Source organism: Schistocerca americana, chromosome 5 (assembly GCF_021461395.2).
Source record: "Schistocerca americana isolate TAMUIC-IGC-003095 chromosome 5, iqSchAmer2.1, whole genome shotgun sequence".
NCBI lineage: Eukaryota > Metazoa > Arthropoda > Insecta > Orthoptera > Acrididae > Schistocerca > Schistocerca americana.
The window spans coordinates 505,067,941-505,140,029 of record NC_060123.1 but is presented as its reverse complement, the minus strand read 5'-3'; positions in this window follow the sequence as shown (position 1 = coordinate 505,140,029).

The following is a 72,089-nucleotide window of genomic DNA, read 5'->3' as shown; positions in this document are numbered from 1 at the left end:
GAGAGAGAGAGTCTAGGTTGTTGAGTGTGGTTGGAAGCAGAATTATGTACTGATGCGGAGGCTTGGAATGCTGTAGCTGTAACTTGGAATTAATCAGAGAAGTTAGTATCCAACCGCGTGCGATAGCTTTGCAGAAGATGGGATGTCGTGATTAGGGAGCATTTTCGGTTTTGGTTTCTAAATTTTCGTAACATGCATTGTTTGACAGTTACATTACTCATGCTTCATTAGCTCGTAAAATAAAGACATCACTCTTTACATCATTTTATTTTTAAATGCTCAATATAATTTTGTTTAAGGAACCAAGTGCATGAAAGTTTTTCGAAAGGCCAACTTTGTAAATTTACTGTTTATTTCAAAATTTGAACTATTTGTTACCGGTAATACAATGTCCAATGATGTTCCTGCTGAGTAATGCAGAATTGTTATTGGGAAGTTTTAAAGAAAAAAAAAAGTATTTTGGAGGCGCTTTCCAGTCCGCGAGATCCGACTGTGAGTAGTAAGCTGGCGCACAACATCGTGCATTGCACATGGCAAAATTGTTTATACAATCAGAAATCAGCGTGATTTATTTCAGGTATTCAGATTCAAGACATTGCTACTTATCCGTTGTCGCTCTCTCTATGTTTATCTCCATCCTTTCTTTCTTTTCTGGCACTGTCCGGGTGGGGGAATGTGCCCCTTATTCCCCCCCCCCCCCCCCCCCCACGCTGAATTCGCCCTTGATTAGCGCCAAAGTTGAACATTGTTTATGCACTTAGGATATGGCGATTCTCTTTTCAGATTTCATTCATATTCTGATTTCGTTTAGTTCAGTAGCTGTGCAACTGTTTTTCATGGGAACTGTAAGCATTCAGGTTATGTATAAAGTTCACACAGCAATATAGTTACTAAATGTGGTGAGTCGGGTGCGTATTGTTCACCTGGGTCGGAGATTTTCTCCGCTCTGAGACTGGGTGTTGTGTTGTCCTGATCATCATCATTTCATCCCCACCGACACGCAAGTCGCCGAAGTGGCGTCAAATCGAAAGACTTGCACCAGACGAGCGGTCTACCCGACGGGAGGCCCTCGTCACACGACATTTCATTTTTACGAGGATTGCAACAGTGGACGTAAGTATTTTGAACACAGAAACTTTATACGCAGTAAAAGTAATGGCGTTGTAATGGTTACATACAGTAATTTGTGAGCACAAATTTGCATCACGTACACAGTAAAATTAAAGTTTAAAGGTTTCACCGAGATGCGAAAGTCCTCTTTTGTTAAATTACGCCTAGACACTTACACTGAATACTAGCCTCATCATAAAACTTACTAGATAAACTTAGACACTTTGTAGGTGAAGTGAAGAAATACTGCTACCCAACAAGCAAAATATCACATCTCAGATTAGTTAGTTATTTAGCTAGTTCCATGTTCCATGTACCATTATGCTAGATAAATCGTAGTGGTAGGGAACAGGTCATTTTAAATTCACGTCGCAAATTAATTTATGAATATGGCTACATGCTGAAAATTTATAAAGTTTTTTCTTACAGATGAGAATTAGTAGTTCCTACTCACCACCTTTTACACAGTACAATTGTAGAAATCCTGCTACGGCATCGCTGGAGCTGTCAAGAGGAGACATTTTTACTTTATTTTCAAATTTTATTTTTCTGTCCGTTAAAAATTTTGTGTGTCCGAGTAAGTGATCAAAATTTTAGTTGCAGCTCTGTGCACCCTTTTTTGTGATAAAAACAACTGTAATGTGGAATATTTAATTTAATTTTTTGTTCTGGTATTGTAATTATGTACATCATTGTTCCTTTTGAAATGCTGATGAAGGAAGGAGTATCTAAACTGCAGCCTAGCATATCTTGCTAAATGAAACCTATTAGTTGAGGAATACATTTCTGACAATGTTCGTCTGAAGCACAACATCGAATGGACTGTGGGGAAAACCGGAATAGAAGAAAATCGAAGCATTTGATGTGTGGTATTGCTGAAGGATGCTGAAAATTATGTGGACTAAAAACATAGGGAATAAGAATTTTCCCCAAGAACCAGAGAGGAAAGAACATGTAGAGTCTCTTGCTACAGGAAGGCTTAGGATGACAGAGCATGTGATCAAACGTTTGACAACAACTTCCATGACACTAGAGGGAATTGAAAAGAGCAATAACTGTAGGGGAAGATCACAAGTCGAATTTATCCAACAAATATTGGAAGATATTGGGTGCAAGTTTTACTCTGAGATGAAGAGATTGGCAAAGGAGAGAAGTTCATGTCGGGCTGCATCAAACAAGTCAGAACAATGATGAAACGAAATAGTATATAATATAGAAGGTTCGATACAGAGTGTGGCCGTGTAGGAAAATTCGATTGGAAGGATGCATGTTAAAACGTGACCAATTTTTAACAAGTATGGCGCTAGAGTATCTGCGTCAGTACATGCTGATTCGATATTTACGTTTCGAACAAATCACTGATACTCAGTACTGTGTTTTTTTTTTTTACTTTATCTTCGATCTAAGCTAGGCTGTTGAGCATGGTCTCCGTTGGTATCTTTTGGCTGCCGATTGGTTTCATTCGAAGCTGATTCCCCCAGTACAGATTTCATTGGTCCCATTATGAAACTTCTTTCTGTTGAAAATTGCTCAACGAGATTTTAGATCAGTTAACATGGAAACCTAGCAGCATGGCATCATATGTCACGTACATCATATGCGGTCTCGTGAAACCTTCGGATCCGTCTAATTAGATTTCTGCTGTATAAATCACTTCCCTTTCATAATTTATTGGCTCCATCAGGAAGGTTGTTTTCACTTTCTATGTAAAGTTCACTAACTTCAATGTCCCTGTATTCAAACACCTTCGATTTCATATCAGAAATACTTTTTACGACCGTTTCTGATCAGGTTTCAGTTTCAGCTTCATAAACATCCCTCAGTTCAACGTTATTTGTTGAAAAAAAATCTCTTTTTCTAGCCCCATTTTAAATGCCTGTAACATTGATCACAATTGAAAAACTTCATGGATACAATATGAACCTTGGTGATTAAACATGGAACCTGATTTCTCTGGCGGCCGGTGTGGCCGTGCGATTCTAGGCGCTTCAGTCTGGAGCCGCGTGACCGCTACGGTCGCAGGCTCGAATCCTGCCTCGGGCATGGATGTGTGTGATGTCCTTAGGTTAGTTAGATTTAAGTAGTTCCAAGTGTAGGGGACTGATGGCCTCAGATGTTAAGTCCCATAGTGCTTAGAGCCATTTGAACCATTTTGAATAATTTGGTGAAAATAATGAATTCGTTTACTCGTTTTGGAATTATACTCTAGAAACTTAGACAATGCAGCTGTACACGATGCGTACAGGCTATCTTTAGCAGTGTCGTATTGTACGTTTTCTGTATTATGAGATGTGGTAGTTTCATTTGTAATTAGAGTATATTCCACAAAGAGCGTATTTCCTGAATACATCTGTAGAGTGCTCTCTTTGGATACCGCAGTTTATATTGTTGTCGGATAGTCAGTTCAAAAATGGTTCAAATGTCTCTAAGCACTATGGGACTTAACATCTGAGGCCATCAGTCCCCTAGACTTAGAACTACTTAAACCTAACTAACCTAAGGACATCACACACATCCATGTCCGAGGAAGGATTCGAACCTGCCACCGTAGCAGCAGCACGGTTCCAAACTGAAGGGCCTAGAACCGCTCGGCCACACCGGCCGGCTCCAACTATAAATTCGATAGTCAGTTCACGCAGATTTCTTTGCCGAGCGTTTGTAGAATCGGACATATTGTATTGGTGATGATTGTGTGGAGGTTTGATTTCGGAATCCAGTTGCTGCAGCTTGGAACATATCAAAAGAGATATGCATTCGCGTGCGCTAATATTGCAGCAAGCAGACAGTCGTGTTTAGGGAGCGTTTTCAGTTTAAGCTTTTTCAATATTCTAACTTGCGTTCTGATTATTAGAACATTGTCGGTTTAAGCACTTCATAATATAGATGAACTCTGGATAGCATCGCATTACTCTTTACCCCTTTCTTTTTAAAGTACTGAATGTAAGAAAAAGTTTTGTCAAAGGTGTTCACTTCGTGAGCTTTCTTTTTTGTATAAAGTAATTTTTAAAAACAATGATTATCAATGTAGATACGTTCACATTTTCTATTTCGAGTTGGTCGTTCATGGTTAATGCCCAACTAAATCATAATTCAAGTTATTCCTTACTGAGCTTTCACATCTCACTAGTCTATTCAAAAGAGTTTAAGTGCAATGATCTGGACACACATTGCAGCTTGCATGATACGATTATTAACTACCGGTTTAATGGCTCTTGGCTTACTCACATTGCACCTAAATGATTTATTTATGTGTTATCAGAAACAATGTGACTTCTGACAGATCATCGTGTTGCAGATGATTATAATCAAGGTAAGGATGCACTGCAGTATAGAGCTACGTTTCCGTTGTTGCACGGGTAATCCAGATCATTCTTAGAGGCTGACTCAGACATTGCTTAATGCATTTAGGGAACAGTGATTGTTTATTCATTTTCCATAGATTCAAATTAGCATCAGCTACAGTATATGTTTATCCAGTACGTCTATCAATTACAGTTGTTACACCAAACGTACTGTGGTATTCAGAGTACCCCGTTATGTGTTGTTCTATAGTCGTAGCATTGGATAGGTACACGTTACATTCAGTGATTAGTTCAGTCATGACGCAAGAATACAGCATAGCTAAGTATGTAAATATTCGTTTGGTTAAGATACATATTGATGTTGTGCAATTCAAAGATTGTATAAATACTCTTTGTTAGAAGTTGAAATATAAAGATTACGTATAAAGTTAATACAGTTATACAGCAATCAAAAGTAGAAGGTGAGATTTGTAGGTTTCACAGATACTGCATTAAGCGTACATACCTACAGACACTGGATAATCCAAATAAGGAAGTTTCACATAGTCTCACATAACGGTTTCATATATGTAGCTAGAAGTGTAAAGATTACAATACAAAATTATATTTCTGCGGTTCTATTAGAAAAAAAGTCACTCACAGTAGGGCACTGATATGTCCTTAGAGATCTGATTTGTTGTTTGAATGACTTCATTATATCCCATTAAATCTGGTGGTTGGTTATTTATGTATTTTCAGTCAGTTTCGATAGTATGTCATTATTAAAATATCATACTTAGCACTTACCCAACACACCTATCAGAAAGAGGAAATGAGTAAAAGGATGATAAGCAGGAAACATAACGTGCCCAGCAGTCCTATCAATTTATGTTACAGTACGCGATCGCAAGACTTACAAAGTGGTTGTAATTAAACCTCCGCTACTTGAGACGGTGTAGACGTAAAACTACCCTACTGCTTAGTAATAATGTTTAGACTGTGTGCGACAGGATTTCCGCTGTCAGTAGTGTAAAGTGCTAGTCGCCAAGCGGTTGTTCCTTGCTCCAGACGGAATTAGAGGCGTCCAGTGTGAACACAGGTGTGAGTGCAATCACTTGCACTCTCATGTTGGCAAAGAGGCAAGCAATGTACGCGCATGCCTCTATGTGTGGGGCAAGCACAGTCGCACGTAGACTAGGCTCAAGGCGCGCAGGTGTAAACCGCATTTTATTGTCATGACTTGCCGTTAAGCCGTCGGTACACAGACCGTGCTGTCGAATGTTAACGTTGAACGTGTCAAGTTGAACGTGCTGCTGAACGTCAGGAACGATGCGACTTGTGCATACGGTACGTGAGCCCCAACGTGGTATACGCTATCGCAACGTACTCCAGCGGCAGTTGTGAGATGTTTCTAGTTCATAAACCACACTGTTTACTCAACAGGTGAGCGTAAAATTCCCACGTTAGCTCCATTAAAACGCACATTTCCTCCATTGTTCATATCCTAGTCACGTTGTTCTATATGTAATATACACAAATAAAAACTTCAACATCGATGCACATGTTTTAAGACAAAAATGAGAGTACCATGTCCAATCAATAAGGACATAGGCTTATAAAAGTTCCATTACAAACAGTGCGACACAAATCTGTATGCCGGCCGGAGTGGCCGAGTGGTTCTAGGCGCTACAGCCTGGAACCGCACGAACGCTCCGGTCGCAGGTTCGAATCCTGCCTTGGGCATAGATGTGTGTGATGTCCTTAGGTTGGTTAGGTTTAAGTAGGTCTAAGTTCTAGGGGACTGATGACCTCAGAAGTTAAGTCCCATAGTGCTCAGAGCCATTTGAACCATTTTTGAACATATTTGCAATAGTTCTCCACGTAAGATAAACACTATTTTATCTTTCCCACATTTTAGTAAAACTCTAAGGTCATTCTTACTTGATCACTGTTCCTACCCAGTAGCAGAATCTTTACAACTTGTAAATTTCGAAATTCAAAAGAAAAAGGAACAAAAAATCTTTATACAAGTAGCAGATGCTGTCCTGTAGATTAAGCTAATCGAACAAACTCACTCCTAAAAAAAGGTGAACTTATATTTACATAACATCAAATATTGTACTATATACTTACATTAAACTAATATTAAAGCATCATGTTTGGAAAAAAATATTAAGACTTGGCGAGACGAGAACCATCATCCGATCACGTACACTGGTCACGAATCATCAACGCTACTCACTATGCTTTTTTTATTGTTCTCATTTTGTTCGTTGCGGATGTCCCATAACACCCGTTCAAGTTCAGTGTTGAGCCGTTAACTCAGTTTTTTATTAGAGAGGGCAACTAACCCTTTGATCGAACACGCTGAGCTACCGTGCCGGCTGCGTTAAAGTGACAACAATTTATTTATGGCGAATTCTAAGATGTTGCCACTTGCTAAATGCTTTAATCGCAGCAATGTTACTAACTGAAATTTAATTATAACAAATTGTACCAAGAACAATGTGTTTTTGGTGGATCCTCAATGGGTCGCTACCTTCAAATGACATACTGTCATAATACGCAAGTTAGAATAATTCTTTTTCCACGAATATGATGGTTTATTATTCTGTTACAAAGAATCACGCAGTTAACAACGGGTTATATACATACATATATATATATATATATATAAAATAACTTTTGAACACTATTAAGGTAAATAAATTGTTTGTTCTCTATCAAAATCTTTCATTTGCTAAGTATGCCTATGAGTAGTTAGTACCTTCAGTAGTTAGAATCTTTTATTTAGCTGGCAGTATTGGCGCTTGCTGTATTGCAGTAGTTCAAGTAACGATGATTTTTGTGAGATAAGTGATTCGTGAAAGGTATACGTTATTGTTAGTCAGGGCCATTCTTTTGTAGGGATTATTGAAAGTCAGATTGCGTTGCGCTAAAAATATTGTGCGTGAGTTTAGTGTTGATCAGAATAAGTAAAGAGAGAAATGTCTGAGTACGTTCAGTTTTGCTCAACTGTTTGAAAATCAAATAACGTAAGGGGTTAACCAACACAGTAATTCATAATTTTTCTAAGGGGACGTTTCAACCTATTGGCTTGAACTGAATGCCAATATGGCGCCTCACAGCTCAATACTGAAGGGAGATGGCGTGCATGTGACGTAGGTGGCATTGTGCCATCTGATTGTTCAACGCTCAGACGCACGCTCAGAATATCTGACATGCTAAATATTGCTCTGCACTTTCAGAAAGACTCCCGAACGAGCTATTCCGCGCTATGACGTCAGAAACTCGGCACGCTCAACGTTCGGATGCACGGTCCGTGTGCCGACGGCTTTAGGCGCCGGTACTCTTATGGCGACATAAGACTGAAACATAAACATCAGTGTGTATTACAGTTGCAGATAGTCAACATGGGTCTGGACGAGGTGAGCCGGCTTTTACTCACAAAGCTGTCTTACAAAACTAGAGCGATAGCGCTGATTCGCAAGTTCGAATTAACAGATTTGACAACGGCTCCTGTGAGAGGCCGACAGCCAATTGCGTCACAAACTGTCGAAAAGGTTAATGTTGCCATGGCTAACAATGCTGGACGCAATGTGCGATCTTCAGGCAGTGCGAGAGCTGTGTCACGACAGGCAAGAATCCCGTGGTCCACCCTTCGAAAAGTGATGTGAATGATTGTGAAAAGGTGTCCGTACAAACTTTAAGCCTGTAGTGGATGCACATGGTCGTTACATTGAGCAAAGTTTGTAACCTGGAACGTAAATGTAGTGCGCAATAAACAATTATGCAACCCTCTCATGCGGAAATTGAAATGTATTTCCTTCAATGGTTTATATGTTATTTCTCTGCTGCATGTCCTCGTAAATGTTTTCATAAACTTTCATTAGCCTACGATCATACGGTTTTCGTGGTGGCCTCTGAAGTAGCGGAAGTTTGATTATAATTATATACAAGCGACCGGCCAATTTATATATTACCAAATCAATTTTAGTGAAGGCGCAAGGTCGGCTTCAGTTTATTGCGAGAATTTTAGTAAACTGTAGTTCACCTGTAAGAGACAGCATGCTTAACACTTACACCTTCCATTCTTGAGTACTAGTCAAGTGTTTGGAATCCCTATCATATCTGGTTAAAGCAACACATCGAAGAAATTAAAAGGCGCGCTGCCACATTTGCACCGTACATTTGATCTACACGCGAGTGTTACGGAAAGACGCCGTGAATTCTAACGTAAATGAGGGCAGAAAAAGTTCTTTTCGCGAAGCACTAGCGAGATAGTATAGAGAACCGGCATTTGCGAGAAACTGCAGAACAGTTCTACAGTTACTGACACATAACTCGCGTAACGACCGCGAAGACAAGGTAAGAGAAATGAGGGCTTTTGCGGAAGCATACGGACAGTCTTATTCCCTCACTCCATTTGCGAGTGCTACAGGAGAAGGACTGACTAGCTGTGGACCAAAGAACCCTACGCTATGCAGCGTTTGGTGGCTTGTAGAGTGTGTGTGCAAATGCAGAAACCATGCAGCGACACAGAAGCCCCGTCAGAAAAAGAGTAGAATATATCCAGCTTCGTAATTCAGACGCACTATGAACAAACAATTCCTTTGTTTCTCTATGTTCTGGAATTAGGAGTACTGCTTCTAGAATAAGAGCATGCTTGATTTATAATGACATTTGCCTTATCGGTGGTAGTCACTGTGGTAGTCGTTTAGAGTCCTGGTAGTCTTTGGTCGACAAGGGGAGAACCGTTGGTGGTTCGAAATCCCTGATCATCATTTTTTTTGTCTTAGGTTAAATTGAATCTTTCCGGTAGGAAAATGATAGCAAAAGCTTTACTTACGTGTTTCGCGTATTTGAAGCATCTTCAGAATTTCTTTAGGAATTACAGATAACGCGTTAGTCATAAGTAGCCACTTTTGGTGTGCACGGTCGGCGAAGGCATGCAGTTATGCTAGGTTAGGGCCACACTTCTAGTCTTGACGCAAATACTGGAGTACAATAAATATTATAGATATTCCAATACTTGTGTCAAGATTACAAGTGTGGCCCCATCCTAGCATAACTGCACACCTTCGCCGAAAGTGGACACCAAAAGTTTAGACTACCTATGACTATTGCGTTATTCACAGTTCCTAAACAAATTCTGAAAATACCTCCAAAAGGCGAAACGCGTCAATAAAGCTTATGCTTTCATTGCTATCTGGATTATTTTTTCCTGCTGAAAATATATCATGATTGCTGCACTGTGGACGTAGAGTGGGAGATTTATATATACAGGGTGGTCCATTGATCGTGATCGGCCCAAATATCTCACGAAATTAGCGTCAAACGAAAAAACTATAAAGAACGAAACTTGTTTAGCTTGAAAGGGGAAACCAGATGGCGCTGTGGTTGGCTCGCTAGATGGCGCTGCCATAGGTCAAACGGATATTAACTGCGTTTTCTTAAATAGGAACCACCATTTTTAATTACATATTCGTGTAGTACGTGCAGAAATATGAATGTTATAGTTGGACCACTTTTTTCGCTTTGTGATAGATGGCGCTGTAATAGTCACAAACATATGGCTCACAATTTTAGACGAACAGTTGGTAAAAGGTAGGTTTTTTACATTAAAATACAGAACGTAGGTACGTTTGAACATTTTATTTCGGTTGTTCCAATGTGATACACATACCTTCGTGAACTTATCATTTCTGAGAACGCATGCTGTTACAGCGTGATTACCTGTAAATACCACATTAATGCAATAAATGCTCAAAATTATATCCGTCAACCTCAATGTATTTGGCAATACGTCTAACGACATTCGTCTTATAGCGAGTAGTTCGCCATCCGTAATGTTAGCACATGCATTGACAATGCGCTGACGCATGTTGTCAGGCGCTGTCGGTGGATCACAATAGCAAATATCCTTCAACTTTCGCCACAGAAAGAAATCCGGGGACATCAGATCCGGTGAACGTGCGGGCCATGGTATGGTGCCTCGACGAACAATCCACCTGTCATGAAATATGGTATTCAATACCGCTTCAACCGCACGTGAGCTATGTGCCGGACATCCATTATGTTGGAAGTACATCACCATTCTGTCATGCAGTGACACATATTGTAGTAACATCTGTAGAACATTACCTAGGAAATGAGCATACATTGCACCATTTACATTGCCATCGATAAAATGGGGGTCATTTATTCTTCCTCCCATAATGCCCCACCATACATTAACCGCCAAGGTCGCTGATGTTCCACTTGTCGCAGCCATCGCCGGCCGGTGTGACCGAGCGGTTCTAGGCGCTTCAGTCTGGAACCGCGAGACCGCTACGGTCGCAGGTTCGAATCCTGCCTCGGGAATGGATGCGTGTGATGTCCTTAGGTTAGTTAGGTTTAAGAAGTTCTAAGTTCTAGGGGACTGATAACCTCAGATGTTAAGTCCAATAGTGCTCAGAGCCATTTGAACTTTTTTTTTTCTTTTTTTTTTTTTGCTATAGTGGATTTCCCGGTGCCAAGTAGTGCATATTACGGCGGTTAAGTTAGCGCTGTTGGTGAATGACGCTTCGTTGCTAAATAGAACGCATGCAAAAAATGTCATCGTCCCGTAACTTCTCATGTGCCCAGTTTCAAAACTGCGCACGACGTTCAGAGTCGTCGCCATGCAATTCCTGGTGTATAGAGATATGGTACGGGTGCAGTCGATGTTGATGTAGAATTCTCAACACCGACGTTTTTGCGATTCCCGATTCTCGAGCAATTTGTCTGCTACCGATGTGCGGATTAGCCGTGACAGCAGCTAAAACACCTACTTGGGCATCATCATTTGTTACAGGTCGTGGTTGACGTTTCACATGTGGCTGAACACTTCCTGTTTCCTTAAATAACGTAACTATCCGGCGAACGGTCCGGACACTTGGATGATGTCGTCCAGGATACCGAGAGCATACATAGCACACGCTCCTTGGGCATTTTGATCACAATGGCCATACATCAACATGATGTCGACCTTTTCCGCAATTGGTAAACGGTCCATTTTAACAATGTATCACGAAGCAAATACCCTCCGCATTGGCGGGATGTTACGTGATACCACGTACTTACACGTTTGTGACCATTACAGCGCCATCTATTACAAAGCGAAAAAAAAGGTCCGACTAAAACATTAATATTTTTTTACGTACTACACGAATACGTAAAAACAAATGGGGGTTTCTTTTTAAAAGAACGCAGTTGATATCCGTTTGACCTATGGCAGTGTCATCTAGCGGACCAACCACAGCGCCATCTGGTTTCCCCCTTCAAGCTAGACGAGTTTCGTTCTTTGTAGTTTTTTCGTTTGATGCTTACTTCATGAGATATTTGGCCCGGTCACTGTCAATGGACCACCCTGTATATAAAATTGAAACCTTGTTAGTATTGTCTTGTGTCGTGATGGCTTGTTATGTTTATGATGTTGATGGGTGCGTACGCCTTCTGAAGAAGAGGATTTCGATCCTGCTTGTCTCATACACATGACCAGTGCAGCACCTTACACGACACGACCATTACAGTAGGCGTCGCAGCACCGGCCACGAGTTGTGCAAAATATTAGGAAAATTTAATTAAGGGCGTGGTGTCGCAGGCGGGAAGGGAAGGAGGGCATCCGGTAGGCACGCAGAGCAGCATGGCTGGAGCGGGGGGAGGGGGGGGTGGCTGGAAGAATGCTCGCCACAAGTGACAGCTAATTGCCGGGCCTTCTTTAGCGGCTGGCCGCAGAATGCAGCTGGCAGATTCAGCGGCGCTGCCGGCAAAGCTAGGCTCGCGTCGCCGCTGCTCGCCGCTCGTCGGCGAATCGCCGCCCGAGCACGTGGCGTTCGCTGCAAAATCACTACTATGCAAGCTGAAGCACACCTACGCCTGTACCACGCAGGCCACTGCACAGAACATGGAGGAGGGCACTTTGTACCCATATTATGGCGCTCTTTTTCCTATCCCCACCGCGTAATATAAAATGGAAATGTCGTGTGGCTAGGGCCTCCCGTCGGGTAGACCGGTCGCCTGGTGCAGGTCTTTCGATTTGACGCCACTTCGGCGACCTGCACGTCGATGGGGATGAAATGATGATGATTAGGACAACACAACACCCAGTCCCTGAGCGGAGAAAATTTCCGACCCAGCCGGGAATCGAACCCGGGCCCTTAGGACTGACAGTCTGACCACTCAGCTACCGGGGCGGACACCGCGTAATGGTTGGTTGGTTGGTTTGTAGGGGTTGAAGGGACCAGACTACAAAGGCCAACGGTCTACCGCGTAATAAGCGAGGAAGAAATGACTATCTGTATACAACATAGTCGAATTCTTTTATCTTAGCGGTTCGCGCATGCCCGCCCAGACGCGGGAGTTTGCTGCGTTGCCAGTTGCACACGACGCACGCGCCAAGAGAAACAGCGCCATAGTATAGTTCGCAAACTTAAGTTTAGGGGGGCGCGCGCAGTTTATGAAGTAAAGCCACCACGGCCGCATTAACCCTTTCGCTGCTACAGAGACGTGCTCCCCGCATTCCGCGATGTGCGCGATTTTGTCATCACTGCACTGCTCGCCTGTACAGACACATGGTGTTTCGACTGCTTTGGCACACTTTATCATTCGATTTTACAAAAACTATTTGGCCCAAAAATTTGATTTTTACACATCTTCTTGACTGATACCTCCCACCCCCCACCCCATAAATGACTTAATTTTGTTTCGATGTTCACCACAGTTATTGTGCAGCATTAGATGTAGTAAACCACTGCGCGAAATTTTGAAGAATTTGCAGAGGTAAAAGTCCATAGCGTATACTTTCCGTATGGCCGATTTCAGTTGCCACTAGAAATTTCAAAAAATTACTTTCAAACGACCAAAATTCATGAAGTAAGACACTACGATATTGTTTATAAATAAAGAAAATATTAAGCACCGAAGAAAGATAGAATTCAGAACCTTTCGCTTAGTAGCCAAACACCTTAACCATTACGCTAACGCAGCTCGTCGGTCAGTAGACCTCCCGGAGGACTTTAAAACAGCACGCAAAATACCGACAAATACTGTTGGTATGACTATGAATTACTCACGTTTCGTCGAAATACAATTGGAAATAAACAATTACCGCTGTTCTTTATTGCCAAGAAGCGGTTAGTGAGAATGATACAAACACCTTTCCTTGCTATCGCCTGAATTAGGAGGCTTATTGCTTGTTTGGTTTAATTAATTAATAGAATATGAAGCAATTGGTATAAAGAATGCTTTTTCAAAACTTTCGATAAAAGAAAGTCTGCTATCAAGACATTGCTTTTGTTCAATTACTTTATTTATGACAGAACGTTTCTAAAACTGAAGACACTCGTCCGTGCTCTGCACTGCAGTCGAGCTCTGGCAACGTCGTTCTCTGTTCATTGGCTGACTGTATTTTGTTACGTCAGATGCGCAGAACGAGCCTAAACTTGGCCGCCGTCGTAAACGACGCGCACTTTAATAGGTTGAAACATTATGTCTACTGCCCACCACAAGATCGAATGCCGCCTAGTAGTGATGCGGGTACGTTGCGCGAGAACCAAACCGTATCACCGGAGCAGAGCAGAAAGGGCAATCATATTAGGGACGATACTGGCTGCAAATGGGGTAAACCACTAGCATCATTGACTTTGACAAAGCGCAGACTATTACGACGTGACATCTGGGAACAAGCATGTCGGCAAGTGTGAAGCTTGGCAGCTGTTCGCGTACGGCTGTTGGGAGCGTCTATATATATTAGTTGAAGGACGGTGAAACTACTAACAGGCGACAAGGTGCTGGACGTCAAGCCGCATCGCAGAACATGGAGGTCGGAAGTTACGTAGAGCAGGAAAGGCTGTGATATGTGGCTGATCTAATGGTACATTACAACGCTGGTAGAAGCTCAGTGGTCAGCGCCAGTTGTTGAACATGGGACTCCGCAGCGGATGACCCCTACGTTTTCTCTTGTTGAACCAACTAAATCGTCAGTTACGATTGTACTGGGCACTATATAATCAAGGTTGTACCGTGTACCAACGGGAACGTGTCATCTGGTCAGATGAATTGCATTTATTGTTGCACAAGTCGATGACCGTGTCGCATACGCCGTCATCCAGGCGAACAGCTATTCTAAACATTCACTCTGTCGTGAACGCCGGCTAGTGTGAGGGGGGGTGGGGCGGGGGGGGGGGGGGGGGGCGGGGGGCTGTGAAGAACTCTCACCTGGGCTTCCATGAGATATGTGGTTGTAATCGAAGGCACGTCAGAGTCATGGGCTGGGTACAAAAATGGCTCTAAGCACTGTGGGACATAACATCTGAGGTCATCAGTCCCCTAGACTTAGAATTACTTAAACCTAACTAACCTAAGGTCATCACACACTCCATTCCCAGGCAGGATTTAAACCTGTGACCGTAGCAGCCGCGTGGTTCCGGACTGAAGCGCCTAGAACCGCTCGGCCACAGCGGCCGGCCCATGATCTGGGTGAACAGTATTGCAGACCACTTGCTTCCTTTCATGCTTTGTCTTTCCCGACAGCGATGGCATCTTCCAGCAGAAATCTACACCGTCTTTCATCCAAGGTTTCGCTTCGTATTTAAGTTCTCCGAATGAGCTAAACCGATCTAATGGCTCTGAGCACTATGGGACTTAACTGCTGAGGTCATCAGTCTCCTAGAACTTAGAACTGCTTAAACTTAACTAACATAAGGACATCACACACATCCATGCCCGAGGCAGGATTCGAACCTGCGTCCGCAGCGGTCGCGCGGTTCCAGACTGTAGCGCCTAGAACCGCTTGGCCACGCCGGGCGGCTCACACTAAATCGATCTGTTACGATCCTAGAAGTAATCTTTGAATTCAGTGGACGTATATCTTTGTTATACCTACATCACGCAGCAAGTTATTTTCGCTTGAGAGTCATAGACAGATGTAGAAGTAACTTCGCGTCCGCCCCAGGGAAGCATGTTGGGCCCCTTGCTGTTCATATTGTATATTAATGACCTTGCAGACAATATTAATACCAACCTCAGTCTTTCTGCAGTTGATGCATTTATGTATAATGATGTACTGTCAGAGAGAAACTGCATAAATATTCATTCAAATCTTGATACGATTTCAAAGTGGTGCGAAGAGTGGCAACTTGCTTTAAATGTTCAGAAATGTATAGCTATGGACTCCAAAATACGTAAAAATAGTATCCTGTGATTTATAACATCACTGAGTCACTATTGGACTCGGTCAACTCATACGAATACCTGGTTGTAACACATTGTAAGGATATGAAATGGAATGATCACATATACGCTCAATCGTGGATAAAGCAGTTGTTAGACTTCGGATCTTTGGTAGAATACTGAGGAAGGTCTATCAGTCTGCAAAGGAGATTTTTAACAAATCACTCGTGCAACACATCCTAGAACACTGCTTATGTGTGTGGGACCTGTTGGACTATCAGGGGATGCTGAAAGTACACAGAGAGGGGAAGCACGGATGGCCACTGGCTTGTGTGATCCGTGGAAGAGTATCACAAAGTTGCTGAAGAAATTGAATTAGCAGACTCTTGAAGACAGCGGTAAACTATGCCAAGAGAGACTGATTACAAAGTTGCAAGAACCAGCTTTAAGTGATGCTCTAGGAATTACTCCATCCCCTTCGTATTGGTCCGGTTGGTGTCGTGTCGCCAAGATCAGATTAATTACAGCCCGCGCGGAAGCATCTAAACAATCACTTTTCTCGCGCTCCATTCACGAGTGGAACGTAATAAGACTCTAATAATTGTTGTGGTTGGCCGCACCCTCTGCCATATACTTCACAGTGGTTTGCAGAGAATAGATATGGATGTAGATGTAGATAACGACTATAAACATTGTGACAATATTCTAGCGATGGTCGCACTAGCATCTTTTATGCGACTTCCTTTACAGATGCATTGCTTTTCTCATGATCCTTCCAAAAATCTATGCGTTCCGTTTACCAACACTGATTTTACACGATATTGTCACTTAATATCTATTCTTAAAATTCCCCTAAATATCTATATGGTTTGACATACTTAATAAGTTCACCGCCAATCTTGTAGTCATGTACTGTTCGATTCTTTCTCTTTGTTGTAGATATTACGTTATATTTGTCCACATTTAAAGAAATGCTGTCGTTCCTTACACCAAATAGAATCTTTGTCCACGTCTCTCTCCATTCTCTTACAATTCTTCAACGATACCACCGCCTGCGAGCAGTTTTACAGCGCTGCTCATCGAGAAGCTACACTGCGTTGTATAAATACTGCATTGACTTTAATACCATTCTAGGGAATCGACGAATTTCATGGCTACAGCTTATGAATTTTATTTCCTACGGAAATGAGTGTTAAAAATTAATTCGCTTCTCGAAGTAGTTTGTTTCTTAAGAAGTTATCTCCTTACTTTACTTCCTCCCGTAATCTGAAAAGTCCATGCATGATAAAATTTTACCCATTCTAGATTGATACTAATTAACTAGGAGTCAGTATAACATTCTCGTAATTTAACCGGAGGATTTCTGTGTGTGCTTTATGCCACTGGATTCAACGAATCATCTTCTGTGTTTTCTTTTTTGTTGTGTTCCTGCAACGGAGACTAAAAACACTGGTATCATTCCCCTCTTTAGAATTTCTAATTTTTTTTATTATCTTCCTTAGTCCACTTTCTTCTGTACAAAATGGAATGTTACATATTAAATTATATGTATGCGAATTTTCGTCATAATCTACTTATGTTTCTTTCCCTTGCTTATTTTCCTGTTCTGGACATTGAATTAAGTTTACAGTCCCCATAATACTATTGTCTTTATTTCTTTCTACTACTTCTTTAGAATGTGTGTCATCAACTTCTACAGAGTTCGAGAGCACTAGGCTATAGGTCATACATCACAGATAGTACACCCTCTTGGGTATAAAAACGGACGCTGGCACACAGAGGGCAACCAGTTCGCGCCACGCAGCCAGCCGTCATCGCCAGCTTGCCATAATTCTTCCAATCTTAAACTGCATAATCCTCTGTTACTGACGTAACTACACTCCTGGAAATTGAAATAAGAACACCGTGAATTCATTGTCCCAGGAAGGGGAAACTTTATTGACACAATCCTGGGGTCAGATACATCACATGATCACACTGACAGAACCACAGGCACATAGACACATGCAACAGAGCATGCACAATGTCGGCACTAGTACAGTGTATATCCACCTTTCGCAGCAATGCAGGCTGCTATTCTCCCATGGAGACGATCGTAGAGATGCTGGATGTAGTCCTGTGGAACGGCTTGCCATGCCATTTCCACCTGGCGCCTCAGTTGGACCAGCGTTCGTGCTGGACGTGCAGACCGCGTGAGACGACGCTTCATCCAGTCCCAAACATGCTCAATGGGGGACAGATCCGGAGATCTTGCTGGCCAGGGTAGTTGACTTACACCTTCTAGAGCACGTTGGGTGGCACGGGATACATGCGGACGTGCATTGTCCTGCTGGAACAGCAACTTCCCTTGCCGGTCTAGGAATGGTAGAACGATGGGTTCGATGACGGTTTGGATGTACCGTGCACTATTCAGTGTCCCCTCGACGATCACCAGTGGTGTACGGCCAGTGTAGGAGATCGCTCCCCACACCATGATGCCGGGTGTTGGCCCTGTGTGCCTCGGTCGTATGCAGTGCTGATTGTGGCGCTCACCTGCACGGCGCCAAACACGCATACGATTGTCATTGGCACCAAGGCAGAAGCGACTCTCATCGCTGAAGACGACACGTCTCCATTCGTCCCTCCATTCACGCCTGTCGCGACACCACTGGAGGCGGGCTGCACGATGTTGGGGTGTGAGCGAAAGACGGCCTAACGGTGTGCGGGACCGTAGCCCAGCTTCATGGAGACGGTTGCGAATGGTCCTCGCCGATACCCCAGGAGCAACAGTGTCCCTAATTTGCTGGGAAGTGGCGGTGCGGTCCCCTACGGCACTGCGTAGGATCCTACGGTCTTGGCGTGCATCCGTGCGTCGCTGCCGTCCGGTCCCAGGTCAACGGGCACGTGCACCTTCCGCCAACCACTGGCGACAACATCGATGTACTGTGGAGACCTCACGCCCCACGTGTTGAGCAATTCGGCGGTACGTCCACCCGGCCTCCCGCATGCCCACTATACGCCCTCGCTCAAAGACCGTCAACTGCACATACGGTTCACGTCCACGCTGTCGCGGCATGCTACCAGTGTTAAAGACTGCGATGGAGCTCCGTATGCCACGGCAAACTGGCTGACACTGACGGCGGCGGTGCACAAATGCTGCGCAGCTAGCGCCATTCGACGGCCAACACCGCGGTTCCTGGTGTGTCCGCTGTGCCGTGCGTGTGATCATTGCTTGTACAGCCCTCTCGCAGTGTCCGGAGCAAGTATGGTGGGTCTGACACACCGGTGTCAATGTGTTCTTTTTTCCATTTCCAGGAGTGTATTTACACTGTCTCCGTCTCACACTTTTGTTTTCCTCTGACCGTACCTTCAAAGATAACACACAGTGACTTATAATGTGTTAACGATGGAATTGACACTTTTACAACTCGTGACTTTTGAAGATAGCGTATTAATAGCTACAGGAACTTTCAAACATACATTTAAAGTATTGTGCAGTAAGACGTAATCCCAGGGAATCCGAACGAGTGTACAAAGAAGAGTTTAGGAACAGGCATCGAACTGATTTATATAAATTTATCGGTACCGGCAGGCATGTACGAGAAACTGGGTCTTAAAGCCACAGAAAGCTGGCCAACATTCTGAATAAAAAATTGTTTGACAGAAAAAATTGAGGATATGGTGTTTGGTAGCGTGGTGCAGGATTCACCAGTAAGCAGTACAAAGAGTACTGGTGGATTGTTACAATCGCTGTGAGTTTAAATAATTGCTAAGTTATTCACGTTAATACTAAACTAAATAAAGTCTCAGAATGCGAGGTAAAAGAATGAAATAAATTGAACATTCATTTTCAATATTCAGTTTCAAAATTAAACAAAACTATATAGGACTCAATAGTATCAAATTTGTAGTCCTTTGGTACGTCCTATATGTGACAGAGCGTGAGAGAATGGAGAAGCTGTTTACCGATACCAGCGCCATTACTGAGTAACTTTTTTTTTTTTTTTTAATTTGTGGTAAGTTCCTATGGGACCAAACTGCTAAGGTAATCGGTCCCTAGGCTTACACACTACTTAATCCAACTTAAACTAACTTACGCTTACGACAACACACACCCATGCCCGAGGGAGGTCTCGAACCTCCGACGGGGTAGCCGCGCGAGCCGTGGCAAGGCGCCTGAGACCGCACGGCTACCCCGCGCGTCCTATTGAGTAATACTGGACTCGTATGTCTAAAAGGAAAAACTGAATTACATATTAGGCACCGCATCGCAATTGTACCACATGTAAGGCCTGCCAACTGCATATTCACACTGGGCAATACTGAGGAGACAGTGAGAATCAACACAGACGAGCCGAAACAGTATGACAATCTGCTCAATAGCATGTTTGTCCACCACTGGAACGCAGCGTATCAAGGATTCGACAAATTCTTGGTGGCTTTGCGGAGTTGTATGGCACCAGATGTTACACACAGCTCCCCCAATTCCTGCAAGTTACTCGCCGGTGGTTGGTGGGCGCGGATCTGACGCAGGACAGCATTCGAGGTGTGTTCGTTCGCGTTCAGATTATGGCCAAAACATCAATGTCATATTTCTCAATTCACGGTACCGCGGATCTGGTCTTGTGACATAGTTATCCTGCTGGAAAGCACTATCGCCTTCGGGGAACATATCGAGCAAGTAATGAAAGTGGTCCACAGTAATATTTATGTAGTATCCTTGGCTACTATCACAAGTCCCACAGAAGCCCAGGTGCATGCCCACCACAGCAACATATTATCCCTACTGGAGTGCGTCCGTGGCGCTTTGCACGTTTCGAACAACGATTTCACTGGATTACAGCGTAATCGAACACCACCATCGACTTGGTGCAACAAGAAACATGATTCATTGATCCACTGTCCAATCTCAATGATCTCGTGCCCATTCGTAATTGACTATGACATTGTATCAACATGGGAATACACAGGGTCCTCTGGTGCAAAGCACCATGTTCAACAATGTGAACCGAACAGTGTGTTCCGAAATGCTTGTCCTGCACCAGCATTTTTACTCTCTCATAAGATCTGTCACAGATTGCCGCGTAACTTGTTTTACAGAGCCGGAAGTCTTCGGTCTTCAAAGAGGCGTGGACGTCGCCTACTCTTGATTTCGCCGTCATGTAACCACTCTCATAGACTCCATGACAAGAGCATCATTTCTGCTATACTCGTTCACAGATACTAGGTCATAACACTCTGTCATTTGTCGAAATTACTTATATCAGTGGCTTTTCCCATTTTGCGATCTAAATGATTACTCATTCGCCTCTGGTCCGGTTTTATAAGAGGTATTCAATAGGCCCCTAAGTAACGCAACGCATTTTTTCTGAAAGTACGTTGGTTTTATCCAAGATTCAATTACCCCATGTTTTTCCCCACCCTTTTGGCTATTTTTCAAAATAATCTCCGTTCAGTGCGGCGACAATACGTCTACTTACTGGCAGGGCCTGTATGCCTGCAAGGTTCCACTCTATTGGTCGATGTCGAAGCCAACTTCTTGCTGCAATAATAGCCTTTTCCTCATCGACGTAGTGCTTCCCTCAGTGTTTATCCTTGATGGGGCCAACAAGGTGGAAGTCACAAGGTGCGAGACCAGCGCTGTAGGGTGGATGAGTAAGAACAGTCCAATGAAGTTTTGTCAGCACTACCAACAGAGACGTCCAGTTGTACAAAGAGGTTTTCGATTGCGATCCGTCGATCACCTCAAATGAGAGTGTCGCCGCACGTTCCAATATTGCAGGAGCCACAGGCGTGTGTGTGCGGCCGGCCGCCACCCTGGAGATCGGACAGGATTGCGATGATGACAGATGCCTAGCCCAACGACTCACCGTGTTTTTGTTCGCTGCCAGGCCTCCGTATACATTCTGCAAACGACTATAAACATGTGCGATGTTCTCGTTTTTCGCCAAAAGAATCTCAGTGACAGCTCTCTTCTTGGAAGGCATCCCCGATTCAGACGCCATTTTGAAGGCTACAGATAGCGCAGCAACCTATCGGAACTTCATGAAACTAGAGGGATGAGGTGGGGATATTCCACGACGTCCCACAACAAATACCGCGTTTTTTCAACCTAAATTGGACGAGAAGGGAAACTGTGTTGCATTACTTATTGAACGCCCTTCATATGATTTCCTTTCTGCCTTAGATGTCCTCAGCCACCTGGCGGCATTCAGTCTTGCAACTGCCAGTAGTCGTAATGTTTTAGCTCATGAGTGCAGATTAACAACTAGGCTTATAACGATAATAACGATAGTAGAATGGTGTTTTAATTGTGTGCTGGCCTTGTACTTAGTGTCACTGTCAGTGTTTGCTATGTGCTACGCCATCCGTTGATACTTTTGTGCTCCGGTCGTACTGTGCCTTGTGTACTTTTAACTGTCCCAGTGTGTGGTTTTTTGTGTGCACTACTTTTTTACGATTTTTATCTCCATTTTACAGTCGCTCCTTTTATTCTCTATTTCCTTCCATGATGTTCACCTTTTTTTATATCTATGTTCACCATGTTTTCTCCTTTGTATATTTTTAAGCGTCTTCTATTGTTTGTTCTATGTCTTTCGGCTGAAGAGCAGCGCATACGCTGCTGCCAGCCCGCCCCGATGGGGTCTTTAAATACAATAAAGGAAAAAAAATAGAATGGTGTCCAGTGTCTCTGTAGTCAGGGCAACTCAGCTGAGATTGGCCTGAGACTAAGGGATATTCCTGTGAAACCAGATGTTGAACCTAAGGGGCAAAGCAGTCTGCATAGAGACTGAAGTGAAATTCTGGACAGTTTACTGGGCTATCCGAAGATGTCTTCCAGTTGCTGAGATGAATCGAGGGCGTATTGTGACAGGCGACATAGCCCTTGCACAGAGAGCCACAAACTGCTGAGAGCGGTCGCGAGACGCCGGTGTCGGCAGGGCGGCGCGCGGCGCCTTATCCCTGCGCTGACCGGCGCCGCGGGCGGCTGGCGAGTGGTGAGTGCAGTCCATTTGGGCGCCCCCGGGACAGATGAAAACCGGCGCTGGCTCGCGCGCGGCGCTCGCCTGCCTTTGTCTTCTTCTCGCCCCCGGCTCCTTCCCGGAGCGGCGCGGTAATCCCGCCCAAGCCTGGCCGTGAGGCTGATGGAATCTCCGGCCCGAGTGCGTCCACTGCAGTCCGTCCCGATTCCGCCCCCACCCCCGGCTCCGCCCCTCGGCCACCTTTTCTCTCTCTATTCCCGCCACCTCAGAAGCTGACCCCTCGCGGGCCAACTTTCCTTCCGTTTCCTCGGGGACTCACAGTGACGCCGGCCGTCGCCGCGGCACCGACAAGAAACCATTACGAGCGCGCTTAAATAATCCATGGCACGGCGGCCTCCGCCTGCCGTTGCCGCTGCCGCTGCCGGCCGCCCGCCCGACAGAAACGTCGACTGGGTTGCCTATTGACAAAGGGGAAGCGCGGCCGGCCGGCATGACGTGACATGAAACATGTATGCGCAAATCTGGACTCGGGGCACGCGTGGCCCAGAGCCAACAGCTCCGCCGTGCGCCCGTCTGTCGTCCAGCCGCCCAGTCCTCTCTCCTCCCCCTCCTCCTGCCCCCTTCCCGTCCTGGCCACGGACGGACAGCAGCAGCCGGGCTATGGTCACGGGCCGAGAGCCCGAGTAATGAGCCATCTGTAACCCAGAGCACAGTGATGAGCAGTCGGCGGTTATCACAATCAGCAGAGCGCTGCCTCGTGATCTGACAGCAACTGCACGCAGGACTGCTCCAGCGAACACGAACGTTCCGCATCCTGATCACCCGCTCACATCTGTAATTTGGGCAGTCTAACCGAGGAAACATCCAACATTTCTTCCTGTCCAAAAGTTCTGTTACTTCGCGCACTTGTTGTGCGATCTTATAAACAGAAGTTCAGACATGATAAATATTAAATGCTATCCTCCTTACTTTCCTGCAGCGCTAAATTATTGCATTCATATTGGTACTATTCTCATATTTGTGTTCAAAATTTTAAGAAAAATTTTCTACATTTTAAACGAGAACCATGACTCAGTAGAAGAATATTTACATTCAACGTGTTTCTACAATGAAGAGGATATGTCTTACAGGCCTGGGAAGATGAAGCATGTAAGAAGTGTGTCTGAAAATTAATTTTAAGAAGACGGAATAACTTTGTTGCGGCGGGAAGTAATTTGAACATTGGGTTCAAATGGCTCTGAGCACTATGGGACTTAGCTTCTGAGTTCATCAGTCCCCTAGAACTTAGAAATACTTAGACCTAACTAACATAAGCACATCACACACATCCATGCCGGAGGCAGGATTCGAACCCCAGCCGGCTGAACATCGGGGGAGGGGCATTAAATGAAACTGTGTGAAGAGTTAAGCACCGGATAGTACCCTGTCACATGATGGAAGAAATGGCAGAGATATCCAGTAACGGATCAGGCGGGAAAGGGCGGCATCGTAAAATTTTAGTCCTGTACCTTGAGCCTGAAAATGAGTATAGTTTAAAATTCTATATTCAAAACCATTGTGGAACCAATAAGAAGTTAAGGAGTGAGTGTGGGGAACTCACAGAAAGAAATAAAAAGAGACTTCAATATCTGTAACTGGACCACTGGAGAAGAGCACGTAGAATTTCCCTACTTGGCAGCGTAAAAATTAAATAAGAGGACCCAGACCCATTACAGTACATTATGGATAGACTAAAAGAATGACAGCTAGGATCTTCAGAGATTGTCAAAAGAAAGGAAGAAGACAATTTGCCAAAGAGAGCACTTTCATGGCAACCTCGAGGAAGGAGAACGAGAAGATCTCGTCCATTCAGGAAGCGATGGATAGAAGGGGAATAGAAGAGAACGAGGATGAATGGAAAGACCTAGGCGTTTGGCGACAGAGACGCGGCATGCAACGACAGCTGTGTGATCCTCGCGATAACAATAAGAACCCGAACTCTGCGGATAAGATTTAGGAGTTCGGGGACATTTTTGATTTTTCTTGTATAAATCAAGAAGGGTTTGGGTTTATTACTGTGTGGAGAATTTTATCTGCCATTGTGTGTAGTGCCAACTGCTAAGTGCAGAGGGGATGTTGTTACGGTATGGCGTATTTTTCCGTGGTTAGCGTGTGGTCCTCTTATTAAGTAGAGAAATAGTTGGGAAGGATGATTGTATCAGCATGACAGAGCACCCTGTCGTAATGCAGCATCTGAGGCAGTCCTTTGTAGATAATAATATTCCCGAAAGGGAGAGGCCTGCCCAGAATCCAAGCCGAACCCAGCGGAACATGTTTCCGATGAGTTAGAATGTCGACTTTGCTTCAGGCTGCAGGGTCCTACATCAAGACCGCAAGTTGTATCTAAAACATTCTGTGTGTTGTTGAAAACTGTGAAGTAAGATATTTGTAGTGTCAAACTTCGGACCTTATCCCTTATTACGATGACTGCAACTTTCTGTTTCGTCATCAACACTGAGGTTGATTTGATAGTTCCCCAGCACTGTCGTTCGCAGCTGTCCTCTTCATTTCAGCACAACTTCTGTTTGGCAGGCTTTCATCATCTATGGTCTGCCTTAGGCACTCATATCCAGACGATTTACTATGTTGCTTTCCTTCCACATTCCCTTCACTTACAGTTTTCTGTAACTATTAAAGTCGTAATATGTACTCAACTATCCTCTCTCTTCATTTCACTAAGTTCTCTATGGAAGATTTTTCTTGTTTTGTCGACTGAGGACGTCTTCATTCCTTACTCGATAAATTCACCAGATAGTCAACAGTTTTCTACAGCATCCTGTTTATAAGCTTCTAATCGTTTTGCTTCTATGTTACCCGTTGTCGACGTATCCCATCCGCACTGTGCTATTCGCTAAGCATTCCTTTTCATCACTCTTTTTTTTAGTCTTGAAAATTATAGTTTTTTATATTAACTTCTGTTTCTTTTTACTGACAGCGATTTGCCGTACGCAATACTTACTACTACATATTTCTTACATTTTCATTCGTCATCTGCCGTACTCTGCAGGTAGCACAATTTATTTATTTCCTTTCCGATTTTAACCGGTAGTCACGACTGTCACGACTTGTATTCGTACATTTTTGTTTTCTTTGCAGAATAAATTGAACTGATGCTGCCGATTTTTGCAGTTTAGTTGTTGGATACTTTTTGTCCAACTAATGGAAACACAACAAAATTTAATGTAAATGTGAACTGTCATCTGAAGATAGCGCCTGGCTGCTGGTTTTTCCTTTGCAAGAATCAAATTGTATTTTATGCACACCCACTGTCTCAAAAATATCAATTTAAGACAAAAAGTAGCACGAAGGAAGCATTTGTTTGAAGTGCCATTAAAAAAGAGGCACTATGTTTTACTTATAGAGAAATGCATCATTACGCTTTTAACTAGCGGAACTGTAATCGACAAATACCACTTCCTTCGTCTTTTAAATTTTGTGCCTCCAGAGGGAAACAGCCTCGCACAACGACCATGCTCGATCTACTTATACATGTTTGAAAGTCTATCTGCATGGTTTGGCACCTGGATCAAGTCTAGAGACACGCAACAGAGTACCAAGAACACAATAGCACTAGAAACCCTTTTTGTAAAAATTTGACACTAGGAACTCCCACTCTTCATATATCTATGGCTATAATAATGTCGGCTTGACAGTGATGTTTAATAGCTCACGGAAACAGTCTTTGTCTAAGCCGGTGTCATAAAATGGTGAGCGTCACCGCACATGAGATGTGACGTTCCTGCCAGCAGACACTGTTTGGAAATTTGTGGTAAGTTCCTACGGAACCAAACTGCTGAATAAATGATAATTAATTGAAACCCTCAGCTGCCGACAGGTGTTGTTTATATACGTCGATGGGGAAAATGTGTGCCTCGACCGGGACTCAAACCCGGGATCTGCTGCTTACATGGCAGACGCTCTATCCATCTTTTTTTTTTTTTTTAATCTGATTTTTTTTCTATATTGTTCGTTGAATTTGTTCGTGGCGGACGTCCGATGACACTCATTCAGGTTGTTCGTTGGTCCATTTACTCAGTTTTTTATTACAGAGGGTTGCTAAAATCTGAGCCACCAAGGACACAAATGAATAGTGCGACTATAGGGACTTATCGCTTGCACGCTTCCCGTGAGACTACATCCCCAACTGTCCACAATTTACATACGTAATGTACTTAATAGATATTTGCCCATCCACTCATTACTCGCGCACACTAACGTGACGATTCCCGTAGAGATCGGGCAACCTGTGCGCATTCGCTGAGGTCATCGGTTCCTAGACTTCCTAGACTTAATCTAGCTTAAGCTAACTTAGCCTGAGGACAACACACACACCCACGCCCGAGGGAGGACTCGAACCTCAGGCTGGGGGAGCAGAGCGAACCGTAGCAAGGTAGTAGCCGCGCGGTCAGACACTGTTGTTTCCCATTGAATTATCTGTAATATCTCGATTGTAAATGTTCTGTTTGAACGATGATTATATTTAAATGGAACAGTTACGCCATTTTCATAGGAAGTACGTCTGTACGGCTGCTAAAGTGTCCTTAGAGATGGGTACGAAGTCTTTCGTGAGATAGTCACTTTCGTCAAATTCTGATAAAATTCCTAGCTCTTCCCGTCTGCTTCCACTATTATCGTAATATGTTGCGTGACTATCATGCAATTGGTGACTCCCACTTATTATGCCAAGAGGACGGCGTTTGATTGGCTAGATTACGTCATGATGACATCATGGAGAGTGCATGCTGAAGCGCGTCCATAGCTTATGTCTGAACTCGCTGATGAGCGTTTGCAGCGCCATCATTGCTAATAGATGGTGAGCTGTGTGAAGTCTTCCTCTGTCCGAGAGCTAGACAAAGCAAGATAACAGAGGAAGTCTTCACATAGCTCGCCATCGGATAAGAGTGCTGGCGTTGCAAGCGCTGGACAGCGAGCACAAACGTAATCTGTGGACTCAGAGGGCACCACATCAGCACACACTATCTCTGTGACGTCATCATGACGTAATCTAGCCCACCAGATGCCATCTTCTGGGCATAAAAGTGGGAGCCTCGCTAATTTCACGACACGCAGAGCTAGCTGCTGATGAAGACGATGGAGACGGTCGCCGAAAGTTTGGGATTGTATTTGTATCCGAAATGGACACGGCAAGGTAACCGAAAACATTTCCCCACGTCCTTAGAGCAAAGTCAAAATAATAGGTTTAACTTTTCACTATGTGTATCTCAAAGCAAAAATTCAAACACTCGACAATAGTTGCGCTTTCTCGCAAATTAAGTCTTTATGTATTAGCACAGCTTAGAAATCATTTGCCATTTGGTGGCTATTGGAAAATAGTAGCTTTCCTCGAACTGCAATCTAGGACAGCCTAGAACAGTTGTAAGACGCTAACGTCTAATGTTTTATAAAGTTTTTGATTAGTAGTGCGTAATAGGACTTCGATGGTAGTAGCAAGCAGCAGTCCACAACATACACCCTCCATCCAAAAAGTTACGGGCCTGGTTTTACTCCTGGCGTACGAGCGAATTTAGAGCAGTAGCTACGGTGGTCGCTTCAACTAACAACTGTGAGCAACAGATGTGCGCACCAGCAGTCAGTTTCGGGCAGACTGTATTAAGTATTGGACGTGCGGCCCTAATGTGTCAACGTTGTTGTGTGACAAATCACAATGGAACAACATCCCTAAATAAAGTGTTCAAGGCTGTCTGATTCAAATGAAAAACACAGATAATTCATTTCTGGAAAAGATAATCACTGGTTACGAGACCAGGTGTCACCAACACGAACGTACCACTAAACGGCAAAGTGCAGAATTCCCGTGAAGGCATAACTGACATTCAAATCCTAAATAGGGACTTTTCTGACAGACTCACGTGGTTGTATGAACTTTCTGTGCTTTGTACCAACTGAGAGGAAGCTATGTACCGCCCTGCAGTATTAAAATTATTATCTTAACTTTTCCCTTTTTGTTTTTTGTTTTTCTTTTTTTAAAAAGAATCCAGTCTGAGGTTAAGCCTCCTGTCTTCGATAGACATTGTAGCTATTTTCAAACCGCCTGCGAGACCTAATACCTATAGGTCAGTGGGAAATTAATTTGTTCCAGGAAACCACAGAATTTTCGGTAATAATTGCGATTAATTTAGATTGTTCTATTACAACAAGTGTCAATGGTAAGAAACTACTGTATCTGCGAACAACAGCGTGTGCTACATAGCACAATAAATTTCCTTTTCAGTTTGTGAACTGTTTGTCACCCTCGACTGCAACTCACAATGCGTCTTGGTGATTAGAGCTACAGGGTGACATTTTTCTTGTGGAGACACTGGGTATGCAAAGCACCCACATGAATCACCGCGCCTCCTCTCACATCAAAAGGAATCCGTCGCCTGCAGAGCAGTAATGGCTCACTAGACACACGTTCTTCCTTCCTTACTGCGGATAACATTCTACGGAGGCAGTTTCTCCACTTCTCCGGAAGCAGCGAAACATCCTCCAGCATTCTCCAGGGTTGCTAGCCGTTATGCTAACAAATGGTCGCTGCGGGGTTAGATACAGATTTATGCGGTCAACGAGAGACATGTTGACCACATGCTTCTGTCGAGACAAGAGTTCGTTACGAACAGTTCATTTTTCCCCTAACAGTGCTTTTGTCCTGTCTCCATTGTGTCATACAGAAAGGGTGTACCCGAGCTGCATGCTCAGATCAATTGAAACTGTCTAGCGATCTCCATATATACAGCATTTTATTTCCCATACTGGGTAAATGTGAGTAGCAATTTAAAATCTCATATGTCTCCTTCAGATTAACTGCATGAGTAATAGCAACATCAGAAAATTTGTTCGCTTTGAGGAAGTGTCTTCTTTCAGACTAACTTTGCTTGAAGCCATGAACAAGCGTCGCTCATTTACATATAAATCATTGCCAAAAGTCTCCATGACGGACACGATATCACTACGAAAAAAAACATGATACCTTCCTCGGAGAAACATTCAGAAAGATCAGCATAGCGGTCGGAGTAACATTCTCTTTCGCATCGCAAAGAAGGTACCACCCGTTTAGTCGTGAAGCTAAAATCTCAGAATGTTGTTTCAACGAATTTAAATCACGAACAAAATCGTTGAGATCCCTTTGAGACAAAAAAGTGTGGCTGATTCGCAGTGAATATGAAATATTGGGCCGCAATGCATATCTCCTACACTGTAATCTACGGGAATTCTTCGCTGGGTCACCCCTCAGCGTAAATGGTAAATTAGAATACTGCACAAGTTTCCTCGCCTTCGAGGAAATTCCATCTATATTGTTTGACAAATATAAGTCATTTGTTTGGTCCATGGGTACTATCAAAATCTTGGGAGCAACAAAGGATATGTGATATGATACTCTTAACTCAACTGTCAGGAGTGTAATATTGGATGTTTCAAAAAGAACGAACAGATTTCAGTTACCTATTGCAGATACATTATAAATGATAGAAACACTTTGCGCATATCACTGGATTGAAGAAGAATCAAATTTTTGACACAGCTACACTATTGTTTGTTTGTAGCAACATGGAGACTACACCCTAAGAGAAATCATTTTGTATGTCGGAATTTGCGCGAAGTCAGTCCATTGTTCACGACAGGCGTAGAAAGTTCTTGGAAGCTGGTTACGTGTGCTACGCGAAGAGCATTGGTCGGCCACTCAAATCTGAAGCAAATGTCGAGCATACCCGAGTTGCATTCACACCCACGGAATTCCACAAGAGTGATGATGATTATGTTATGTTTTGTTTTGAGGCGCTCAACTGTTCGGTTATCAGCGCCCGTACGCCCGTACAAATTCCCAACCTTTGCTCAGTCAAATCTCGCCACTTTCATGAATGACGATGAAATGATGAGAACAGTCATCTCGAGCAGGCGAAAATCCCTGACCCCGCCGGGAATCGAGCCCGGGACCTCGTACTTGGGAAGTGAGAACGCGACCGCGAGACCAAGAGCTGCGGACCCACAAGAGGGACAAGCCAGGAACTTCAACTTCCTTGGACTATGTAAGGAGTGTGTCAGAGCTCTCCATTACGCAGTGTGGCATGTTCTGAAACAATGCTTGCATATGAAGCCTTACAAGGAGCATTTACTGCAGCAGTTGCGTTCCAGCAACCGTAACAAAAGATACTAATCTGGCATTTCAGTTCTCGAGCATATGGTAGAGAACACTTCTTTCAAGCAAAATATCTTTTTGGACGAATCGCCGTTTCGTCTGCTGGATATAGTAAACCGTCATAATGGAGGAACTGGGGAGTCATAAAATCCTGGAATCTTCGTCGAACGTGAAAAAGACTCGCCGAGACTAAACGTGTTTTGGGACGTTTCTGTTCACAAAGTTTATCTACCTTTCCTTTTAGCACAAGTGTTTGTTCCCTCACCTTCATGAAAATTCCAATGGTTTGATTTTTATGCACGACAGTGACCTGCCTCGCTTTCACCTTGAGGTGCGACGTTATCTTAAGGACACCATTCCACAACGTTGGATTGGAAGAGCGGGACAACAAGATCTTGTTCATTGTTTTTAGCCTCCCAAATCACCAGACCTCACATCTAACGATTTTCTTTATGTGGGGATACGTAGAAGACAGTGTTTGTCCCCCCTACGGCAGCTGCTCTTCAAGAGCTGAGAAGTCGACTTGATGATGCTGTCGATTCAATAAACAGGGACCTGTTGATTCGTGTGTGGAATGAAGTAGACTACCGTCTAGATGTTTCTCGAGCAACTCATGATGATCATGTTGAGTGGATGGTATAGTGTCTATGCGAACGTAGACTCCGAACTTTCCTTTTCCCAATGACAAGCGCAGTGTGTTTCTATCTTTCGTAATTCGTCTGCAAAAAACAGCCAGACTCTGTTCTTTCATTTTGAATCACCATGTATATGACCGTATATGGGGAGGCTCATTTTTTGTTTCTGTCGTCAACCTTACGCCCGAAATGAAGTTCATAGAACTTATCCCCAAGAGGATTATTATAGAACTCCTCCGGAAGAGGATTAAGTACCCTCGTGGTATCAGGCTTAGCTCTCCACAGATACTAAAACCACAACTTTTGTTATCTATGTAGGTAAATTTCTTCTTCTGGCTTAACAAAGCTCAAATCTTCACGAATTTAGTACAACAAACAGTCTCATCCTCAAGGTTCTACATCCCTCCGTCTCTCCCCTCCCCCCTCACTTCCTCAGCTTTGTGTTCGTGACGTTGCAATTACGTTCGATGCGGCGCACAAAACCGGCAGCTCGCAGGACGGCGAGGTGCTTCTGGAGACACTGTGGGCTCCCAACTCGTTCCAAGTTGGCCGCTGCTGCGGTGTCTGCGCCTGACGAGCCAATAGCTCGCCGAGCCGTACAGGCGGCAGCCGGCGTGCCGCGTCTTTCCGCAACTTGCGACTCCGCAACTGCGCGCACCCAGCTACCGGAGAGGAGACACGCGACAGATCTTCGCAGATGGAATAGCTGGGTGAACTATATCCCTAGCGACGTTTCTCCGCAGTACGGTACGTGGAAACCAACTGGCACCTAACTACTGTTTCATCAACTATCATATACATCATCCTAGTGGATGATGGGACCGCCGCAGGCTGCAGTTATGATACTACAAGTTGGTAGCCAACCCAGACACATGCGGCACTTCTTGGTGTGACACAGCCATATTCTTTCGTGTTCTACTCTCCTTTCCATTTTGAGTCATTTACAATGGTACGAAAACAAACGTGCGGTTTATCGTACAGCATTATTTCATAAACTGTAGTATGTGGAGCCGGCCGGAGTGGCCGAGCGGTTCTAGGCGCTACAGTCTGGGACCGCGCGACTACTACGGTCCAGGTTAGAATCCTGCCTTGGGCATGGATGTTTGTGATGTCCTTAGGTTAGTTAGGTTTAAGTAGATCTAAGTTCTAGGGTACTGATGACCTCAGAAGTTAAGGCCCATAGTGCTCAGAGCCATTCTTTTTTAGTGTGTGGATCTGAAGGTGGCAGCTTAGCCTTGTCGAAACTAGTAACACAGTGTACATACAAGCGATAAAGGCAGTACAAACCGTCAAATCAGAAACTTCCTTTGCATTGAATTAATTGATCACTGTCCAGTGGACGATGTCAGGTGTTTGTTATACACTGAAGAGCTAAAGCAACTGGCACATCTGCCTAATATCGTGTAGGGCCCCCGCGAGCACGCAGAGGTGACGCAATACGACGTGGCATGGAGTCGACTAACGTCTGAAGTAGTGCTGTAGGGCTGTCCATAAATCTGTAAGAGTACGAGGCGGTGGAGATCTCTTCTGAACAGTACGTTGCAAGGCATCCAAGATTTTCTCAGTAAAGTTCAAGTCTGGAGAGTTTGGTGGCCATCGGAAGTATTTAAGCTTCCTGGAGACGCTGTGTAGCAATTCTGGACTTGTGGGATGTCGCATTGTCGTGCTGGAATTGCCCAAGTCCGTCGCAATGCACAATAGACATGAATGGATGCAGGTGATCAGACAGGATGCTTACGTACGTATCACCTGCCAGAGTCGTATCTAGACGTATCAGGATCCCACATCACGCGAACTGCACACGCCCCACACATTTACAGAGCCTCCATCAATGTGAACAGTCACCTGTTGACATTCAGGATCCATGGATTCATGAGGTTGTCTCGATACCCGACCACATCCATCCGCTCGACACAATTTGAAACGAAACTCGTCTGAGCAGGCAACGTGTTTCCAGTCATCAACAGTCCAATATCAGTGACGACGGGGCCAGGCGAGGGGTGAATCTTTGTGTCATGCACTCATCAAGGGTACACGAGCGGGCCTTCTGCTCCGAAATCCCACATTGATGATTTTCGTTGAATGGTTCGCACACTGACACTTGTTGGTGGCTCAGCATTGAAATCTGAAGCAATTTGCAGAAGAGCAGCACTTCTGTCGCGCTGAACGATTATCTTCGTCGTCTTTGGTCCCGTTCTTGCACGATCTTTTTCCGGTCGCAGCGATGTAGGAGATTTGATGTTTCACCGGAATCTCGATATTAACTGTGCCCTCCTGAGATGGTTATACGAGAAATTCCCCAATTCATCGCTACCTCGGAGATGCTGTGTTCCATCACTCGTGCGCCGATTATAACACCACATTCAAACTCACTTAAATCTTGATAACCTCCCATTGTAGCAGCAATAAGCGATCCAACAACCGTGCGAGACACTTGTTGTCTTATATAGGCGTTGTGGACCGCAGCGCTGTATTCGGCCTGTTCACATGTCTCTTTATTTCAATACGCATGCATATACCAGTTTCTCTGGCGCTTTAGTGTATAAATTTAGTAACATAACGGAGGGGAGCAGTGGAGACTGTAATTCATGGACAAGTCTAGAGCCGCCCTTTTACGTACCGGAGTACGTCCATTAGCCTGTTGGTCCTGCTGTTGCTGACGATGAAGTTGTTTGCCCTGCTACATGCAATACAATTTAATAATAATTTCGGCTGGTCCCGGCGGAGGTTCGAGTCCTCCCTCGGGCATGGATGTGTGTGTTTGTCCTTAGGATAATTTAGGTTAAGTAGTATGTAAGCTTAGGGACTGATGACCTTAGCAGTTAAGTCCCATAAGATTTCACACACATTTGAACATTTTGAATAATAATTTCTTAACAAAACATTACTCCAAATACCACACATTGTTTAAGAAGTTAATTTGTTTTGGTGTGAAGTAATCGTGTTCTTTTAAAGTACACCTCCTCTCGCAGATATGGGTTGAGAACTGTGTAGTCGTTGATGAAACAGTAGTTAGGTGCCAGTTGGTTTCCAAGTACTGCATAGAAACTCCGCTAGTGAGATAGTTCACCCAGCTGTTCCATCTGCGAAGATCTGTCGCGTGTCTCTTCTCCGGTAGCTCCGTGCGTGCAGTTTTGTATCTTTACCTTAAAAAAATCTATATCATACCCTACCCAGACTCATTGCCGCACATACATTATCCGATGAAAAGTATCCGAACACCCTTCGGTAATGCAGAATTGAACACCAGATGTCACAAGAGGCGGATCCACAAATACAAAAGGAGCCAGGGAGTACTGCGTTACCAGCAGAGAAATAGTAACAGCAGAGTGGGTCAGTCAGGACGACAAGTGATTTCGAACGCGGCTGGTTATTGGATGTCACCACAGTAACATATCCATCAGAGTCACTTCAACCCTTCCATAACTGCCTAAGTCGACTGTTGGTGATATGACTATTAAGTGCAAACGCGAAGGTACAACCTCAGCTAAGACGAGGCATATCTCATGTACTGACGGACAGGTTTTCCGTGGTTACGTAAATACTAATTTTAAAGCATTGTGTACTGCGTACAGTACAGGTGCAGATCGGTGGCGATAACTGTTCGTGTCGGCATGACGACGCACTCTCTCATGAAGGAGCATCTGAGAGGCAAACATTCCTGAAATGAACTGGCGTGCCCAAGTACGACCTGAACCTCATGGAATATCTTTGGGATAAGTTGTAACGTCGATTTCGGCCCATATCTCAGCGTACAACAGCACTACCCATCCCTGTTTTCTGCTGTTGAGGAATAATGGGCTACTATTCCTCCACAGGCACTAAGGCACCTCACTGAAAGCGTCCCAAGCCGGCCGGTGCAACCGAGCGGTTCTCGGCGCTTCAGTCTGGAACCGAGCGACTGCTACGGTCACAGGTTTGAATCCTGCCTCGGGCATGAATGTGTGTGATGTCCTTAGGTTAGTTAGGTTTAAGTAGTTCTAAGTTCTAGGGGACTGATGACCTGAGATGTCAAGTCCCATAGTGCTCAGAGCCATATGAACCATTTTTTGAAAGCGGCCCCTGGAGAGATCAGGCCGTCATGGAGGCGAAGGGTGGACACACCCAAATTAATGTGTTGGGATATTTTTGATCAGATGGTGCATATTGTATATTAGGCAAGGAATATGACACTATTCATTTCAAGTCATGTAGGGGCGATTATCAATTTTTAACGTCGGCAATGTTAAGACTATAAATAAAACTAACTTCTGTGGTAAATTTGTATTGTAGTTTCAAGTTTCGACATAAGAAACGCTTAATTCGGCTACATGACGACTTCTGTGCTGCATCAACATTTCAATGAAGCTTGTCTGTGTGTTATGCATATAAATGAGAAGAAATAAGCTGAAAGTTGTAGAATAAAAGTGGAGAAAATATTAACCTAAATGTAAATATACAACTCTGGAACCGTATTAGCTAAAAGCACTGTTGCTTTGATGAGGGCAGCTGCGTCATTGAAAAAATAATCGACAAAAAGTTGCATTATGAAGATTTAGATGGATTACGCCAACTTAAAAGGATGAAAGCCCGAAATGCGGCGTGGAATAAACGGATTTTATTTTTAAAAAAAGGCTGGTTGCAGTACGTTAAGACAAGCAAACCAGCCTACATCATCTGCACTTATTGTATACGATGTAAGTCAGGTTGCTTATCTTAAGCTGCATGGATTATTTACCGAGATCAAGTCAATAAAGAACTCGCAGACGCCAGAATACCGCATGTGGTTTTAAACTTCACGCCTGTACATCACTAGAAGATTGCAAGCACACGTCGCGCGGAAGGTAGCCGATACACAGTTTTCCGCAGCTGATGCAGTCACACGAAATTAGCAAGCCTGCTATAAGTGTACACGCGACTACAGCAACGCGATTTTTGTGAGCCGAGGGACTATTCGCAGGGCACGTCAATAGTGAAATTCGTCCTATGTATGGTCAGAACTTTATTTCATGGATAGTTGTGTGCAATGGCATACAGGAATTCAGCAAAGTACAAGAAAAAGTCACAAACAAGAAACCTGTCCGCTCTGGTTATCCAGTGTAGGTACATTCATTTCCAGTCTAGGGGTATTTCGCTACCCCCAGGACACACCTGTTTTGAGGGTTGCATTAATTTAAAGAACCAAATAAAATCGCTATATCCCGAGAGGTCATTCGTTAGATGCGAACTCTGCTAAAAGAATCCTGAGCTGCAAGCTTTTAACGCCTTGTCTAACGTCGGAATAAGTATCGCTACAAAATTTTTCACGACGGAACCCTAACACAAAAATTTCTCGGTTCACTTGCCGCGGAAAATTCGGATAAAATTCCAAGCTTTCGATGATATCCTCCACCATCTTCGTCAAGGACTAGAATTGACTGTCGTCAAAAAGCTCTTCTGGCCATCCAGTAAAATCAAAGAATTGTTGCGACCAGTTAAAGTTAATATCGGCCTGAAAGTGCCGGGGACCTATAACGTTCCTTGCGAGTGTAGCAAGAGTTCAGTGTGCCAGTCTATATGGACGGCTGCCTATCGTTGCGTCGAGCATCAAAGTCACCTTAAATAAAGACTTTTAGAGAAATCAGTGGTGGCAGAATACAACCTGTTAAAAAGGCACAATGTTTAACCAAATTTTATTCCATAAGGAATCTCTGTGCACAGCGATCGTAGATTATAAGGAACTAGAAGCACACACCAATCATTCGCAGATCCATTAAATTTTGTTATTCTTGCAAATCTAGATTTCGGCTATAGTCATCCTCAGTGCATTTGAGTTCCTTCTGCCTATACACATGTACTGCTGCGAGTCTGTTGAACGGTAACTCAAATGCATTGGAGATGGCTATTTATAGCCGAAATATAGGTTTTAAAGAATAGTAAAAACTAATGGGATTGCGATTGATTGCTGTGTGCCTCTCCTTCTATCATCACAAGGTTTTATTTGAATAAAAGAGAATACTTGCTCACACATCGACCTATTGGGACTCTGTGATCTGGTGGACTGATGACCTTTGCTGTTTAGTCCCCCTTAAACATCCCAACAACCACCACCACCAACTCTGTGATCAGAGAAGCAGTTGAAATTAGACTTTGGAAACATCTTCAACAACGACAGAAGCTATACACTTAGCCATGCATGGAAGTGTGCACTTGACGAAGAAAAAACACAAAGGAATACCTCTTGCAGTTCACCACCTGATGCGATGGATGGCGCGGCAAGCAGCGCTAGAAATCTATGGGCGTAGAGGGCACCACCATTGTTCGCACCATCATGACATAATCCAGCAAATTTGATGCCGTTCTGTGGATATAAAAGAGGGAAACTTGCCAGTTCACGATAGTCAACGTTTGCCAACAGTCGTTGGAGTACAGCTAGAACACTTTGTTGACGATACGCCCTACTTTACCAGCGGAAAACACATCCAGGCCAATATCAGACGACTGCAAGAACAACTCGAGACTGCAGCGACAAGGTGCAAGATTAACAAAGTATAGGTACACCCGGTTAAGACGACTGCCATTTACTTCTGCAAAAAAAAAAAAAAAAAAAAAAAAAAAAATCTGCAGATGCCTATTACACTGAGGCTGAAGGACAAGACATTCCACAGAGTATTAAGGCGGTATAATTAGGGATTACCTTGGACAAACAGTTCTTCCTCCATAAACACACAGAAGATCGTAGAAACAAAGCCAGTGAAATGTCTAAGAAACTTTACTCCCTCTTTTAAAAGCTCGGACCCAAGCACCACAGCCAAATTACGGCTGTATAAAGCCACAGTCCGTTCAAAAGTGCTGTATGGCAGTACTTTTTGGGGTGTGGCTAGCCAAACAGAGATCAATCGCCTCTAAGTAGTACAAAATATGATACTTCGATGGATACTTGGTGCCAGTCGTTATACCAGAATAGCTGAACTACATAACGAACTCCATACGGACACAATTAGTGAAGCTTTCAGGAAGCGCTGGACGAAATTTGATAATAAAGCAGACAACGTAGGAGGCTTAGTGTATCATATACGAATATTAGGTCGGACAATGCCACTCCTATGGAACCGGTATAAAGTACCACTATCATTAGTACAATGAAAGTATGAACTATTACATTATTTAGAGGTATCTTGCGGACCAACGCTAAGTCCCCGATAAGATAACCCCGAAAGTTTAACAAATAAGTAAAGTGAACGGACATCCCTACTTGACACCAAAAAGCGTGAATCTTCGTCTTTTGATTTGCAGCTCCTTGTATTGGCCGTGTTTACAGTTAAAATTTTTGGTTCAAAAAATGGTTCAAATGGCTCTGAGCACTATGGGACTTAACATCTGAGCTCATCAGTCCCCTAGAACTAAGAACTACTTAAACCTAACTAACCTAAGGACACCACACATATCCATGCCCGAGGCAGGATTCGAACCTGCGACCGTAGTGGTCGCGCGGCTCCAGACTGTAGCACCTAGAACAGCTCGTCCACCCCGGCCCGCTAAAATTTTTGGGATTTGATGTTCGCCAGTTACGCAAAAAACCGTTTTTCTCAGTACCCAAACATGTTTCGGCATCACTGTGCCATCATCAATGGGTGAGCATGAATTTTCTGGACCACTTTTGTGTTAATTATTACAGGTAGCCTGTCATGTTTTCGTGTGGCAAGCACTTCCATTCTCCGCATCATGCTGAGATGTTGTGATGCATACGTAGCTATAACAAGTATTTTCCACAAATAACGGCGTAAAACGCTATTCACTACACCAGAACACTGTGTTTTACGACGTTATTTGTGGAAAATACTTGTTATAGCTACATACGCGTCACAACATCACAGCATGATGCGGAGAATGGAAGCGCTTGCCACACGAAGACATGACAAGCTACCTGCAATAATTAACACAAAAAAGGTCCAGAAAATTCATGCTAACCAAATGTAAAGAATAAATAAAAACGAAAACTCATTGATGATCGCACAGTGGTGCCGAAACACGTTTGGGTACTGAGAAAAACGATGTTTTGCGTAACTGGCGGACCCCAAATCACAAAAAATATGAATCTTCGTTGGCGATAGGACTTCATTCTGCGGGACGAAAGAAAAAAGTTCACGAAAGTCAGTTTTAGTCCCTGACGAAGATCATGGAGGGTACTATCGAAAGCTTGGAATTTTATCCGAATTTGACACCTCAAGTAAACCGAGAAATTTTTATACGATGGGATAAGTATTTAAGTTTACAAGGGGTGTATGTCAAAAAAAAAACTAAATTTCAGGCTGTTCAACCGGCACTAATGTCTTTCTCTTAGTCTGCGACTTATTTATTGACTCAGCGACAGATTTTGTCCTCCCTGTTCATCCTCGAGTAATAAAATAAGTGCTACCAAATGAAACTATAAATTTCACCGCATTTTATATTTCTTACGTTACATCACAAATTTAGCTTGCGATGAACTAAGGACCTTCCGTCTCAAGCAGTCAGTTACAGTAGCTCGGGTAGTTGCAGCCGACCTTAAGTTGAGAGCCGGTAACACAGCAGAGCAACGCGGTACTGTACCCATAAAATCGGCCTGCGGTTTCGTCACTCGAGTGACGTCTAACGGAGCCCATACAGAGCCGGCGCGCGCGGCGAGTTATTGGCCCGAAGAGCTGGCGGGACGTAATGCGGCGTCTAATATTTAGCGGGGCGCCGCGGCCGACGGCTCTCTGGCCAGGACGCAGCATAAATACGACAGTCAATTACAGGCGAGGGCAGAGGCGGCCGGGGGCGCCGACCGCCGGCGCACGCATGCGTCTTGCTGCGCGCCTCGTCCATTATTCGTGCCCTGCCGCCGGAACTGATGGCAGCTTTCACAGACAGACCTTCAATTTTTAACCACGTTTCAATTACCTGTACGATCAGAACAGTGGTCCGCTTTGTAGGAATACAGCGGTGGCGGTAACCGTGGCGGCTGCGGTGGTGGTGGGGGCGCAGGGGGAGGGCCGAGAGAGGACGCGCGCGGTTTAGGGGCCGCGCGGAGGGGTGGCCGTGCGGCCGCGGCCGGCGGGGGATGATGCGCGCTGCGAGGGTGGCCCCGGGCACGGGGGCGGCCGCGAATACTGCGCGCGCACTGCTCCTAACATTTTCAAGATCACTATCTGCAAAATGCTACATCCTTTCACTTTCACAACGAATGTACACATCAAAGAACAAACAAGTAGTGCCGTGTTTAAAAAATACACGATATGAAATAAAGCTTGTAGATAACCACCGCTGCAGGAATTCTCGAGAGTACTTTACTGCCACTGCCGGTTAAATTTTTAAAACACCGTGAAGTGACTAGCGGTTCGACACGCAAAATACTATTTACAGCAATGGTATGCTGCAATCACTATTACTTAGACATAATCAGATGTATACAACGTGCCATTACAGAGTGCTTTAGAACGGATCTGAAATTTTTTTTAGGGAGACTTGGCTCTAACCATATCGTCACGATACCGTTGTTGTTGTGTTCTTCTGTCTGAAGCTCTCCACATTCGTGCCAATCTCTTCATTTCTGAATAACTCTGCAACCATCGTACATTTGAATCTGCAATTTAGTCAAATCTGCCCCCCTTCCCCCAAGCGCGCGCGCGCACACACACACACACACACACACACACACACACACACACACACACGCACACGCATTCGCACCTAACCGAATTGACAATACCTTGCCGTCTGCCGGCCGGCATGGCCGAGCGGTTCTGGGCGCTACAGTCTGGAACCACGCGACCGCTACGGTCGCAGGTTCGAATCCTGCCTCGGACATGGCTGTGTGTGATGTCCTTAGGCTAGTTAGACTTAAGTAGTTCTAAGTTCTAGGGGACTGATGACCACAGCAGTTAAGTCCCATAGTGCTCAGAGTCATTTGAACCATTTGAACCTTGACGTCTCAGGTTGTGTCCTATCAACCGATCCCTTGTTCTGCCCACGTTATGCCACAAATAACTTTTTTCCTGTATTCAGTTCGATACCTACCTATTACTTGTTCGATATATCCACCTAATCTTCAGCATTCTTTTCTAGCACCACACCTCAAAAGCCTCTGTTCTCTTCTTGTCCGCCGGCCGGAGTGGCCGAGCGGTTCTAGGCGCTTCAGGCTGGAACCGCGAGACCGCTACGGTCACAGGTTCGAATCCTGCCTCGGGCATGGGTGTGTGTGATGTCCTTAGGTTACTTAGGTTTAATTAGTTCTAAGTTCTAGGGGACTGATGACTTCAGATGTTAAGTCCCATAGGGCTCAGAGCCATTTCAACCATTTTTCTTCTTGTCCGAGCTCTTTATCGTCTTCGTTTCACTCCCGTACAAGTCCAGTCTGCAGACAAACAGCTTCAGAAAGGACATCCTAACTCTTAAACACATATTCAATGTTAACCACTTCTCTTTCCCAGAAACCCTTTCCTTGCTAGCGGTAGTTGTTTCGCCGCCTAAATAACTAAATTCATGTTCTAATTTTAGAGTTTCATTTTCTGATCTAATTCCTTCGACATCGCCTGATGTAATTCAACTACATTCTATTGCCAAACAATTTCTTTATAGTGAGTGCATTATAATTAATGGCGTAAACGTATACAGTTGAAACTACAGGATAATATAAGTAAAAAAGTCTCAGTAAACGTGGCGTCCGAACTGCATACCTTAAGAGCAATGAATACTTCTTAACCTTCGATAATCTGAAACAAAATAGTATGGACCAAAACAAGAAAAAGTATCCAGTAAACATGAGCTCTAAAGTGCAGACTTTAAGAGACATGAGCACTTGTTCAATAGAAGAGATGCGTTTCACAGTAGCGATGGTGGAGTGCTTGTAGCTATGATGGAAAGCGCTTTAGGGCCCAAGTTTACCGAGACTTTTCTCCTCCGAGTATCGCGTACTTTCAGGTGTATCCATTTATCCATTTATCCGTTAATTATGGTAGCCCCGCACGCAGCGTAACGTTTCTATATGAACGGAAATCAACCAATGTACAGCTGAAAACAATGGCAAAGTTATAGATCATTTGTCACGCAAATCTCTGCTTCTGCGTACATACCCAGCAAGTCACTTTATGGTGTAGGGTGGAGGGTGCTTTCTGCGTCGCCTTAACTTTCGCCTTTCCTGTTCCACTCTCACATGGTGCACGGTAAAAACGACTGATGGCAAATCTCGGTGCGAGATCGAATCTTTATTTTATCTTCATGGCCTTCCCGCGGGATGTGCACAAGCGAAATAAATATATTGCTAAAGCCTTCTAGAAACGCATGCACCGGCCGGCCGCGGTGGTCTAGTGGTTCTAGGCGCGCAGTCCGGAACCGCGGGACTGCTACGGTCGCAGGTTCGAATCCTGCCTCGGGCATGGATGTGTGTGATGTCCTTAGGTTAGTTAGGTTTAATTAGTTCTAAGTTCTAGGCGACTAATGACCTCAGAAGTTAAGTCGCATAGTGCTCAGAGCCATTTGAACCATTTGAACCAAACGCATGCACCCGGCACTTTAACGGGAAACCACACCTTTGTGCGCAACGCTTGTCTTGCACTCGCTGCTACTGCTTTCGCACCTACTAAACGAAACTGTGATGAAACAGGCTGCTCTCCTTTGGATCTTCTTTATTTACTCTATTAAGTCTGTCTGGTAAGCGTCCGAGACAACACTCAAGCATCGGCCGAATAAGGTTTTGGTACGCCACCTCCTTCGTGGGAGGACTATGCTTCCAATGACCACCAGAGAATTTTAATTGCTCCACACACATGTTTCCAGACTGTTAAGGGATCTGACTGCATACACGGATTGTTCGGAACAGGTGCAATCATACTAAAGGGTCTTTCAACCTATTGACCTGCAACGAGGTACTAATTATGGAGTTATTGCTGTTTTCCTGTAGCTCGCATACGACAAGTAGAGAAAAGATAAAACTAATGAATTCAAATGAAAATGACAATAGTACAAATATTTCATGGAATCGTTTCATCTAATTGAATCAAGATGATCGCAAGCTGCATGAAAAATTTCAGTAGTGAACCTAGTGAAAGCAGGTCTTTGCTCTGAATACGCAATATTTCTTCCGAGCATTGCTAGCAGCACTACTTTGCGAATGTTTTCGAGGGAATGTGGCATAGTTTTCCTTGTACGTGCCTGCCGCGTTTTGTCAACGTGAACCAGGAAATCTCCCGACACTTGCTTATTCTGACCTTTACGTGTGGCAAATGCAAGCCATTTCTTAAGGTCATTCCTATAAACGGAAATCATGACGACAGTTGTTGACTAAACAGTTAGTAAGTAAAACATAAATGAAATGGAAGAAAAAAATTTTTGGACATTATTTGTACTGTCTGAAGGCGGCATTCCTGTATGATTCGAAAAGTCACTCCATACGCACACCATTTAAATAGGAGTATATTATCAGTTTACCAAACGATATAAATATGTAATTATGTAACAACAGATCCTTAGTAAGTAACTGTCCTCCATATTGGTGCAGACTAATAAAAAACCTGGTACAAACACATCATGATCCCACATCTCGTACCATTGAGAGCAATAAATTGAATGACGTACCACTGCTAAATCTATTATACAAGACTATGCTGCACCAAAAGTGAGAGTGTATTCCTGTAGGCGACGTAATACAGTTAAAAATTACATACAAAACGGAAAGAAGTAAGCAAAAACGTATTCACAAAAAATGTAAAAACATAGTTATATGATTAGTACGCACAATAAGAGAGATAGTTACGGAATACGTGTAGTAACTACAGACTATACGACAACGGACATTAATTGCTAAGATAACGACACAACATAATGCTCTAGTTAAAATTTGAATTCAAAGTAGATTAAGTAAAATATTAATTCCTTTTTTATATGTAGAATCGCTGATCACCTGAAGTTGTTCCACGAAAGTAAACGGTAGTGGCAATAAAGCACTGTACATACCAGCAGCAAAGACGGTTATTTGCAAATACATCCCACAATTATGCTCATTATACATCATATTGTTTTCAAGAGACAGAGTTTTTCAGCAGTATGTCATTAATGACAACCTTCTTCTTTATCGTTCGCTGCGACTCTGCGCCAGAGATGCTAGCATTTGTGTTGCCATCGTCTTACGGCGACTGTTTTCTTTGACGATTAGAATAAATGACTCCGACACCTCGCTCTCTAACGATCCTATCTTCATGTTTTCAGTTCCATTCATACGTGCCTGAGGATGGTTTTCTACCCATTCGTTCTTGCCATCTCACAATACACCTACTAAACTCTAGAAACTTCGTTACTTTGTACAGTTTCGGTCCTGTGTGCCTCTAAAACGAACCGGTATGACTCGTTTCCCCTCTGTCCATCTCGCTATAATTGTACACTCACTATTTATATTTGCTTGAAGTGCACGGGTAATTCATGTAGACAGTAGTTTCACAATAAGAAAAATATTTTCTGATATATTTTCGTTGAATTACTATTGAAGTCGCAAACGCATACAGCAAGTAAAAAAACTATATTTTCAAAGTTTAGAATGGTTAGAGGGGATAAAAAGACAAAAATGTCGCAGGTACACAGTTTCCCCGGGTCCATGAATGTTTTGACAATATTAATGTCCAAAGACGGTGTTCATGCTACCGTTTGATGAATATTTTCTTATAGATGTTGATGACACTGTCGTCTGTTTGCATTAACGCATAACTGACATCTGCGTTCTAGTGTTAAGCTAGCACGCTCAAAAAAACAAAGAGACTCACGTATAATGGCTTAAACTTCAGCCAAACGGGCACACCAATTCTTCAGGAGGGCTGTGGTTGTATTGTAAACTAAACATTTCGTCCCCGTCAACAAGAAGAAATCCACTGCAAGTCAGCGATATCTCTAAAACAATATTCATCATACGGCAGTTTAAAGATCCTCTCTGAAAATCACTAGCTTCAAAACCTTCTCTGACCCGTATGGGAAAGCGGTGAACACGTTCTTTTTATCTACAATAAACACAACAAAATTTTGTATACATAGTGACAAATGCAATGTATATATGATACACTGCCATACTACTGGACAACTCAGGTTTAATACTTTTTCTTAAGTGTGTTTTGATGGCCTCCCATTGTTACTTCCTGAGTTTTCTTTGCTATCCACTATTTCTTGGTTTTGTTTATAAATTCTACTGCAGAGTCTACGACTTCCGCGATGTTTATTGTTATAGTTTCTATCTTGTTATTAGGTTGTGTTAATTTGGAATTTAGTTTCTTCTTTCCATCTTTCTCCCATTACTTGGCGTCGAGAATGCGGCTACTATGAGAGAAATGTACAAACTACCTCATCAAAAGCATCAGGACGTCTATTAGCGGACATTAATAAGTGATGTGTCCACCACTCGCCTTTTTGTCACCTTGAACTCTATTGGGAACATTTTCAATTTGGTGAATAGTAATCTAATCCGGTTCAGTAGCCGAAACGAAAGGAGGTAGTGATGTCTGACGATGGAGACTGGAGCAGAGTCGACGTTGTAACTCATTCCAGATGTTTTCCATTCGGTGCGAGTCGGGACTCTGAGCAGGCCAGTCCATTACATGAATGTTACTGTCGTGTAACCACTCCGCCACAGGTCGAGCGTTATGAACAGGTGCTCGTCGTGTTGAAAGATGCAATCGCCATCCCCGAATTTCTCTTCAACAGTGGGAAGCAAGAAGGTGCTTAAAACATCAATGTAGGCTTGTGCCGTGATAGTGCCAAGCAAAACAACAAGGGGTGCTAGCCCCCTCCATGAAAAACACTACCACACCGTAACACCACCGCCTCCGAATTTTACTGTTGGCACTACACACGCTGGCGGATGACGTTCACCAGGCATTCGCCATACCCACACCCTTCCATCGGATCTCACATTGTGTACCGTGCTTCGTCACTGCACGCAACGTTTTTTCACTGTTAAATCGTCCAGTTTTTAAGCTCCTTACACCAAGCGAGGCGTCGCTTGGCATTTACGGCGTGATGTGTGGCTTATGAGCAGCCGCTCGATCACCTCCCGCCTAACTGTCACAGTACTTCCAGTGGAATCTGATGCAGTTTTTAATTCCTGTATGATAGTCTGGTTAGATATATGCCTATTACACATTACGACTCTCTTCAACTGTCGGCGGTCTCTGTCAGTCAACAGACGAGATCGGCCTGTATGCTTTTGTGCTGTACGAGTCCCTTCACGTTTCCACTTCACTATCACATCGGAAACAGTGGACCTATGGATGTTTAGGAGTGTGGAAATCTCGCGTACAGACGTATGACGCAAGTGACACCCAATGACCTGACCACATTCGAAGTCCGCCATTTCCGTGGAGCGCCCCGTTCTGCTCTCTCACGATGTCTAATGACTACTGAGTTCGTTGGTACAGAGTACCTGGCAGTAGGTGGCAGTACAATGCACCCAATATGAAAAACATATGTTTTTGGTGGTGTCTGGATACTTTTGATCACGTAGTGTATCTCCATACCATGACACCACCGCAATTCACTTTTTGCACCACGCGTGGTGGCAGGTAACGTTCTCCAAGCTTTCGACAAACCCAGACCCTTCCATTGGATTGCCATACAATTCAGCGAGATTCGTCACTCAAAATCACTCGTTTCCAGTCATCCAGTGGCATTGTTCTTTAGACCATCTCAGCGTCTCTTAGCATTAAGTACAGAAGTGTGTGGCTTATGACGAGCTGCTCGACCATTGTACCCAATTCTTTTCTACTCCGTACGTACATTCTCCCAGATGAAGTGCTTTTCGTACTTCGGAAGTGACGAGTGATTCTTTTTATTCTTTTCACTGATTTGACCATGGTTTAGCTGCGACTGATCCTTCGCTTTTCCATTTCACAATCACGTCATCAACAGTCGACTTGGGCACCTTTAGAAAGTTTGAAATGTCTCTGATGTATAACTCAAGTGACATCCAATGACTTGTCCACGTTCGAAGCCACTGCTCTCTCTTGACTGGTCCATTTTACTGCTACTGTTTCTCTGTATTTTTCGCCTCCTTTTATACTTGCAGTTCTCCTTCTCTTGACATCTAGTAGTCTGTTTCGTATTGCACACGTGTGTCTTAATAATTTTATCAGATGGTGTATGTCAGTACTGTGGTTTAGTAAACTACCTTGATGATTGACCTGAAACCGTGTTCAAAGGAACAAATAATCAGGCCGCAACACTGGATTCCATGTCTCCTGGAGACCAGTTAGTGCGAATCACCTACACGCTTCAGTTATTGAATGGAAAGGCACAGAAATTTTCTGATACCACAACCCATGCGTGAATTTCATGGTTGCTTCTATAGAATGATGATCATACCAGAACCAACAGAATTTCCCAGTGGCTTGATTCAGCTGCGTGCTGATGGATCTAGGTTCAGCCCATGGGTGATGTGAAAGTCCATACATGGAAACATGGCTGTGGCCATTTATTTAGGGAAATTTTCCGTCAGGTCAACCAGTGTTTCTCTACCTCGTAATTCATGAATAAAACAGACGTGAAATATTCGACAATATAAGCGAAATTTACGAACCAGTGTTTTCTTTCGATTGAAGGCGGCATCTTCCTGAACAGGAAGAACAAATAGGAAGCGATGCGACGCCAATGAAGAGAACATTTCCTATTTTCCATTTATTATATGATAGAAGCAAGTTTCCTTCAGATGCGAATTCATGTCTGTGGTCCATGCGAAAGAGAGGTTTTCTTTTAAGTCGCTAAATGATATGTAATTACTAGGGGCAGTTTGCTTAGCAGCGGAACTTGTTTGTTTCCAATAATGACAACAATAAAGTAAGTGTGTGCGTTATTGCCTTGTGATAGGGATTAGGACAAGCAGAAATGTTTTTCATTTGTTAAACACTTTAAGAAATTAGTATTATGCTTGAATAATTTTAATACTGATACTCCTACAACCAAATTTGCATTATCTGAACCGACGTTTGGGTGTAATGAAGAGTACTTAACGTGAGCTAGCAAACTGGAAGATGAATATTATGGACAAGGCTTGGCATTATTAATAATGAATATGTCTGAAGATGACTTATTTAATTGAGTGGAAACTTGTGAGATTTACTCCGAAAAGCTACAATTTACACTGTAATTTAAATGAATATTTCGTTAAATGTTGATCACTAAAAATTTCTTCAGACGTTGTCTCCAATTTCCCGGCTTTCGAACAAGCCAGGCTATCATACCATTGTTAACGGAGTGTTCCCAGTACTCGCAGTTAGATCGATAACTCATATGGCATCTTTGGAATTCTTTAGTCTTCCAAGCGTTGTTTATGTTCCTGCCATGACGTGTTATACTCACTGATGTCTACTCGTAGAGTTTTGCGTTCCGTGCTATATTTTGGACCACTCCTTAGAAATCCCATTTTACTTGCTTTTGTGTAAGGCACGTCTCTTCTAGTTTATACCCAAGCTCTTGCACCATATAGAAAGACTAACAATGTCATTGTTCTGTATATTTTTGTGTATTTTTTCTCAGTTTTGAACAATGACACACGTTTATTGAAACCCATTTTCTTTCTCATTTCATTGTGGCTGCTATAAAAACAGCTGTCGCAACGCGATTATTTGAATCGGCTGACCTGCTGTAGTTCGTCTAAACTTACGCGCTCTGTCGCAAGAAAAGCCTTCGCTTTTGTTTTATGGAATGAGACAGCCAAATCTCATTCTTAGCCGATCTGCTTTAGTTTGTAGACCATCCTCATTACACCGTAGGTAGTCTGCATATAGTAATCAACAGAGAAGCTAAAAGTTTTCATCTACGTTATGCATCGTCATTACATACGTTAAGTACTAGGCTGCCGTGCTCTCCTATTCGTCAACATTAATATGCTACAGTGGTTCTCTGTTGGAACAGTAACATTTGTGTGCGAACAAGTATTTCAGGTAGACTTTTTGTGTAGGTTAACCATGTCGTGCAGTTTCTTCTTGCTCACTGCATCAAATTCTGTAGTAATATCAATGAAAGTACGACGCATTTTCAGGTTGAATTCCCTCCTTATACTGATAGTTTTTTGTGTAGTGGACACGTTCAGGAATCCATATTGTTCCTCAGTTGTTAAGATTTCATTAGTTATTGTACATGAAAATATTTTTGATCCCTCACATTACACCAATAAGAGCAACATAACCTGGCACTTGGCACAGTATTTCCTTCTTTCCGCTAAGTAACAACTTTGGTTAGCAAACAGTGCCGTGTACAATAGTATCGTATCTAGTAATATGTAGCAACAAAATTTTAGTTTCGAGTATATGCAGTTATTTAAGCGATCGTTACCTCTGTCTGTCACCTCTGCTGTTGTGAAACACAATATCTCTATACTCAGCATCCGCAGCACAGCACTCAAAATATTAACAATAACGGAATTTAGGTCACGTGTAAAATATTACATATTCGTTTCATTGCGTCAGACACTTTATTCTTGCTGCCATATATTATCTGTTTACGGCGCAGAGGCTTTTCGCCATTCATATTAAAGACATCTTCTGCGGACTTTTTAGACACTTGTCTGTCCCGCTAAAATCAGCGTTTCCTCTCGTCTCATCATAAGTTACAGGGCGCAGTTCCACTAAACTTACGAAAAATCAGCACGTGGTCATTTGGAGACATCAGAGTGTTATGGTATTCATACTTCATGTTCAGTTATTTAAAGGACGTGAATCACTTAATTGTTGCTGTGGCGAAAATTTCAAATTTACCTTACAAGAATAATGAATGACTTTCGTCGTAGGATGTTTTGTTTACTAGGCAATGCTACGACAACAATCGTTCAGAACACACGTAGGATAAATTTGAAATTCTCACCAAAGTTGCAGTTAGGTTTTCACATCACTTACTCGTAGCTAATGGAATATGATGTATGACTATTAGAAAACCAAAGGGCCTCAGTGTGAATATGCGTCAACTTCTCATACGTGTAGTGGAAGAACGCTACCGAACCTACGACCGATGAGAGGAAATGGGGATCTTAGCAAGACAGCAAGGGAAGGGCGCTTGATGTTATAAATCGAATATATACTTTCTACGGAAAGTAGTCACACTACCAAAATAATATGTAATCCTGAGCTTAGCTTCGACAGTATTGATGTTTTAACCAGCGACCTGCCACGGTTTCGCACGGGTAATCTGAATTGTTGTTGTGGTCTTCAGTCCTTGTTATAAAACGAATATATACTTTCTACGGAAAATAGTCACACTACCAAATTAACATGTAATCCTGAGCTTAGCTTCGATATTATTGATGTTTGAACTAGCGACCTGCCATGGTTTCGCACGGGTAGAGTATCTGAATTGTTGTTGTGGTCTTCAGTCCTGAGACTGGTTTGATGCAGCTCTCCATGCTACCCTATCCTGTGCAAGCTTCTTCATCTCCCAGTACTTACTGTCACCTACATCCCACCCTTCTGAATCTGCTTAGTGTATTCATCTCCTGGTTTCCCTCTACGATTTTTACCCTCCACGCTGCCCTCCAATGCTAAATTTGTGATCCCATCACGCCTCAGAACATGTCCTACCAACCGGTCCCTTCTTCTTGTCATGAAAAAATGGTGCAAATGGCTCTGAGCACTATGCGACTTAACTTCTGAGGTCATCAGTCGCCTATAACTTAGAACTAATTAAACCTAACTGACCTAAGGACATCACACACATCCATGCCCGAGGCAGGATTCGAACCTGCGACCGTAGCGGTCACGCGGTTCCAGACTGAAGCGCCTTTAACCGCACGGCCACACCGGCCGGCTCTTGTCAAGTTGTGCCACAAACTCCTCTTCTCTCCAATTCTTTTCAATACCTCCTCATTAGTTATGTGATCTACCCATCTAATCTTCAGCATTCTTCTGTAGCACCACATTTCGAAAGCTTCTATTCTCTTCTTGTCCAAACTATTTATCGTCCATGTTTCACTTCCATACATGGCTACACTCCATACAAATACTTTCAGAAACGACTTCCTGACATTTATATCTAGACTCGATATTAAACATTTTTCTCTTCTACAGAAACGCTTTCCTTGCCATTGCCAGTCTACATTTTATATCCTCTCTACTTCGACCATCATTAAGTGTCTCATTTCCAAATCTAATTCCCTCAGCATCACCCGACTTAATTCGACTACATTCCATTATCCTCGTTTTGCTTTTGTTGATGTTCATATTATACGCTCCTTTCAAGACACTGTCCATTCCGGTCAACTGCTCTCTCAAGTCATTTGCTGTCTCTGACAGAATTACAATGTCATCGGCGAACCTCAAAGTTTTTAATTCTTCTCCATGGATTTTAATACCTACTCCGAATTTTTCTTTTGTTTCCTTTACTGCTTGCTCAATATACAAATTGAATAAGGTCGGGGAGAGGCTACAACCTTGTCTCACTCCCTTCCCAACCACTGCTTCCCTTTCATGCCCCTCGACTCTTATAACTGCCACCTGGTTTCTGTACAAATTGTAGATAGCCTTTCGCTCCCTATATTTTACCCCTGCCACCTTTAGTATTTGAAAGACAGTATTCCAGTCAACATTGTCAAAAGCTTACTCTAAGTCTACAAATGCTAGAAACGTAGGTTTGCCTTTCCTTAAGTTTCTTCTAAGATTAGTCGTAAGGTCAATATTGCCTCACATGTTCCAATATTTCTACGGAATCCAAACTGATCTTCCCCGAGGTCGGCTTCTACCAGTTTTTCCATTCGTCTGTAAAGAATAGAGTATCTATAGCGCAGCGGTAATAAATAACATACGTAACCCTTTCTCATGAATCTGTCTGTCTGTTCGAGAAAACCATATCGAAATCCTTACAGTAGGTCCTGAGAGTGGCCTTCACACACAGAAAAGTTTTGCCCTGATGCAAGCAGCTCTGTATGTTGCACATAATTATATGATGTTCGTCAGAATAAGCGTCCACGTCTCTCAGATTCTCGGTCCTCTTAGACGTACTGCCGAGACCGCTCGATGTTCCCCACTGGCCTTCAGCTCCTGGCCATCAGCACGCGGCAGTCCTCGAGATGAAGTGTGGGGACCGCCAACAGCGATTACGAAAAGTGGGGTCGGGGTGCGAGCGCAAATTCCTGAGGCACGGCCGACGAAAAAGGGGAAGGGGGGTACAAAGGGGAGAGGGGCAGGGGGGAGGGGAGTTGATCTCTTGACGGACGGGCCGAGCACGCTAGCCGGCATCCGCCAAGGACGCGGAATGAACTCCGCGCCATCCCGCAAGCCGCTGACGGGTCCGGGAAGAAAAGTCTGCCGCCCTGGAATGCAAATTAGGTGCAGGGGGACCCCGGGAGCGGCGGTCGCGGGGCGTCCGAGCCGCCGATCAAAGCCGGAGGCGATTCCCGGGCAAGTAGGGAGGGGACCGGACAGCGCGCCGCGATCGCATTGATCGTTGCGTCTGCGGTTCGAGCCCCGGGCGCAGCACCCGCACCCTCGCCGAATGCTTGGCCTGCACTACGCGTGCGCTGCACAGAACCTGCCGACCAAGTGCGCAGACCGCCAGGGGCCGCCTCCAGCCAGGTAAGGGAACAGCCGGCGTCAAGTGTTGCCAGCTGTTCAATGAAGTTTGACATTGTCGAATTGGAGCTCGCGATGTGCTTGAAAAATACTTCTTTTAAAATCACAAATGTCTTGATAGTATTTGGGGAATTTATAACAGTTAACCCGTTGCAGCTCTATTGAGTCATGATCGGTACTAAAAAATAAAAAAGGATATAAATGCAATATCACTATTATTTACAAATAGTTATAAAATGCTGGGTGTCCGGTTGAAAGATATCCAAAATAAAAATTTACTATCTCGCAAACCATTTTATATACAAGCGCCCAAGTTACAACACTGTAAAAATAATCTCTGGAAGTTTTGTTGTCGTCAACCGCTCACGAGGAAAGTATTCTATCCTGGGACAATAATTAGTGAATCCTGACATTGTCACGGAGTAGATGGCGGTCGAAATCGTTACTGAATCATATATGCTTCTGTTCGGAATGTAAAATTGTTAGCCTTTTCCGGCCCGCTCATGCTCATGCAGACGTAGTGTCATGCTTTCATTTACGTGTATTATTGGCCATGGACTACGTAAAATGTGGCCCCAAGTGTGATACAGATATTTTAATTACCTGTCACATATTATGTCACGTCTGTAACAAGTTTGTTAATATGTCTTGTAGGTTTTTGTAAAGTGTATACTGATGTTATAGTGTGCTCCATATTAGTACGTTTCAGTTCAGCTTGGTAATGACGTAATATAAAATTATATAAAGGATAGTAGCCAGGAATAAGTAAAAACGTAATTGTTAGAGACACAGAATTTTGCCAGCAAAGGACCACAAGATAAGAAAGTAGGGTTAAAGCCACGAGGGTTTGCGATCTGCAGGTGTGGTCTTGTTTCCTTCTTTCATTTCCCCCTCTGAGTAGTCTGGCCGCAGCATGTAGATGAGCTACAAGAATCAGATCAACGATGTCCTGCGCCCGCACAGAATATACAGGCGAGTGGGAACTGTGGCGTCAGTTCTAGCGCATCATGGGAAGCACGTAATGATAATCACTAGTTCAGACCAACCGGCAAACACACTGCATACAAAATGTCACCAGGAAATCAACTCTTCAAAATAACGTGAAGTGTTTGCAGTTTTTAAGATTTTTATAATTTTAAACACACACAGACACACACGCGCGCGCGCGCGCGCACACACACACACACACGAGAGAGAGAGAGCATTTAAAGTCTCTCGTCGCGTTTTTCTGTCTTTCTGTCTATGTGTGACGGCTAATCTCTGGAACCACTCTAGGGATTTTGATAGGTTTTTGACTAAGAGACTGATACAACACGAAGGTTTGTGCATATAATTCATAAATATTTTGTGCAAATTGTCTGAACAACGATGAATTGAAGCTCCCTGCCGCATTTTTCTGTTAGTGTATGAAGGATAATCTCGGGAGCGATTGCAATAACTTTCATACAGCTAGGCTAATAGACAGACTGATTCACGAGGATGTTTTGTGTATATAATTTATTACCGCTACGAAAGACAAGTCGTCAGTTCGCAGAACCTTAGTATTACACCTGCGAAGCCGTAGTAGGTCGCTGGTATATTACAAAGTAACGATATATGATGACGTACTTCGTTTGAAGTTAGGACTTGAAACTGGTACATGGGCCGAAATCGCGATTGTATGACGTATACACAGATTCTTTGAGGGATGATTTAGATCGTAAAAGGCTTTCATTTTTTCTCGAGTATTCCCAAAAACGAGCCGGCCGGAGTGGCCGTGTGGTTCTAGGCGCTACAGTCTGGAGCCGAGCGACCGCTACGGTTGCAGGTTCGAATCCTGCCTCGGGCATGGATGTGTGTGATGTCCTTAGGTTAGTTAGGTTTAATTAGTTCTAAGTTCTAGGCGACTGATGACCTCAGAAGTTAAGTCGCATAGTGCTCAGAGCCATTTGAACCATTTTGAACCCAAAACCGAATAGATATCAGAATGTATCTTTCACTCTGTATCTAAATTTGCACTGATTTGAAAATTCCTGGAAGATAAAGCCTGTGCCTCAGTTCGTTAATCGAACCCGGGTCGCTCCTCTTCGACGGCAATGCTCTTACCCAGGGGCAGTGAACTTTTTTCACCTACTCCCCACATTTATGTCTCTTTTAGTAGTAAAATTTTCTAAATGTCCACTTGTTCCACAGCAGTGGTGATATATAAAGAAGGAAAGTAAATTTATAAAATTTTCTAAAGCAGTGTTACAGTAAGTTAAAGAATATAATAATTATTTAGCAAATGCTTTATGTCAAACTTTTATGAAAACCTACTCTCCAGCCCAGGGAAGGCAAAGTCCTTGTCGAGTTCCTGTGCGCCATACAATTTTAAGCTCCTAGACAGTATAAACCCGGCGATTGTGTAGAGCAGTAAATCGTTATTTCATCAAACCAGTGTTCCATTTCTTCACCCATGTGAGTGGGGACTTTACTACCTAGGACGATCCCACTCTTCGTAACAACGCCTGGGCCACGTAGTAAGGAAAGTAGCGCCATACAATTTACTACATATCTTTGCTATGAGTCTGAGAACAGGGCCTAATGACAATCGCGATATTACTGTTGACAACATCACAGAATCTTCGACATTCGTTACAGCTGGTAGATCTTGAGTCTGTCAGTAATAATTTGACCGTCATCTACATATTGGAGGTAAAAGTGCTCATTAAATCTCTACTGTTTCTGTGAGCAAGGTCAGTCAACCTTCCACTATTGCGTCTTTGGCACAAGAAGTTTTCCACCGACTCTGAATGTTGTCAGGACTTTAGACACAGTGTCTTTTGTTACAAGTGGTATTCAATAAGTAATGCTACACATTTTCTTCTGAAAGCAGGTTGTTTTTATTTAGGTTTCGATTACAGCTTATTATTGCTTTTAGCTGAAAATCCTGTTTTCCAACATAATCTCCGTCCGTCCCCGGTAGCTGAGTGGTCAGCGAGACAGAATGTCAATCCTTGTAAGTAGGCTGTTTAGGTTTTTATGTTGGTAACGTTACGTAGCGCTCTGTGTGAAAAACTGGCTGTGCTATGTGCAGCCTGTGGCTGGTTGGCGTTGTTGGAATATTCGCTATTGTAGTGCTGGGCAGTTGGATGTGAACAGCGCGTAGCGTTGCGCAGTTGGAGGTGAGCCGCCAGCAGTGGTGTATTTGCGAAGAGGGATGGCAGAGTTTTGAGAGCGGACGATCTGGACGTGTGCCCATCAGAAAAACTAAATTTGTAAGACTGGATGTCATGAACTTTTGAACATTATTAAGGTAAATACATTGTTTGTTCTCTATCAAAATCTTTCATTTGCTAACTATGCCTATCAGTAGTTAGCGCCTTCAGTAGTTAGTATCCTTTATTTAGCTGGCAGTATTGGCGCTCGCTGTATTGCAGTAGTTCGAGTAACGAAGATTTTTGTAAGGTAAGTGATTCATGAAAGGTATAGGTTATTGTTAGTCGCGGCCATTCTTTTGTAGGGATTATTGAAAGTCAGATTGCGTTGCGCTAAAAATATTGTGTGTCAGTTTAGTGATGATCAGAATAAGTAAAGAGAGAAATTGAGTACGTTCAGTTTTGCTCAGCTGTTTGAAAACCAAATAACGTAAGGGATTTACCAGGACAGTAATTCAAAAATTTTTCTATGGGGAGGTTTCATCCTAAGGGCCCGAGTTCGATTCCCGGCTGGGTCGAAGATTTTCTCCGCTCAGGGACTGAGTGTTGTGTTGTCCTAATCATCACCATTTCATCCTCATCGACGCGCAGGTCGCCGAAGTGTCGTCAAGTCGAAAGCCTGCACCCGGCGAACTGTCTAACCGACGGGAGGCCCTAGCCACATGACATTTGCATTTAACATAATCTCCGTTCAGTGCGACGGCCTTACCCCACCTCACTCTGAGGGCTTGTACGGCCCCATGGTACCACTCTAGTGGTCGAAGTCGGAGCCACCGTCCTGCTGCATCAATAACTTCCCCATCATCCACGTAATGCTACACGTGGAGTGCATCCTTCATTGGGCCAAACAGATTGAAATTGGAAGGTCCGAGGTCCGGGCTGTAGGGTGGATGAGGAAGAACAGTGCAACGAGGATTTGTAAACTCCTATCGAGAGCGCAGACCTGTGTGAGGTGTTGCGTTATGGTGGAGAAGGAGAAGTTAATTTACATTTTTGTGGCGACGAACGCGCTGAAGTCGTTTCTTCAGTTTCCAGAGGGTAGTACAACACACTTCAGAGTTGATCGTTCCACAGTGAGGGAGAACATCAAAGAGAATAACCTCTTCAGACTCCCAGAAGACTGTCGCCACCACTTCAGCAGCTGAGGATGCGGCTTTGAACTTTTTCTTCGGAGGAGAGATGGTGTGATTCCACTCCATGGATTGCGATTTTGCGCGACCTTGTTGCGAAGATTACAGTCGCCTCACCCAACAACTCACAGTGCTTTCGTTCTCTGCGAGGTCTCCTTAGACATTCTGCAAGCGCCTATGAACAATTACGATGCTCTGGTTTTCAGTTAAAAGAAAGTCAATGACAGGTCTCTACTTGGAGAGCTCCTGCGTTACAGAAACGCTACTTATAGTGTCGCCACCTACTGAAACTTCATGAAACTATAGGGGCTGAAGCGGGAATATTCCACAATGTCCCACAATAAATTCCTCATTTTTTCAACTGAAACTGGCAGAGTGAAAATTGTTGCATTACTTATAGAAAGTCCCTCGTATTTTAGCAGGTTTAGAGTTGTTGTCTCGGTTAAGCAATCACCCACACAATAGGCTCGTTCGAAGTCTACAGGATCCCGAAACGGTGGCACGCCAGTTATATCCATGTCACTGCGATAACAGAAGTGTTGGGTTCTCAGAACACTTCAGTATTTGAATATTCCAGACGTGTGTTACAAGTGGACTGGAACACTGCTACGGAGTTGTAGGAAAATAAGCTCCAGAATTAGGTGTTTCTTTCAGTATGTTCTTTCGAAACCCTGAATCTACGACTGTAGACCCGACTATGACTCAGGCAACTGTCATACGCACTAGAAAGTTGACGAACTGCTTATGCCACACAAAAGCGTCGACTCATTGCTTTCCATGTGCGATGTTTGCCGTCTAGAAGCGATACACATTTCTCATAGGATCAGAAAAATAGTATCAAAGCATTTGTACAAGGCAGTGCACGGGAATTTTATCGAAAAAGTAACTATATGATAAGGCCATGCTCGGATAGATTGCAGACACAAAGAGACATGGAAGTGAATCCAGCCTTATGTTCGTGGAATCTTGCAAGCATGACATAGAGAGAAAATGGGTTCAAATGGCTCTGAGCACTATGGGACTCAACTGCTGAGGTCATTAGTCCCCTAGAACTTAGAACTAGTTAAACCTAACTAACCTAAGGACATCACAAACATCCATGCCCGAGGCAGGATTCGAATCTGCGACCGTAGCGGTCTTGCGGTTCCAGACTGCAGCGCCTTTAACCGCACGGCCACGTCGGCCGGCTGACATAGAGAAATTTTAGATAATGCTAAACTGACTTCACAAGACAGACGAATCCTCTCAGTGTTGCGAGCGATATGACAAAAACTTTCGCGCTGCTTTTATTCTACAACAGATACGTGTCCTTTGTATGTAGTTGCCCAAGCGACTTTTTTTATTGCTCATGACTGGAGAATTAGAGTGAATATAAAACGCTGACTAGATGTAACAAGAAAAGCATTTCTGAAAAAGAAAAACTTGCTAACATCGAATATGAGTTTAAGTGTATGGAAGTCTTTTATATGGTATCAGTCTGGAGAATAATCGTGTGCAGAAGTGAAATTTTGACGATAAACTCTTCAGGCAAGAGGAGAACAGAAGATTTTGAAATATCGTGCGACACAGGAGTTACTCAAATTACGGAGAAAAGAAATTTAGACTCAAAGAAGGACTGTGTCGACAGGGTACAACCTCAAGCATGAAGGGATGTTCAGTTTGGTGATGGAGAGAAGTGTTCAGGGCAAAAGTTATAGAATGGAATCAACTTCTGAATACAATAAGAGTTTCCACATTGACGTAGTTCACAGTAGTTATATAGTGATGGAGAGTCTTGACCAGCACAGACAAGCGTCGAGAGCTGCACTAAACCAGTCTTCGGACTGAAAACTGTTGCTATTATTGTTGTTCCAGTTCCCTGCGAGGGACGGGCTGGCAGAGTGACAAGATTCACCCTTCATCCAACGATACACTACATTTTAAAACGATAAATTAAAAACGTGAAGTGAACATTATGACCTGGAAACTATATCATGAGATTTGTTTTAGTTAACACGATTTTAATAATTTTCAAAAACTGCTCAGACAGGCAAAAATCCGGGGTTTGATCAACAGTCGGTCATAGGATTTTTTTCTGTCACTTGTCAGTTCTTTCACTTCTCGCAACGACCTGTTAATGTGAAAACTGCCTAGATGCGATGCGGTTCAGAGTCCACGTTAAACTGTACCAGCATGTCCAACTGCAACTGGCTGGATAAGTCTGCTGACAGTTCAGAGGAAGACAAGACCGTCCCAGCTACTCGACGACCATGTCTAGTAAAGCACTACAGTAAAACACTAAATAATCTCAGGGTGAGGAAATCCTTATTTTTATGAGCTACCAGTGATGGTAGTGTATGAGGACGATCAGATGGTTGATGTAAGGAGTTGAGTGAAGGGATGTGCCAAGGAGGGTACGATTTGGCGTAATCAGCTATGTGTACTAGAAAGAATGTAAGTTACGAAGTGGAGAAACGTTCCTATCGTCTTGTCCTCGGAGCTTTCGTGGAGTAGTGTGAAAGTCTCAGCTGCAACCGCGGCCAGAATCTACGCACTCTGAGCGCTGTGTTCCAGTGATTTACTTGGATACGTTTCTTGATCATTCGCATTTTACAAGTAATCAAAATTACTTCGTTGTCTAGCTTCTACGCTTTTGCGTAATCAAAGCAATTTCTTCTGAAACAAGTACAGTTTCCACCCACAAGCATAAAAAAATCTGGACAATTACGTTTATTATTTAGTACTCAATAGAACTTAATCACGATCAAAGGCAAGAGTTTCCTATTATTATTGATAAATGTGAAAGTTGTTTATGAATAACAGGAACATATTTCATATAATCTCGACTAAGAATTAAAGCGATGTTTCATATGTTTTTGTTCTGCGTTTTTTTGTTTATTTTTCTTATTTTTTTTCTTTTTCTATTTTGGCGGGGGTGTGGTGGGGTTGCGTTCTCTAGCGCTATATGATAAACTTGTACTATTTTCTTTACTTTTACTGTAACATCCTTTTGTTTCACGTTACAAATCAACACCTTTCGAGTAAAACCAGAATTAATCATTGACAGTTTCAGTTTTTTTATAAATACTTTGTATTTTTAAGCAACAAGGAGGAGGATAACTATGTAGAACAAAAATGTTGTCTATATTATGCGGTCCTTTATGTGTCCTCACTCAGTTTCTAGATGGTTTACCACTTTTGGTTTCTAGGGGAGTCTAGTAAGACGCTGATGACATACGTAAACAGTGCTATCGATACGAGATAAAGATCGATTGGTATGCAACACATCTAACATACAGACAATGCGAGTACAACCTTGACTGACCAAGGCTACTGGGAAAACTACCATAGTGTACGCTTGCTTACGATAGCCTACGGTAGTTTTATAGCTCTACTTAGTTGAGCCTTGCGTACTTGGAGGCACCAACCAACCTAAAAACATTCTACCCGTAATTGCTGTAGTTAGAAGTCAGCAAATGAAATAATTACTGATGCAACGTTCTTCAGTACTCTGTCATCAGTGATCGATAAAAATTTCTGCACTTATAAATCAAACGTCCTGTGTAGTCGGATATGGGTGTAAAGACGCAGCAGGTTGCCGGGAGTAGTGATTAGAGAGAAGAATATTATATTCTCGATTTCCTGGTTAACGCATTGAATTGGAAGATGCTTCGGGAAGAAGAAAAGGAGTGAGAATTAGATGAGTTAGTACAGAATGCAATTTAAGAAAGGCAGGCCGATAGAGATAGCAAATGAGAGTGCCTCTCACTCAACAATTTCAATGGAAGGAGGGCGGCAGGCAACATTGGCTTTGACGAGACGAATGAGAGATAGTAATTAAGACAATGGTAGAAGCTATAAACCCTAGGTGGTTCTTGTTAGTACTTAAAGTTTCTAGCTTTCTCTTGACAGTTGTGCTTTTTGTGTTAGCAGAAGAGCCAACACCGTGTTACGAGTGGAGGTCGAAATGCACGCGTTTTAGCTCACGCAGGCTGGCGTGAGGAGGGAAGGACTATACTGACGTGAGGTCTGGAACATGACAAGGAATGAGAATTCAGAAAGCGGACGTAATTAGTTTGATACTTAACTTTAATCCATTAATGATGAACGTCGCCCTTGACGGTACATGATTCACAATATTATCTGTTCAGAATACATTCTTGAAGATAATAATTATAGTAACTGAATATGGCTCCTTGCTGGGTCGTAGCAAATGACGTAGCTGAAGGCTATGCTAAACTGTCGTCTCTGCAAATGAGAGCGTATGTAGACAATGAACCATCGCTAGCAAAGTCGGCTGTACAAGTGGGGCGGGTGCTATGGAGTCTCTCTAGACTAGACCTGCCGTGTGGCGGCGCTCGGTCTGTAATCACTGACAGTGGCGACAAGCGGGTCCGACGTATACTAACGGACCGCGGCCGATTTAAAGGCTACCACCTAGCAAGTGTGGTGTCTGGCGGTGACACCACAGTGCTCATAGGCATTTCAAATTTTTTTTCTATCAAAGATCAGACCTTAGTGTTTTTCTTAATAAGATGGCTATGTTTCCAGAATAAATTCTCACTCTGCAGCGGACTGGGCACTGAATTGAAAGTTCCTAGCAAAATAAAAATATATGCTGGACTGGGAGTCGAACGCGGGACCCCTGCCTTTCGTAGGGAATGTGCTGTCCAAGGACGACTGACGAGCCTCCCTCACGGCTAAAGTATTGCGAAAGGCAGAAGTCCAACGATCGAGTAGGGATGAGTTGGTTATGGATGTTGAGGTGGAAATAGATGCAGTGATGAGGCCAACGATGGTGGTTGGACTTTTCTGTGTACATGCTACGGAAATACTTCGAAATTTTCTACATACAGTGGTATGTCTCAAATTCGAGGTCGTTCTGAAGGAAAGCAGCTTGCAGATATGTAACACAGGTCCGGGTCTATGGTGCAGCTAGCCTTAGGAGGTAGCGAGTCTGCAACCGGGACACGGCCGTTCCTTACCGCGCTGGCTGCACATTTAATGACGCGTGCTGCCCGCCGGTGGTCACTTTTCCATTCCTCCCCCCCCCCCCCCCCCCCCCCACTGCCCACCGCTGCCGCCCCCCTGCCGCAGCGCCGCCGGCCCCTCCTGCCATCAATTTTTATCTCCCGGCCGGCGCGGCCACTCGGCGTCTCCCCCTCCTCCGCCCCCCTCTCCACCCTTTGGCGTCGGCCTCCACTGCGCTCTGCGGTCGCTGCTCTCCGCCAATGGGGGGCCGCCTTTTTATTAGATCCATAAATTCATCATATCCATAGGAGTTGGAGGAAACCGGCCCCGCTCTTTGCCGTCATTGGTCGATGGGAGGCCAGAGGCGGAGAAGGAGAAGGCTAGCGCGCACACACTCACACAGGCGAAGGAGTGGCCGACGTCTGTCCGATTGGCGCACTGCGGACTTTTCCTCGCCTTCGCTATCCTTCTTATTCTTCTTCTCTTTCTTCTTCTCCACCTCTTCCACTCCCGGCGGTGCCAGTCCATCCGTGGAGCGATATTAATATTGAATTTTTGCTTCCGGCCGTCATGGGGATGGTGCGCGCGCACCTCGGCGCTGCTGACCCCTGTCCGGCGGGGATTAGCGGAGAGCAGTGTTGTTCCAGAACACGCGGGAGGGAAAAGAAAGCGAGCAAAAGAGGAAGGAGGCGGAAGCGGGAGAAAGGTGGAAGCAGCGCCTGGGGCCAAGAGCCGCCCACACCTTCAATACACGAATCCTGTATTCTTTCTAGCTGCAGATCCGATTTTGAAGGCTTTCAATTTGTGCCGCGTTTGTGTGCAGGTGAGGGGTCGCCCAGAACACACACACACCCACGTCACACACACACACACACACACGCGCGCGCGCGCGCGCGCGCGTCTTCCATTAGAAGCACCAGAGACTTGGTAGACGTGGACTTTTGTTTCAAGTCCTTCGATTGCTTCGACTGCCGCAGGGCCAGCTTCGAGTTTCGCAGGGCGGTCGATGCCATAAGTGATGCTGCGCCAAGTAACTCAGCAGTTCTCGACCATTTTATAAGGCTAGTTGGATAAGTGTGGTAAAAAAGCAAAAAAAAGCTTGTTTCGTGAACAACTCACCTTACTTCTGAACATTGTTTCCTTTTAGGGATATACACTTGATCCAGCGACTGTGAGGCTGGTTCCGGCGGAGGTTCGAGTCCTCCCTCGGGCATGGATGTGTGTGTTTGTCCTTAGGATAATTTAGGTTAAGTAGCGTGTAAGCTTAGGGACTGATGACCTTAGCAGTTAAGTCCCATAAGATTTCACACACATTTTTGAACTTGATCCAGCGATCCTCCAGCTTTTTCATCTCATCGGAAAAATAGATTCTGTAAAACTCTGAAAGCCGGCCTGTGTGGCCGAGCGGTTCTAGGCGCTTCAGTCTGGAACCGCGTGACCGCTGCGGTCGCGTGTTCGAATCCTGCCTCGGGTATGGATGTGTGTGATGTCCTTAGGTTAGTTAGGTCTAAGTAGTTCTAAGTTCTAGGGGACTGATGACCACAGATGTTAAGTCCCATAGTGCTCAGAGCCATTTGAACCATTTGAAGGATGGATGAGGAACCAGCTCAAAGCCCAATGCATGAACTTCCGCCACTTTTGTTGAATGGCGAATTATCCTAAAGAAAGAGCACTTTTCTACATGGCAACCTTGGTCTCCTTTCAGCTAATACAAGTTTTAAACCATCTAACAATGAAGCACAATAGGGTACAGCAATGGTTCTGCCTTTTTCCATGTAACCTATCAGGATTATTCCTTGAGAATCCCAAAGAACAGTGTCCACCATCTTACCAGCTGACAAAATGGTCATTGCCTTGTTCTGTGCACATTCATCAGCCTTTGTCCATTGTTTTTATTTTAATTTTATCTCTAGGGCATTATGAAGCAGCCAGGTTTCATCAGTCACAAACAGGCGCAATTGCGGATTGCGAGTAAACGTCGCCAGACACTGTGTAGAAATGTTGTGCTGGATACGGGTTTGGTCAACCGTAAGTAGTCACAGCACCCACCACGCACACAGCTTTTTCATAGCCAATTCTGGGTGCACGATATTATGCCATAGCTCAGTTGAGATGCCTACAATCTGAGATATCTCAAGAATTTTTATTGGTCGATCTCAAGTTACCGTATCATGAATTTTGTCAGTGGTTTCCTTTAGGGTGACCTCAAATGGACGACTGGAGAGCGCTTCGTCATCTATCCTTATCCTACCACACTAATACTCATTAGTCCAAAGGTACATAGTCTTCAATGATGGTGCAATGTCCGCTTGAACTTCGATCTATTCAGTTTTGATTTGTGCGGCAGTCCAACCATTAAAATGAACATGTTTAATAACAGCACAAATATCTGTTTCCTCCATTTTCAGTCGCAGTCGACAGTTCAGTTGGATGTCAACAATGACTGTACTCTGTACATTCTGTACATTTTATACGATCCTTGGACTAATCAGGTTTATCAACTATGAAGGTGCACCGAGCGGGGTGGCGCAGTGGTTAGACACTGGACTCGCATTCGGGAGGACGACGGTTCAATCCCGCGTCCGGCCATCCTGATTTAGGTTTTTCGTGATTTCCCTAAATCACTCCAGGCAAATGCCGGGATGGTTCCTCCGAAAGGGCACGGCCGACTTCCTTCCCAATCCTTCCCTAATCCGATGAGACTGATGACCACGCTGTCTGGTCTCCTTCCCCAAACCAACCAACCAACCTATGAAGGTGCAACCAAAATGTTCCATTATAAACTACACTGGTATTTCTTACGTAGAATTTCGAAGTAAACAAGCTATTGGTCACTTTTTGTGTCTCGAAGAAATATATAATCGTCTGCAGTAAGACCTCCTAGTAACAGCTTAAAGCGCAGCACGCTGGCTTCGCAGGCAGGGAAATGAGCCACGCCCGGATGGAATCCACGCGGTGGATTAATGACCGTGGGCTAGTGTACGGGCCAGCCTGAGTGTGGTTTTCAGCTTGTTTCTGACACACGTTTAAGCAAATGCTTGGCTAGTCCTCAAATTCCGTCTCATATAATACCATATGGCTATGGCGTCAGGAAAAGCATTTGGTGGTAAAGTTAAATAATAAAATAAAATTCACCAAATCCTGAAAAAAAACAGACACCATACGGTAGAGTATAAAATATTTGGAAAAGAAAGAAGATATAATAGTCTTACGCGGCGATTTATCGCTGTTTCTCACAAGAGTAATTCGGAAATATTTCTCGTTCATCAGAATTGTACGCAAATTCGCAACGACAATCATATTGTTGTTGTTGTGGTCTTCAGTCCTGAGACTGGTTTGATGCAGTTCTCCAAGCTACTCTATCCTGTGCAAGCTTCTTCATCTCTCAGTACCTACTGCAACCTACATCCTTCTGAATCTGCTGAGTGTATTCATCTCTTTGTCTCCCTCTACGATTTTTACCCTCCACGCTGCCCTCCAATACTAAATTGGTGATCCCTTGATGCCTCAGAACGTGTCCTACCAACCGATCCCTTCTTCTTGTCAAGTTGTGCCACAAACTCCTCCCTAATTGTATTCAGTACCTCCTCATCAGTTACGTGACCTACCCATCTAATCTTCAACATTCTCCTGTAGCACCACATGTCGAAAGCTTCTATTCTCTTCTTGTCCAAACTATTTATCGTCTATGTTTCACTTCCATACATGGCTACACTCCATACAAATACTTTCAGAAACGACTTCCTGACACTTAAATCTATACTCGATGTTAACAAATTTCTCTTCTACAGAAACGCTTTCCTTGCTATTGCCAGTGTACATTTTATATCCTCTCTACTTCGACCATCAACAGTTAATTTGCTCCCCAAGTAGCAAAACTCCTTTACTACTTTTCTCATTTTCTAATCTAATTCCCTCAGCATAACCTCTCTGAACCAGAGGCGTTTCTTAAGGATTGTTGAGAGAGAAAGCAGCCAGCTACAAACACTTTTAAAAGGTTCTATTTAATTGTCATAACGAGTTTCAGGTCATTCTATGCTTGTTTTAGTAGAGTATCAGAATCGTCAGCCGCATTTCATATGGTCCTGTAATGTGTTCTAGTGAACGATGTCTTGTCTCGTTTTGGTCCTTAAGCATTTCTGGGAGGAAGCACAAAGGGTACAAATGTAAACATTGCGCAAGTACAGAACGCGACCATTCCGCAGTCTGACAGTTTCAGAATCGGGCATGCGCTTTACACGAAATGTTTTCGTTTATATTCACTTTGCGATTCCTTCCAGAAAAGCACAGTGCTCGAAAAGAGACAATACATGCTTCACTACAAGAAATTACGGGAACAGACGACGTGCTCCTGACGATCCTGATACAGTCCTAAAATAATTGTAACCATCCAAAATGAGTGCAGTGGCCCAGAATCTATCAAGGCAAAATTTTATTATTTTATTTTGTTTTATTGTTTAGGGCCATCGGCCTTGGCGCAGTTGTGAAATCGGTTCCCGTCAGATCACTGAAGTTAAGCGCTGTCAGGGTTGGCTAGCACTTGGATGGGTCACCGTCCGAGTCTGCCGAGTGCTGCTGTCAAACGGGGTGCACCCAGCCGATGTGAGGCCATTTGAGAATCTACTTCATTGAGAAGTAGCGGCTCCGATCACGAAAATTGACAACGGTCGGGAGAGCAGTGTGCTGACCACATACCCTTCCATATCCACATCCGGTCAAGCCTAAGGTGTGGTCGGTACCGTTAGGCCTTCAAGACCCGTTCGGTGTTTCTTCTTTTTTTTTTTATTAATATGTCTCTAAAAACTGCATGTGTTAGGCCGCTTTCTCTCTCAATAGTCCTTCATTGAAATACAGTCCCAGAGTTCAACAAGATTAATCATAGATACCATAACAGAGACATTTTGTTTCATCAAATGACGTAAAGGAAGTTACAAAGTTCCCATTCACGAACTTAAGGTTCCATTTGTATTATCTCTTTATATTCCGCTAATTATCCCTGCACAATTCTATGAGTGAATTGCGATTCCTACTTGACCATCTATATACTCGCAGAATCAATGCGCAAAGTAGTACAGTACTATTACTATTCCATGAGCGCGTAATTACTCTTTGTAATATTCTCTTTGGTGCGTTGAGGGGACTTCTAGGATCTTCTCCGTGCAGAATAGCCGCATTGAATAATTGTAATTTTGTTATCGAGATTACTGGAAGAAAGAGATTGAAAATATATTCTATGCTACTCAAGAAAATATATACTGAGCATTTACATCAAAGGTGTGTAAGGAATTTCATTATATATTTATTCTCTAATTGGAAATTTGCACGGAGGTGTCGTTTCGTTGGTAATCAGAAGGGAACTTCCGATGAATTGGAAACGAACCTGCAATTATTAGATCCAAGACCTCCATTATTTCATCACATAATTAAACTCTATCAAAGCAAACTTTCCACTTGATCTGAGATTTCCCGACTGATTACGCAACGCAAGAAAACAAAGACATTTTATTTACACAGGATTGCAGATCGCTTCGAATCATCGAGACTGCGGACAAGGAGAGTCATCGTCCGATTTAGATTAAACAAGTAAAGCTTAATTATAACTTTATTGAGCGACTGTGATGACTGTGGTATGGCTGCTTATGAATGAGATCATTAATAAAATACTAATAACTAACTTTCTTCCTCAGCAGCATCCAGTATAAACACAATATTAATTAAAATTTTACACTAAATATCAGGGACTGACGAGAAATACACAGTTCTCGAAACACATCTGAGAATAATAATGAACGTACCAGGCAACCCTCTGAACATAGTTCGTAGCATAGATGCAGTCACAAGCCGTCATAGCTGTACTTCGGAAATAAAATACGAAAGAAAAACGCCAGGTATCTAACTGATACTTTTCTGGGAAAGCACTGATGGATATTTCGTGTGGATGAAGTTAATCTTACCAAACGTTTCATAATTCTGGGGATCCTTTATTTCAAGGTCGATCGGTCGCGAAATAGAAAGCCCAGCGAAAATAAAAATGTTTTATTTGCAACATTTAGCTACATTTTGCAGCTACTTCTGTACATTGTCGCCGCTCTGAGCTAGACACTTGTCATAGCGGTATCAGCTTCCCAATACCGTCGTTACAGAAGGCAGCAGCTCGTGCTTTCCACCAATGCTCTTTGGTGGCCTGTAGCTCGTTGCCTGTACCAAATTGCTGTCATAGCCAGCGCTTGTTATGAGCAACGAGATGAAAATCAGAGGGATGCAAGTCCGAGCTGTGTGGTTGGTGATGTAACATTTCGCATCTTGTTGCAGCTGCATGAAGGACAATGACCAATGACAACATTCCTCTTCACTTATTCTGAATTGCCTTTTGCAGCTGATTCTCTCGAATTGCCTGGTCCATTCACTGAAGATTATTGGATGCCTTTCGTTTCCTTTCCTGGTTGCCTCCATCGAGAACGTCTGTACGTCCTGCATCGAAGTTCCTGCGCCATTGCCTCACTTCGCTGCCACGCATGGCAGTTATACGTTATGTGTGCTGTATGGAATCAGATGGAAACCCGCAGCACGAAGAAATCGAATGTCAGCACGAACTTCAGGCTTGGCGGGAGGCTCGGATGTTCTAGGCACCTTTACGTGCTGACTGCGAAGTGCGACGAGATGCGATGGACGGGAGTACTAAAGATTCTGGGCAACACATCTGCGCAAAACTTCATCGGATTTGCACTGTGGTTTTAATTTCGGGATCGATCATACCCTGATTTTTAAAAATCTTGTATTTTCTGTTTGTTTAACACGTATTTTTATGCAGGCGTACTGACTCTAACTAGCCATTTTCCTTTGAGGATATCCAACACTGTACCACAATGTCGACTGCCAACTAAGATACTCCATATATCTTCACATGTATGAGATTTGCTGAAAGAATGTTTCCTTACGGAGCTGGCATTTGTAATTTCAAATAGTGTCTTACTACCGACCCTATTTATGCTCTAGCTCTATTTTAATTAGATTTTAACTCATCCTATTTTGGCTAATGCAGGTTCCCATACTCCATGTCACTGGTTTTGTAACACGACATTGTAAACCGCGCATACAGTCAGCAAGCCCCAGTGGCCAGCCGCTTAAGTGTTCGTATTACAGGATGTCATCACAGTGTACTAACGGCGGCCCTATATGGCGGACCATGAGTGTTCACCACGTTTTTATACTCGTATACTGTGACGATGCCAGTCATGGTTAAAAAGTTTATTTGCTTCTAGTACTATGTTTAAGAAGACAGATACGTTATGTGTCAGATGCTTTTCAGGTCGTGTGGATCAGCGGTACTACATATACCTGCTGTTGTAACTTATCATAATGCTGTCACTTATAAATATGCAGATCTTATCTATTTTAGGTCAAACTAGTGTTGTCGTGGAGTGACTGTAGGGAGGATGCAAGATATCTTAGACAAAATTTCTAACTGGTGTGATTAATGGCAGCTAGCTCTGAACGTAGAAAAATGTAAGTTAATGCAAAAGGAAAAACAATCCCACAGTGTTCTAATATTGCACTAGTAGTATGCAGCTTGGCAGAATCACGTCGATTAAATATCAGTGCGTTACGTTGCAAAGCGGTATGAAATGGAAAGAGGACATAAGGACGGCAGTAGGGAAGACGAATGGTCGACTTCAGTTTAATGGGAGAATTTTAGTAATGTGTTGCTCATCTATAAGGGAGTGCTTATGGAAATCTAGTGCCACCATTCTTAAGTGCTGATCAAGTGTTTGGGATCCCCGCCAGGTCGGATTCAATGGCGGGCTGCTAGATTTGTTGGCGGTAGTTTCGGTCAGCACGCGAGTATTACGGAGATGCTTCGTAAACTCAAATGGGTATCCCTGGAGGGTAGACGGCGTTCTGTTGGCAAAAAGCTACTGAGAACATTTAAACAATCGGCATTTGAGACTGACTGCAGAACATTTCCTCTGCTGCCACGTACATTTGTAAGTAGGCTGTTTATGTTTTCTTATTGGTAATGCCACGTAGCGCTCTGTATAAAATCACTGGCTGTGCTGTGTGCAGTCTGTGGCTAGTTTGCATTGTTGTCTGCCATTGTAGTGTTGGGCAGCTGGATGTGAACAGCGCATAGCGTTGCGCAGTTGGAGGTGAGCCACCAGCAGTGGTGGATGTGGGGAGAGAGATGGCGGAGTTTTGAAATTTGTAAGACTGTATGTCAATTATGACTATTAAGGTAAATACATTGTTTGTTCTCTGTCAAAATCTTTCATTTGCTAACTATGCCTATCAGTAGTTAGTGCCTTCAGTAGTTTGAATCTTTTATTTAGCTGGCAGTAGTGGCGCTCGCTGTATTGCAGTAGTTCGAGTAGTTTTTGGTGAGGTAAGTGATTTGTGAAAGGTATAGGTTAATGTTAGTCAGGGCCATTCTTTTGTAGAGATTTTTGAAAGTCAGATTGCGTTGCGCTAAAAATATTGTGTGTCAGTTTAAGCACAGTCATATATAATTTTTCCAAAGGGGACGTTTCACATTTTGCGTAATAAACGCGATTATAAGAAAACTTAAGACTTGTACGCAGGCAAATAATTGTTTTTCCCTCGCTCTGTTTGTGAGTAGAACAGGAAAGAAAATAGATTGTGCAAGGTACTCGCCGCCACGCACCATACGGTGGCTTGCGGAATATGTATGTAGCTGTAGATATAGATGTAGATTATAGTAATGTTCGAAACCGGTAAGTGAATTAAAGATATTTACGATTTTTGGATGCTTTCGTTTCCACGAATTCTTAAACATCGGACTGCTACAGTGTTCAAGGTCATCCATCGTATCCTGCCTCATCAAAACCCAGTATGTTAAACTTGGGGGCTAATGTCGAACAGAAACGATTGCAAAATCGGTGTTCCTGTAGAGAAAAATCAGCAGAAAGTGACTACTCTTAGTACACACTGTCTCACAATAAAATTGAACCACAAAGAAGGGGAGGAGAAATGACAGTTCACCGGTTGTGAGGGTATGTAATGTTATTTCAGTACTACACTATACAATCACATGCACAAAGAGTTTGGCAGTATGAACCTACTATATCAGTATGACGTTGTATCCCTGCAAACACTGATGTAGTTGGAAGGGTGTCATACATTGTGATGAAGGAATTCGTGGGATAGCAATATGTAACTGTGCAGATGACAGTAGTATCGCGTACGCAAGGTATAAAAGGACAGTGCATTGGCGAAACTGTCAGTTATACTCAGATGATTCATGTAAATAAGTTTCCAACGTGTTTATGGCTGGTTGACGGGAATTAATAGACTTTGAACATGGGATACTGCATTTCGGAAATTGTAAGGAAATTCAATTTTGCACAATCCACTGTGTCAAGAATGTTCCGATAATAACACCTGCAGCCCCACTCCTGGGTTTGTGACCAAATCCCTTGGAACGTAGACGACTGGAAAACATTGGCCTCAGTCCCGATTTCAGTTTCTAAGAGCTGATGGCAAGGTTCGAGCGTGGCGCAGGCTCCCCAAGTCAATGAGTCCAAGATGTCAACAGGGCACTGAGCAAGCTGGCGGTGGGTCCATAAAGGTGTGGGCTGTGTTTACATGGAATGGACGGGTCCTCTGGTCCAACAGGACCGATCATTGACTGGAAATGTTAATGTTCGGCTGCATGGAGACCATTTGTATCCATTCATGGATTCCATTTTCCCAAACAGCGATGGAATTTTTATGGATGACAATGCGCCATGCTCCCGGGCCAAAATTGTTCGCGATGGGTTTGAAGAACATTGGACAATACGAGCGAATTATTTGGCCATCCAGATCACCCGACATGAATCCCGTCGAACACTTATGGGACGTAATCGTGAGGTCAGTGCGTGCACAAAATCCTGCACCAGCAACAGTTTCATAATTATAGACGGCTAATGGAGGCAGCGTGGGCTCATTATTTCTGCAGGGGACTTCCAAA